Source organism: Musca domestica, unplaced genomic scaffold (assembly GCF_030504385.1).
Source record: "Musca domestica strain aabys unplaced genomic scaffold, Musca_domestica.polishedcontigs.V.1.1 9, whole genome shotgun sequence".
In the NCBI taxonomy this organism is placed as follows: Eukaryota; Metazoa; Arthropoda; class Insecta; order Diptera; family Muscidae; genus Musca; species Musca domestica.
Genome location: NW_026712435.1, coordinates 4,908,153 through 4,980,241, shown reverse-complemented (window position 1 = coordinate 4,980,241; position 72,089 = coordinate 4,908,153). Strand labels below are relative to the sequence as shown.

The 72,089-nt window shown below is 35.4% G+C and overlaps 1 protein-coding gene and 3 long non-coding RNA genes across 4 annotated transcripts; all 4 read left to right on the top strand.

Annotated features, from left to right (window-relative positions):
* The first annotated feature begins 10,233 nt into the window (after positions 1-10,233).
* On the top strand, positions 10,234-12,585 carry LOC131806890 (uncharacterized). Its single transcript, XR_009344215.1, has 3 exons — positions 10,234-12,054; positions 12,110-12,267; positions 12,335-12,585. It is a non-coding gene; the product is annotated as an uncharacterized LOC131806890 (long non-coding RNA).
* Positions 12,586-24,855: 12,270 nt separating this feature from the next.
* Positions 24,856-26,594, top strand: LOC131806889 (uncharacterized). The gene is made up of 3 exons (XR_009344214.1): positions 24,856-25,364; positions 25,420-25,577; positions 25,645-26,594. It is a non-coding gene; the product is annotated as an uncharacterized LOC131806889 (long non-coding RNA).
* Positions 26,595-32,791: 6,197 nt separating this feature from the next.
* On the top strand, positions 32,792-33,844 carry LOC131806837 (uncharacterized). Its single transcript, XM_059131623.1, has 3 exons — positions 32,792-32,999; positions 33,057-33,347; positions 33,477-33,844. The coding sequence occupies exons 1-3, from the start codon at positions 32,792-32,794 to the stop codon at positions 33,842-33,844; spliced, it is 867 nt and encodes a 288-aa protein (XP_058987606.1).
* A 30,973-nt stretch (positions 33,845-64,817) lies between these two features.
* Positions 64,818-65,764, top strand: LOC109614166 (uncharacterized). Its single transcript, XR_002195411.2, has 4 exons — positions 64,818-65,072; positions 65,137-65,289; positions 65,364-65,522; positions 65,582-65,764. It is a non-coding gene; the product is annotated as an uncharacterized LOC109614166 (long non-coding RNA).
* The last annotated feature ends 6,325 nt before the right edge of the window (positions 65,765-72,089 follow it).

Sequence of the window (72,089 nt, the reverse complement as noted above, 5' to 3'; positions counted from 1 at the left end):
GATATATAGTAAGTTGTAAAGAATCGCTGAGTTGTTTCCAAATTATGACAGTTCGCAGATATATAGCATCTTCACAACATATCTTGTGTTAGCAAAAATGTTTGTATGTGTGAAATTTGAAGACAGTTGGATGCTTATTTCGCTTTCATTGAGCGTTTTGTTTTCAAATTCTTGAACTCTATGTAGAGCAGGTAGCAAAAGAAATGGTCTGATCACTACCATCTTTATAACAGATCTTGTGTTGATGGAAATATTGAGATGTGCCATGTCTGGAATGGAATCGAATGTTGATTTTACGTTTTATGAGCTCAATGGATATTAAACATTTTTTGCATTTGTGGGGGAGGTACCAGAAGAAGTGGACCGATATTATCCATTTTCGCACCAGACCTAGCACTGACGCAAATATTAGGATTCGCAAAGTTGGTGCAAAATCGGATAATTGTTTCTCTTCTGTGCAAAAAATATATATTTTGAAAATCTCGAACTTTTGTGGGGGAGGTACCAGAAGGAGTGGACCGATATGTTCCATCTTAACACCAGACCTTGGGTTAGTTTAATATTAGGATGTGTGAAAATTGAAGGCAATCGGGCTCTTACAACACATTTTATGAGAGTTGTAATTATTTAAAATTTTGACCGTTTGTGGGGGGAGGTACAAGAAGGAGTTGGTCGATATTGTCCATTTTCGCACCAGACCTAGCACTAACGCAAATATTAGTATTTGCAAAGTTGGAGCAAAATCGGCTTATAGTTTCTCTTTCTGTGCAAAAAATATATATTTTTGAAAATTTCTACCATATGTGGGGGAGGTGCCAGAAGGAGTGGGCTGATATATTCCATTTTAACACCAGACCTTGGACGGATAAAAATATTGGGATGTGTGAAGTTTGAAGACAATCGGACTCTCACATTTTATGAGAGTTGTACTTATTCAAAATTTTGACCATTTGTGGGGGAGGTACTTGAGTTTTCGCAACTGACCTAGCACTAACACAAATATTAGGATTTGCAAAGTTGTAGCAAAATCGGGTTATCGTTTCTCCTTCTGTGCACAAAATATATATTTTTGAAAATTTTGACCATTTGTGGGGGAGGTACCAGAAGGAGTGGACCGATATATTCCATATTAATCAGGTTAGTGTAAATATTGGGATGTGTGAAAATTGAAGGCAATCGGGCTCTTACAACACATTTTATGAGAGCTGCAATTATTTAAAATTTTGACCATTTGTTGGGGAAGCACAAGAAAGAGTTGATCGATATTGTCCATTTTCGCACCAGACCTAGCACTGACGCAAATATTAGGATTTGCAAAGTTGGAGCAAAATCGGCTTATAGTTTCTCTTTCTGTGCAAAAAATATATATTTTTGAAAATTTCGACCATATGTGGGGGACGTACCAGAAGTAGTGGACTGACATATTCCATCTTAACACAAGACTTTGGTCTGATAAAAATATTGGGATGTGTGAAATTTGAAGACAATCGGACTCTCACATCACATTTTATGAGAGTTGTAATTATTTAAAATTTTGACCATTTGTTGGGAGGTACTTGATGGAGTGGACCGATATTGACCATTTTCGCACCTGAGCCAGCACTAACGCAAATATTAGGATTTGCAAAGTTGTAGCAAAATCGGATTATTATTATTTTTTTTTGAAAATTTCGACCTTTTGTGGGGGAGGTACCAGAAGGAGTGGACCGATATTGCCCATTTTCGCACCAGACCTAGCACTAACGAAAATATTAGGATTTGCAAAGTTGGAGCAAAATCGGCTTATAATTTCTCTTTTTGTGCAAAAAATATATATTTTTGAAAATTTCTACCATATGGGGGGGGAGGTGCCAGAAGGAGTGGACTGATATATTCCATTTTAACTCCAGACCTTGTACGGATAAAAATAATGGGATGTGTGAAGTTTGAAGACAATCGGACTCTCACATCACATTTTATGAGAGTTGTAATTATTTAAAATTTTGACCGTTTGTGGGGGGAGGTACTGATTTTTCGCACCTGACTTAGCACTAATACAAATATTAGGATTTGCAAAGTTGGAGCCAAATCGGATTATCGTTTCTCCTTCTGTGCACAAAATATATATTTTTGAAAATTTTGACCATTTGCGGGGAGGTACCAGAAGGAGTGGACCGATATATTTCATATTCCTTGGGTTAGTGTAAATATTGGGATGTGTGAAAATTGAAGGCAATCGGGCTTTTACAACACATTTTATGTGAGCTGCAATTATTTAAAATTTTGACCATTTGTTGGGGAAGCACAAGAAAGAGTTGATCGATATTGTCCATTTTCGCACCAGACCTAGCACTGACGCAAATATTAGGATTTGCAAAATTGGAGCAAAATCGGCTTATAGTTTCTCTTTCTGTGCAAAAATATATATTTTTGAAAATTTCGACCATATGTGGGGGACGTACCAGAAGGAGTGGATTGATATATTCCATCTTAACACAAGACTTTGGTCTGATAAAAATATTGGGATGTGTGAAATTTGAAGACAAACGGACTCTCACATCACATTTTATGAGAGTTGTAATTATTTAAAATTTTGACCATTTGTTGGGGAGGTACATGATGGAGTGGACCGATATTGACCATTTTCGCACCTGAGCCAGCACTAACGCAAATATTAGGATTTGTAAAGTTGTAGCAAAATCGGATTTTCCTTTCTCTTTCTGTGCAAAAAATATATTTTTTGAAAATTTCGACCTTTTGTGGGGGAGGTACCAGAAGGAGTGGACCGATATTGCCCATCTCCGAACTCGATCTAAGTTTGACAAAATTATTCCGATGTTCCAAGTTTGGACCAAATCGGATACTCCCCTCGAGAGTTATCGTGCGCACCAGCCAGACAGACAGACGGACATTTCAAATACGAAATTTGAAGCAATTCCACTGAAAAATGTGGCTAAAATCATTAAAACACCGTACATGGGGGCTATACGAAGACGTGGACCTATATTAACAATGTTCCGCCACAGGAGCTAGAACCCATTACGAACCATGGCATAATTACAAATGGTAGAACAAAGCTACTCCCTAATTACATGTTTTTCTTTTGGTGACCTTATTCTGTCAAAACATATACACATGTTGTGTATGTATGTGTATTGTTTTGAATAAAAAATAAAATAATTTGAAATTATTTCAAATTTGGTTGCAAAATAAATGCAAATTTTCGACGTAAATGGGTAAAAAATTGTACAACTTAGTGATAAAACTGCATTGTCCTACTATTTAAGATTCGATCATGTGGAATAACCCCGAAATTCCATTCTTGTTTCACGCGTTTTCCCCATATAAGAATTTTGCTAAAAAAATTAAAATCAACAAAGCCTACTATTGAATTTTTATATTTTAAAGTCTAGATTCTTTGAAGTTGAGCAACCTTTCTTATTGAGTCATGTTACGAACCACAAATACTAATTTTTGGACAAATCTGTGGAAAAATAATCAAAATACCGATTATCGGGAGGTACCGTTATATGGGTGATTCACGATACGGTGGAACGTTATAGCCCATCTTCGTACTAGACCTGCCTGCAGAGAAAATACTGGTCTGTGCAAACTATTCACTTCCTATCTTAATTCCTTTTGACTCTAGCGTGGCTACAACAGATGGACGGACAGGCTTAGATCGTTTTAGAATTTTCCGCTGATCAAGAATATATGTATGATGAAGGCTATAAAAGTAATAATTAACATAATAAGAAGCAAACATTTATAACCATTTATTGAACATTAATGTTGACGAAGATAATTATTAATCAATGCTTGATATGGATCGTTTTGCTGGCTTTATTTTAAGCATTTTATTCATCGACGTAAAACCAATGTATGTCATTGTTGTATTCATCTAAAGAAAATGGAATCGGCAAAATAGTCAACAATAGCCTATGCCAAAAAATAAGCACGTTCACATATTTTTTTTAAAAACCATACAATTTCTACAGTTCGAAATTAGAAAATTTGACAAAAGAAATAAGTTCTGTTGATGTTTTTCCTATTCAACTCTAAAAAGTCCCCATTACATACACATGTTGGAAAAAAACGAACTTACTATGCCAGCATATGCATGCATGCAAACATTCTTTCGTAGCAACCAAAAACACACTTTACCTCTCCCACATATAAACAACCACCATTTAAATTTGTTATTCTCTTTTGTTCTCACTCGCAACCAAAATGCACATCATAATTTAAAAAAAAAGACAAATATCAACCACCTTTAAGATGAGAACAAAAGAGAATAACATATTTGAATGGTGGTTGATCACACACAAACAAGATAGATTTCACAGGTAACCGCATCGGCGAATTGCTACAACAAAGCAACTTTTGTAGTACCCTCAAATTTCAAAATTGGCATCTAAGGCCAAAAACATACATTCATACATTTGTTTCAACCAATTAGAAACGAGGTGTTTGTTTACATTTCATGTTGTGTGTGGACATTTAGCCAAGTAATAATACGACTCTCGAGGACCATTGCAACAGCCCCAAGTTGATAGTTAGCCCCAGAAATGTTTTATAGAAGCCCACAACTACGTCATCGATAATACCACTAATATTCCAGCCAATGTTGGTAACCGGAGGTTACACCGACTCCAGCACATGGCACAACAGTAGCAAGTGTTCCCGATCAAATGGTTTTAAAGAAAGAACATATCACCAGTATCGCACCTGTAAAAAGTTGGGCCCGGTCGAACTTAAAGTCTTTTTACTTGGTTTTAACTAATATTTGCGAGTGCTTGATCCCATTTTTCTATCAAATTTGCATCATAATTTTAATCAATTGAAATTGAGTATTTTAATTTTATTAAACAATCTAATAGTAAGTTTATATATATGAGGGTTAATCCACTGGATTTGGATTTAAATTGTCATACCCATTACTTTTACTTCAAATAAATCCTCTCAAAGTAGGTTAACCCTACAAAAAGTGCTAACGTAAACATGGCATAATATTACGCATTATTAAGTATATGATTTTAAAAGATATAATTTTTAGCGGAATGTGCCTGTTAAGAAAAAAAACTAATCTTCGTATATGACTCAAATCTCTAAAAATTAGAGGAACAATCTGCATAATCCTTATGTTAAGACTTGTTCTGATAAAATTTGCAATCAATATTATAATCATAATATAATCAAGTTGTGTGTGGAATTTAACTTTCTTTCATTTTTTGCAAGCTTTTTTCTTTCAAGCTTCGAAGTGTCGACTTAAAGTATTCATAACAGTAATATTTTATCTAGCCTAAATTTGAGGTAAAATAATGTAAATAATGTAAAATATGCTTTATATAAAGTAAACAAAAATCAATGAGTGGTGATGGTTCATGCCAATTTTTGATAAAGAGTTGCTAACACTCACTAAAGTATCAAATTCTTAGCATTTTTAACGAATATGTAATAATGGAAAGTGTCCAATTTATAAATCGGGCTGCCGTAATGAAGCTTCAAATTATAGACAATTTAAAAATTAGCTACTATTTCCAAAATCTTTGAGCATAATATTTATACCTTTCGCAAAACAAGCATAAAATATCTAATCTTCCAATTTTCTGAGACTATTGTGTGCCAAAAATGGAAGGAGGATTGCAAATTTATGCCATATATACAGACCCTGGCCAAAATTATGCACCAGTTGTTGTTAGAAAAATTATTATTTCTTGAATGTTGTTTATCTTACCTTGTTTAGATCTCGGGTGTCCCACAGGGTAGTATTTTGGGACTATTACTTCTTACTTTGTACATTATTTATATATAATATATAATTTATGCATGATGATCTTGATAATTGTTATGATTGGTGTTTCTAAAATGGTCTATAGGTTAACAAAAGTAAGTGTTACAATTTATCGTATACAAGATTACATTATCCGTTAATTTTTTGTATTTTTTTAAAGACTCAAACCTAAAAATGCTGAATGAAGCTATGGACCATGGTAAAATTAAGAAGGTAAAGTCAATTCTATTCTCTGAATGCAATACCTTCTTAATTCTGCCATGCAATAGACTTGGGTACTTTAATTGATTCCAAGTTAGGAAACTCCATCCCTAATCGAACTCAACAATTTTAGATTATATTTTATTGCTTTTTTATTGATAAATGAATAGTTATTTTGCCGATTAAGACAAGTGAATTGTCTTGTACTTCCCCGGTAACCAAACACTATAGCAATATTGATGGCACCGAAATAGCAGAAATTAATAAAAAGATTTGCCACAATAAAATTGCATCAGAATTTCACAACATCGACGCGCAAACGTACATACACATATAGGTACGGACGCACATAGGTCCGGACACATATAAGTCCGTACACATATAGGTACGGACGTACATAATCGTTTTAGCGTGAATCAATTGGTTCGAAGAAATATGCGATAAGAACAATCCTGAAACTGAATGAATGGCAACAAAGAAACAACAGCAACAAATTTGAGGATACACGATCTAGGCTGCAAAAAGTGCACATTCCGAAATTCAATAAACTTAACACTCAGTAATGGTTTGCACAATTTGCTTTGCGTAAATAACTTCGGGGGGAGACAATTTTTACCTTGTAAGTCTACGTCTTAAAGACGAAGTTCTCCTGTCAGTGACAGACCTAATCACAGGCCCAACAGAAAAAACGAATATTTGGCGATTAAGGAGAGAATAATTAATTAATGAATCAAAACTTCGAATTCTAATACAAGGAGGTGAAACAAATGGCATGAAACCGATATCAATTCTGGCGTATATGAAACCTGGTAAAGGTAATGACGCCATATATTTAGAAAATAGTTTCTTGTTCTTAGCATCCAATAACAACAACAGCAGTATTCATCAATCCCACGTCAGCGGGTTCTACGACACCGGATTGACCCGAAACAACAACACTCCAGTTTCGGCCAGCGGCTGCCAATCCAGTGTATACATGTTTGTTTGAAGGAAAACCCCGGACCATGGTTCTGTACAGTTTGCCGTGTTTTGGCAAACCACCATAGATCAGTATCGGTGCGATGTAATGGATGCAGAGGATGGGTGCATTTTAGGAATTGTTCCGGTTTAACCCGGTTGCGAGACTATAGCGATAGGGACTATGTTGCATCGTTCTGCACCAACGTAGTTCCCGTCAACTTCGGAGTCGTCGCCGGAGTATGGAACTCCCCCGCAGTCTCCAGAACAGCAACCTTTACTGCAGACAATGCATCATTCTTGCAGTTCAATTGCAACGGACTCCGAGGTAAAATTGTTGAGATAGTGGATTTTATGAATCGGAGAAATATTAAGATCGCAGCGGTGCAGGAAATCAAGCTCAATCAAAATTGTAGTTTACAACGTTGCAATGGTTACAACGTATTGAGGAAAGATCGCACCAGAAGTGGAGGTGGGGGATTAGCGTTCCTGATACACCACTCTGTTCAATACAGACCTATCTCGCTTGAGCTAGTCTCTAGTGACCCGTACATGGAGTGTATGGGGGTAGCAGTCAAGTGTGGTACTGCCGAGGTAGAGGTGCGTAATGTGTATATCCTGCCGGTTAATAGCTGTGAACCGCGTTACTTGCCTAATATAAGCCCACTTTTGGAAGGCAATAACCGCCTGGTACTAGGGGACTTCAATGCCCACCATGAGTTGTGGCATTCCGTCCTAGGTAATGACCAGAGGGGATCAGCGTTGGCAGAGCAGATTGACTGTTCCACATTTTGCACGGTAAACGAGGATGGGGGCATCCTCGAATAAGAGGAGAGTGTCACAGTTCGCAGATTTAACCATCGTGTCACCCGGTCTGATAAATGACGTGACTTGGCAAACCCGTCATTTCTCTTGGCTCAGACCATCTTCCGATAATCGTCTCCATCAGCAGATCGCCCCATTCATAACCTCTGAACGCCGCACTTTCCTTAACCATGGGAAAGCCCACTAGCCCGAGTTCAGAGAGTTCACCAACCTTCGCGTCAGAGAACTGCCCAATCCTTCTGATGTTCGGGTAACTGAAAGGATTTTCCGGGACATCATCAAAGCTGCAGCCGCTCGCTATATACCTGCTGGTCGAATACCCGAAGTAAGACCAAATTTCCCAGCAGAGGCAGCGGGATTAGCGAATGAGCGTGATGAGCTCCGACGTACCAACCCTGCTGATCCCAGAGTCAGTGAACTGACAGTGGAAGTCAACCGGTTGGTACAGGAGCATAAGCGGAAAAAGTGGCTAGACCATCTGAAGTGTTGCAACATTGGAACCGACTTGAGTAAACTGTGGGTAACGGTAAAGTCACTTTCGAACCCTGGAAAAAAGAATGATAGGACAGCAGTCACATTTAACGACATAACTGTGACTGATCCGAAGAGATGCGCTGGCTGTTATAACCGCCAATTTGTCGAGCACCCCGAGAGTGATAGGGCGAGGCGAAGAGTACTACGTCGTATAAGAGCTCTTCCCTCCGAGGATGTACCCTCACAGTTTACGATGGGTGATGTTGCGAATGTCATCCGAAACGCTAAGTCATCTAAAGCGTTGGGCCCGGACGGAATATCAATGGTAATGTTGAAGCAACTGGATACGCCGGGAGTTGAGTATTTAACCAAAGTCCTTAACTTGTCGTTAGCCACCCACATAGTTCCCGAAGCCTGGAAAATGGGCAGAGTGGTCCCGCTACTGAAGCCTGGCAAGGATGCCAGCAAAGGCGAATCATACAGGCCAATTTCGCTTTTGTCGCTAGTAGCAAAGACTCTCGAAGCCTTACTCCTCCCCAGTATCAGAGGAAGCTATTCAGTTGCTAACCATCAACACGGTTTCCGTCCACAAAATAGCACTACAACAGCATTGCACGCCATATCCACACATATCAGACGAGGACTCAACCAGAACAGGCCGTGCCACAGAACAGTAGTGGTGGCTCTCGACCTATCAAAGGTCTTTGATACGGTCAACCATGCCAAGCTGTGCGAGGACGTTGAGAACACTACCCTCCGGCCAAGTTTGAAACGTTGGATAGTCAACTATATGTGTGGACGCCAGTCGTACGTGGAAATCCGGAATAAGAAGTCCAAGCCTCGTAGAGTGAAACAGGGAGTTCCCCAAGTTGGGGTGATATTTCCGGAACTGTTTAACCTCTACCTTTCCGGAATTCCGGGCCCTCCAGACGGCATCGAGATCGTAACTTGTGCGGATGATTGTACGGGTCCTGTAGTTGATGACATATGTGTCAGGGTGAATAACTATCTCGCGGAGCTTGCCGCCTACTTCCACTAAATCAACGGCCACACTACCCAGCTAACAATTTTTTCCGAGGGCTCTGATGTCCGATTTTTTGTCGAGATTTTCAGACGTTTCTTCAGAAAAGTTTCCGAGTAATCTGCACATACTCGTTTCTTTTGTTTTGTTTGTCAGACGAGGACTCAACCAGAACAGGCCGTGCCACAGAACAGTAGTGGTGGCTCTCGACCTATCAAAGGTCTTTGATACGGTCAACCATGCCAAGCTGTGCGAGGACGTTGAGAACACTACCCTCCGGCCAAGTTTGAAACGTTGGATAGTCAACTATATGTGTGGACGCCAGTCGTACGTGGAAATCCGGAATAAGAAGTCCAAGCCTCGTAGAGTGAAACAGGGAGTTCCCCAAGTTGGGGTGATATTTCCGGAACTGTTTAACCTCTACCTTTCAATACCTACCTTTCAATACAGACCTATCTCGCTTGAGCTAGTCTCTAGTGACCCGTACATGGAGTGTATGGGGGTAGCAGTCAAGTGTGGTACTGCCGAGGTAGAGGTGCGTAATGTGTATATCCCGCCGGTTAATAGCTGTGAACCTCGTTACTTGCCTAATATAAGCCCACTTTTGGAAGGCAATAACCGCCTGGTACTAGGGGACTTCAATGCCCACCATGAGTTGTGGCATTCCGTCCTAGGTGATGACCAGAGGGGATCAGCGTTGGCAGAGCAGATTGACTGTTCCACGTTTTGCACGGTAAACGAGGATGGGGGCATCCTCGAATAAGAGGAGAGTGTCACAGTTCGCAGATTTAACCATCGTGTCACCCGGTCTGATAAATGACGTGACTTGGCAAACCCGTCATTTCTCTTGGCTCAGACCATCTCCCGATAATCGTCTCCATCAGCAGATCGCCCCATTCATAACCTCTGAACGCCGCACTTTCCTTAACCATGGGAAAGCCCACTAGCCCGAGTTCAGAGAGTTCACCAACCTTCGCGTCAGAGAACTGCCCAATCCTTCTGATGTTCGGGTAACTGAAAGGATTTTCCGGGACATCATCAAAGCTGCAGCCGCTCGCTATATACCTGCTGGTCGAATACCCGAAGTAAGACCAAATTTCCCAGCAGAGGCAGCGGGATTAGCGAATGAGCGTGATGAGCTCCGACGTACCAACCCTGCTGATCCCAGAGTCAGTGAACTGACAGTGGAAGTCAACCGGTTGGTACAGGAGCATAAGCGGAAAAAGTGGCTAGACCATCTGAAGTGTTGCAACATTGGAACCGACTTGAGTAAACTGTGGGTAACGGTAAAGTCACTTTCGAACCCTGGAAAAAAGAATGATAGGACAGCAGTCACATTTAACGACATAACTGTGACTGATCCGAAGAGATGCGCTGGCTGTTATAACCGCCAATTTGTCGAGCACCCCGAGAGTGATAGGGCGAGGCGAAGAGTACTACGTCGTATAAGAGCTCTTCCCTCCGAGGATGTACCCTCACAGTTTACGATGGGTGATGTTGCGAATGTCATCCGAAACGCTAAGTCATCTAAAGCGTTGGGCCCGGACGGAATATCAATGGTAATGTTGAAGCAACTGGATACGCCGGGAGTTGAGTATTTAACCAAAGTCCTTAACTTGTCGTTAGCCACCCACATAGTTCCCGAAGCCTGGAAAATGGGCAGAGTGGTCCCGCTACTGAAGCCTGGCAAGGATGCCAGCAAAGGCGAATCATACAGGCCAATTTCGCTTTTGTCGCTAGTAGCAAAGACTCTCGAAGCCTTACTCCTCCCCAGTATCAGAGGAAGCTATTCAGTTGCTAACCATCAACACGGTTTCCGTCCACAAAATAGCACTACAACAGCATTGCACGCCATATCCACACATATCAGACGAGGACTCAACCAGAACAGGCCGTGCCACAGAACAGTAGTGGTGGCTCTCGACCTATCAAAGGTCTTTGATACGGTCAACCATGCCAAGCTGTGCGAGGACGTTGAGAACACTACCCTCCGGCCAAGTTTGAAACGTTGGATAGTCAACTATATGTGTGGACGCCAGTCGTACGTGGAAATCCGGAATAAGAAGTCCAAGCCTCGTAGAGTGAAACAGGGAGTTCCCCAAGTTGGGGTGATATTTCCGGAACTGTTTAACCTCTACCTTTCCGGAATTCCGGGCCCTCCAGACGGCATCGAGATCGTAACTTGTGCGGATGATTGTACGGGTCCTGTAGTTGATGACATATGTGTCAGGGTGAATAACTATCTCGCGGAGCTTGCCGCCTACTTCCACTAAATCAACGGCCACACTACCCAGCTAACAATTTTTTCCGAGGGCTCTGATGTCCGATTTTTTGTCGAGATTTTCAGACGTTTCTTCAGAAAAGTTTCCGAGTAATCTGCACATACTCGTTTCTTTTGTTTTGTTTGAACAAAACAAAGCAAAAGAGAAAAAAAAAACATCGTATACAGAGAGTTAACTCTTTTTTGGCGAGAATTTCTAATGTTACTCCAGAAAAGTTTCCGAGTAATCTGCACATACTCGTTTCTTTTGTTTTGAAAAAAAGAAACACAAAAATTCTGACATTAGCAGAGAGTTAACTTTTTTCTGTTGAGATTTATATTACCGTTCCTTTCGAAAAGTTTCCGAGTACTCTGCACATGCTCGGTTGAAATTATTTGAAGAATTTTGTGTATACAACTTTTTTGTTTTTTTTGATTATGATCAGTTTGTCGTCAGAATTTGTACGGAGCACGAGTGCAGTGTGTTGCAGTGAAAAGTTAAAATGAAAATTAAAGGAAGATTTGGACCTTCAGTACCTTATGGTAAGTAAGCACCTTTCTACAATTACTACTTTTATTAATATCTTGAATTGTTTAGCTACGCCGTTTAAAAAATCAACGCCATGACTATGTAAACACTTTTACATATGAAAATTTTAGACTTATTTTTCAAACTGGCGAGGTCAACGTTTTCGTGGCACGAAATGTACCAAAATACAGCTGTAAAGGACATCTAATTTATTAGGCTCGTTAAAGGTTTGTATCCTTGTGTTTTAAACGCTTTGATAATATAAATAATATTTTTTTCATTTTTATTACTTAGATGCGGCATTGGAACATATTCCGGAAACTATGGGAAGTGCCATATAAACCCATATAAAACATTTCTTCAAATCGGCTAAAGATAGGCTTAACAAACCTTAACCTGGGCCAAAATCGAACTCAGTCAACCTTAAACTCCTTTGTTCATCTGAGAATAAGCCAGCCGATGACTTGAGCCAGCCAAATATGCGCTTTATATATTTCCACCCTTAATTATATTGATTTACATTGAATTGCACCTTTTTATTTTTTTTATATATTAATTTCCGTATTCCTTATATTTTACAAAAAAAAAAAAAAAACTGAATACAAATGTTCTGTCATTAAATCGATAAAGTTAGATAAAGTTTTATTATTTCTTTATGTTTTTCGATTACAACTATAAAATAAATGTAGATTTTTTTGCGAATTTCGTATCAAACATCCTATTATTTTCCGATTTTCGAATGAATTATTCGAATTTTTCCCGATTTTCGGATAAAACTATAGAATAAATTCAGATTTTTTTCCGAATTTCGAATCAAACATCCGAAAATTTTCAGAATTTCGTATCAAACATCCTATTATTTTCCGATTTTCGAATGAATTATTCGAATTTTTCCCGATTTTCGGATAAAACTATAGAATAAATTCAGATTTTTTTCCGAATTTCGAATCAAACATCCGAAAATTTTCAGAATTTCGTATCAAACATCCTATTATTTTCCGATTTTCGAATGAATTATTCGAATTTTTCCCGATTTTCGGATAAAACTATAGAATAAATTCAGATTTTTTTCCGAATTTCGTATCAAACATCCGAAATTTTTCCAAATTTCGTATCAAACATCCTATATTTCTCCGAATTTTCCTTTTTTCTTTGCCGAATTCTATACGAATTCGCCCCGAAACTCTTACGTTCTTTCAGAATTTTTTCCGCAAAATCTTTCAGAATCTTGGGCAATCTCACACAATTTTTTTCCGAATTCGACATCAGAGTCGGAAACTTGTGCAGAGTTTTTTTCCGAATTCGGAAGAAAATCGGAAAAAAATGTTTGCTGGGTATTTACCACATGGTCTGCGGAGATGAGAACACAGCTGAATGTGCAGGTCGAGGGGCACATAATTCCGACCACCAACTACCCCAAAATCCTTGGGGTCACATTCGATAGCATGTTCAAGTCTTCCGCGCCAAAGCTATTTGCGATAAAATGAAAAGTAGGAACAAGGTCCTCAAGGCGCTAGCCGGCAGCATTTGGGGTGCGGATAAGGAAACCTTGTTGACCTCTTATAAAGCGATAGGTCGGTCTGTGGTTAACTATGCGGCTCCAGTGTGGTCGGCGAATACAAGTGCAACGCAGTGGAAAAGTATTCAGACCTGCCAGAATGCCGCCCTGAGAACTGCAACAGGGTGCCTCCTCATGACTCCTGTGGACCATTTACATGAGGAGACGAAGGTTCTTCCCTTACGTCAGCATAATCATATGCTTTCGTTGCAGTACCTGCTTGGGTGTTATCGCGGGAGTCACCCTAACCACCATATGGTGGATAGAACTCCCCCACCCAGGCGTGTATGGAAGGACCTGCACTATCTAGAGAGAGAGGTCCAGCGATATAAGAGAGAGCCTCTAGATCATGAAGCCTATCAAGCGGGTCTGAATAGCATGTATACTGATGCAGTCGCAGAGATAGTTAATAATTACAGTATGAATGCCATACTCGGAGTCCACCCCCCATCCATTGCAGCTGAAGAACGTCGGCTGTCTAGGCAAACCAGGGTAGTTTTGGCCCAACTACGTTCAGGATGGTGCAGCCGTCTCAATTCTTATTGGGCACGAATTGATGAGGATGTGCGGAACGCCTACCCAGCGTGCGATACAGGCCCGCACAACACGCTGCACTTCTTTAATTGTCCAGCCAAACCTACCCAACTCCGTCCAGAGGATCTATGGCTACAGCCCATAAGGGTAGCAGAATTCCTAAACCTGGACATTGAGGAAGAACCGGAATAGTCCGAAAAAACAACGGAACATGTAAAACTGCTACAACAACAACAACAACAGTATTCATTTGGTATCCACGACATCAAAACAAACAGCAGCTGTTGAAGCAATTTCACAACGAATGTGTTTCGCCGATATGTATCAAGCGATCAAGGAGCTTTCGCAGAAAGTCGACAAAGTCCTGAAACATATTGGTAGGAATCCATGGACAAAATGTAAACCAACGAAACCTGTGCTATTTCCATAAAAAATATATGGCGACAATGCAAGGAAATGCAAGCCTGATTGTTTCAAATATCAGCCGGTAAACTAACTGGGCTGTTAACACCAATACAATTAAAATATTTTTGTTGGTGAATTAAATCTATATGTATCAACAAAAATATAAATTTATAATTTTTAATATTTTGAATAAAGTGTGAGAACTTGGTTCATGTGGCTAAAATCTCCAAATACCAAGTATTCGGAGGTATTACTGTAAGCGTGATTTGCCACAGGAGGCAGACCCATTACAAACTCTATGGAATTGTAACAATTCCTATTGCAAATACCTAATATCGGGAAGATGCCATTATATGAGAGCTACACTTGAAGAAAAATGCTTCGTTGTATCAATGAAACGGTTTCATTGATGCAATGAAAAGCAACATTAATATAATGAATTTTTTGTTCATGCAATGAAAACTTACGTTGCTTTACAATATAGAGAGATATATAGCAAGTTGTAAAGAATCGCTGCGTTGTTTCCAAATTATGACAGATAAAAGTTTGGAAATTTTTCCCCTTTATTGGTGAGGTACCAGAAGGGGTTCGCGATATATAGCATCTGCACAACATATCTTGTGTTAGCAAAAATGTTTGTATGTGTAAAATTTGAAGAGGGTTGGATGCTTATTTCGCTTTCATTGAGCGTTTTGTTTTTCAAATTCTTGAACTCTATGTAGAGCAGGTAGCAAAAGAAATGGTCTGATCACTACCATCTTTATAACAGATCTTGTGTTGATGGAAATATTGAGTGCTGATTTCACGTTTTATGAGCTCAATGGATGGAACCAGAAAGAGTGGACCGATATTGTCCATTTTCGCACCAGACGCACCAGACCTTATAGTTTCTCTTTCTGTGCAAAATATATATATTTTTGAAAATTTCGACCATATGTGGTAGACGTACCAGAAGGAGTGGACTGATATATTCCATCTTAACACAATACTTTGGTCTGATAAAAATATTGGGATGTGTGAAGTTTGAAGACAATCGGACTCTCACATCACATTTTATGAGAGTTGTACTTATTCAAAATTTTGACCATTTGTGGGGAAGGTACTTGATTTTTCGCACCTGACCTAGCACTAACACAAATATTAGGATTCGCAAAGTTGGTGCAAAATCGGATAATTGTTTCTCTTCTGTGCAAAAAATATATTTTTGGAAAATCTCGAACTTTTGTGGGGGAGGTACCAGAAGGAGTGGACCGACATATTCCATCTTAACACCAGACCTTGGGTTAGTTTAATATTAGGATGTGTGAAAATTGAAGGCAATCGGGCTCTTACAACACATTTTATGAGAGTTGTAATTATTTAAAATTTTGACCGTTTGTGGGGGGAGGTACTTAATTTTTCGCACCTGACCTAGCAATAACACAAATATTAGGATTTGCAAAGTTGGAGCCAAATTGGATTATCGTTTCTCCTTCTGTGCACAAAATATATATTTTTGAAAATTTTGACCATTTGTGGGGGAGGAACCAGAAGGAGTGGACCGATATTGTCCATTTTCGCACCAGACCTAGCACTAACGCAAATATTAGGATTTGCAAAGTTGGAGCAAAATCGGCTTATAATTTCTCTTTCTGTGCAAAAAATATATATTTTTGAAAATTTCTACCATATGGGGGGGGGGGAGGTACCAGAAGGAGTGGACTGATATATTCCATTTTAACACCAGACCTTGGACGGATAAAAATAATGGGATGTGTGAAGTTTGAAGACAATCGGACTCTCACATCACATTTTATGAGAGTTGTAATTATTTAAAATTTTGACCGTTTGTGGGGGGAGGTACTTGATTTTTCGCACCTGACCTAGCACTAATACAAATATTAGGATTTGCAAAGTTGGAGCCAAATCGGATTATCGTTTCTCCTTCTGTGCACAAAATATATATTTTTGAAAATTTTGACCATTTGCGGGGAGGTACCAGAAGGAGTGGACCGATATATTTCATATTCCTTGGGTTAGTGTAAATATTGGGATGTGTGAAAATTGAAGGCAATCGGGCTCTTACAACACATTTTATGAGAGCTGCAATTATTTAAAATTTTGACCATTTGTTGGGGAAGCACAAGAAAGAGTTGATCGATATTGTCCATTTTCGCACCAGACCTAGCACTGACGCAAATATTAGGATTTGCAAAATTGGAACAAAATCGGCTTATAGTTTCTCTTTCTGTGCAAAAATATATATTTTTGAAAATTTCGACCATATGTGGGGGACGTACCAGAAGGAGTGGATTGATATATTCCATCTTAACACAAGACTTTGGTCTGATAAAAATATTGGGATGTGTGAAATTTGAAGACAAACGGGCTCTCACATCACATTTTATGAGAGTTGTAATTATTTAAAATTTTGACCATTTGTTGGGGAGGTACATGATGGAGTGTACCGATATTGACCATTTTCGCACCTGAGCCAGCACTAACGCAAATATTAGGATTTGTAAAGTTGTAGCAAAATCGGATTTTCCTTTCTCTTTCTGTGCAAAAAATATATTTTTTGAAAATTTCGACCTTTTGTGGGGGAGGTACCAGAAGGAGTGGACCGATATTGCCCATCTCCGAACTCGATCTAAGTTTGACAAAATTATTACGATGTTCCAAGTTTGGACCAAATCGGATACTCCCCTTGAGAGTTATCGTGCGCACCAGTCAGACAGACAGACGGACATTTCAAATACGAAATTTGAAGCAATTCCACTGAAAAATGTGGCTAAAATCATTAAAACACCGTACATGGGGGCTATACGAAGACGTGGACCTATATTAACAATGTTCCGCCACAGGAGCTAGAACCCATTACGAACCATGGCATAATGACAAATGGTAGAACAAAGCTATTTCCTAATTACATGTTTTTCTTTTGGTGACCTTATTCTGTCAAAACATATACACATGTTGTGTATGTATGTGTATTGTTTTGAATAAAAAATAAAATAATTTGAAATTATTTCAAATTTGGTTGCAAAATAAATGCAAATTTTCGACGTAAATGGGTAAAAAATTGTACAACTTAGTGATAAAACTGCATTGTCCTACTATTTAAGATTCGATCATGTGGAATAACCCCGAAATTCCATTCTTGTTTCACGCGTTTTCCCCATATAAGAATTTTGCTAAAAAAATTAAAATCAACAAAGCCTACTATTGAATTTTTATATTTTAAAGTATAGATTTTTTGAAGTTGAGCAACCTTTCTTATTGAGTCATGTTACGAACCACAAATACTAATTTTTGTACAAATCTGTGGAAAAATAATCAAAATACCGAATATCGGGAGGTACCGTTATATGGGTGATTCACGATACGGTGGAACGTTATAGCCCATCTTCGTACTAGACCTGCCTGCAGAGAAAATACTGGTCTGTGCAAACTATTCACTTCCTATCTTAATTCCTTTTGACTCTAGCGTGGCTACAACAGATGGACGGACAGGCTTAGATCGTTTTAGAATTTTCCGCTGATCAAGAATATATGTATGATGAAGGCTATAAAAGTAATAATTAACATAATAAGAAGCAAACATTTATAACCATTTATTGAACATTAATGTTGACGAAGATAATTATTAATCAATGCTTGATATGGATCGTTTTGCTGGCTTTATTTTAAGCATTTTATTCATCGACGTAAAACTAATGTATGTCATTGTTGTAATCATCTAAAGAAAATGGAATCGGCAAAATAGTCAACAATAGCCTATGCCAAAAAATAAGCACGTTCACATATTTTTTTTAAAAACCATACAATTTCTACAGTTCGAAATTAGAAAATTTGACAAAAGAAATAAGTTCTGTTGATGTTTTTCCTATTCAACTCTAAAAAGTCCCCATTACATACACATGTTGGAAAAAAACGAACTTACTATGCCAGCATATGCATGCATGCAAACATTCTTTCGTAGCAACCAAAAACACACTTTACCTCTCCCACATATAAATAACCACCATTTAAATTTGTTATTCTCTTTTGTTCTCACTCGCAACCAAAATGCACATCATAATTTAAAAAAAAAAGACAAATATCAACCACCTTTAAGATGAGAACAAAAGAGAATAACATATTTGAATGGTGGTTGATCACACACAAACAAGATAGATTTCACAGGTAACCGCATCGGCGAATTGCTACAACAAAGCAACTTTTGTAGTACCCTCAAATTTCAAAATTGGCATCTAAGGCCAAAAACATACATTCATACATTTGTTTCAACCAATTAGAAACGAGGTGTTTGTTTACATTTCATGTTGTGTGTGGACATTTAGCCAAGTAATAATACGACTCTCGAGGACCATTGCAACAGCCCCAAGTTGATAGTTAGCCCCAGAAATGTTTTATAGAAGCCCACAACTACGTCATCGATAATACCACTAATATTCCAGCCAATGTTGGTAACCGGAGGTTACACCGACTCCAGCACATGGCACAACAGTAGCAAGTGTTCCCGATCAAATGGTTTTAAAGAAAGAACATATCACCAGTATCGCACCTGTAAAAAGTTGGGCCCGGTCGAACTTAAAGTCTTTTTACTTGGTTTTAACTAATATTTGCGAGTGCTTGATCCCATTTTTCTATCAAATTTGCATCATAATTTTAATCAATTGAAATTGAGTATTTTAATTTTATTAAACAATCTAATAGTAAGTTTATATATATGAGGGTTAATCCACTGGATTTGGATTTAAATTGTCATACCCATTACTTTTACTTCAAATAAATCCTCTCAAAGTAGGTTAACCCTACAAAAAGTGCTAACGTAAACATGGCATAATATTACGCATTATTAAGTATATGATTTTAAAAGATATAATTTTTAGCGGAATGTGCCTGTTAAGAAAAAAAACTAATCTTCGTATATGACTCAAATCTCTAAAAATTAGAGGAACAATCTGCATAATCCTTATGTTAAGACTTGTTCTGATAAAATTTGCAATCAATATTATAATCATAATATAATCAAGTTGTGTGTGGAATTTAACTTTCTTTCATTTTTTGCAAGCTTTTTTCTTTCAAGCTTCGAAGTGTCGACTTAAAGTATTCATAACAGTAATATTTTATCTAGCCTAAATTTGAGGTAAAATAATGTAAATAATGTAAAATATGCTTTATATAAAGTAAACAAAAATCAATGAGTGGTGATGGTTCATGCCAATTTTTGATAAAGAGTTGCTAACACTCACTAAAGTATCAAATTCTTAGCATTTTTAACGAATATGTAATAATGGAAAGTGTCCAATTTATAAATCGGGCTGCCGTAATGAAGCTTCAAATTATAGACAATTTAAAAATTAGCTACTATTTCCAAAATCTTTGAGCATAATATTTATACCTTTCGCAAAACAAGCATAAAATATCTAATCTTCCAATTTTCTGAGACTATTGTGTGCCAAAAATGGAAGGAGGATTGCAAATTTATGCCATATATACAGACCCTGGCCAAAATTATGCACCAGTTGTTGTTAGAAAAATTATTATTTCTTGAATGTTGTTTATCTTACCTTGTTTAGATCTCGGGTGTCCCACAGGGTAGTATTTTGGGACTATTACTTCTTACTTTGTACATTATTTATATATAATATATAATTTATGCATGATGATCTTGATAATTGTTATGATTGGTGTTTCTAAAATGGTCTATAGGTTAACAAAAGTAAGTGTTACAATTTATCGTATACAAGATTACATTATCCGTTAATTTTTTGTATTTTTTTAAAGACTCAAACCTAAAAATGCTGAATGAAGCTATGGACCATGGTAAAATTAAGAAGGTAAAGTCAATTCTATTCTCTGAATGCAATACCTTCTTAATTCTGCCATGCAATAGACTTGGGTACTTTAATTGATTCCAAGTTAGGAAACTCCATCCCTAATCGAACTCAACAATTTTAGATTATATTTTATTGCTTTTTTATTGATAAATGAATAGTTATTTTGCCGATTAAGACAAGTGAATTGTCTTGTACTTCCCCGGTAACCAAACACTATAGCAATATTGATGGCACCGAAATAGCAGAAATTAATAAAAAGATTTGCCACAATAAAATTGCATCAGAATTTCACAACATCGACGCGCAAACGTACATACACATATAGGTACGGACGCACATAGGTCCGGACACATATAAGTCCGTACACATATAGGTACGGACGTACATAATCGTTTTAGCGTGAATCAATTGGTTCGAAGAAATATGCGATAAGAACAATCCTGAAACTGAATGAATGGCAACAAAGAAACAACAGCAACAAATTTGAGGATACACGATCTAGGCTGCAAAAAGTGCACATTCCGAAATTCAATGAACTTAACACTCAGTAATGGTTTGCACAATTTGCTTTGCGTAAATAACTTCGGGGGGAGACAATTTTTACCTTGTAAGTCTACGTCTTAAAGACGAAGTTCTCCTGTCAGTGGAAGACCTAATCACAGGCCCAACAGAAAAAACGAATATTTGGCGATTAAGGAGAGAATAATTAATTAATGAATCAAAACTTCGAATTCTAATACAAGGAGGTGAAACAAATGGCATGAAACCGATATCAATTCTGGCGTATATGAAACCTGGTAAAGGTAATGACGCCATATATTTAGAAAATAGTTTCTTGTTCTTAGCATCCAATAACAACAACAGCAGTATTCATCAATCCCACGTCAGCGGGTTCTACGACACCGGATTGACCCGAAACAACAACACTCCAGTTTCGGCCAGCGGCTGCCAATCCAGTGTATACATGTTTGTTTGAAGGAAAACCCCGGACCATGGTTCTGTACAGTTTGCCGTGTTTTGGCAAACCACCATAGATCAGTATCGGTGCGATGTAATGGATGCAGAGGATGGGTGCATTTTAGGAATTGTTCCGGTTTAACCCGGTTGCGAGACTATAGCGATAGGGACTATGTTGCATCGTTCTGCACCAACGTAGTTCCCGTCAACTTCGGAGTCGTCGCCGGAGTATGGAACTCCCCCGCAGTCTCCAGAACAGCAACCTTTACTGCAGACAATGCATCATTCTTGCAGTTCAATTGCAACGGACTCCGAGGTAAAATTGTTGAGATAGTGGATTTTATGAATCGGAGAAATATTAAGATCGCAGCGGTGCAGTAAATCAAGCTCAATCAAAATTGTAGTTTACAACGTTGCAATGGTTACAACGTATTGAGGAAAGATCGCACCAGAAGTGGAGGTGGGGGATTAGCGTTCCTGATACACCACTCTGTTCAATACAGACCTATCTCGCTTGAGCTAGTCTCTAGTGACCCGTACATGGAGTGTATGGGGGTAGCAGTCAAGTGTGGTACTGCCGAGGTAGAGGTGCGTAATGTGTATATCCCGCCGGTTAATAGCTGTGAACCGCGTTACTTGCCTAATATAAGCCCACTTTTAGAAGGCAATAACCGCCTGGTACTAGGGGACTTCAATGCCCACCATGAGTTGTGGCATTCCGTCCTAGGTAATGACCAGAGGGGATCAGCGTTGGCAGAGCAGATTGACTGTTCCACATTTTGCACGGTAAACGAGGATGGGGGCATCCTCGAATAAGAGGAGAGTGTCACAGTTCGCAGATTTAACCATCGTGTCACCCGGTCTGATAAATGACGTGACTTGGCAAACCCGTCATTTCTCTTGGCTCAGACCATCTCCCGATAATCGTCTCCATCAGCAGATCGCCCCATTCATAACCTCTGAACGCCGCACTTTCCTTAACCATGGGAAAGCCCACTAGCCCGAGTTCAGAGAGTTCACCAACCTTCGCGTCAGAGAACTGCCCAATCCTTCTGATGTTCGGGTAGCTGAAAGGATTTTCCGGGACATCATCAAAGCTGCAGCCGCTCGCTATATACCTGCTGGTCGAATACCCGAAGTAAGACCAAATTTCCCAGCAGAGGCAGCGGGATTAGCGAATGAGCGTGATGAGCGTGATGAGCTACGACGTACCAACCCTGCTGATCCCAGAGTCAGTGAACTGACAGTGGAAGTCAACCGGTTGGTACAGGAGCATAAGCGGAAAAAGTGGCTAGACCATCTGAAGTGTTGCAACATTGGAACCGACTTGAGTAAACTGTGGGTAACGGTAAAGTCACTTTCGAACCCTGGAAAAAAGAATGATAGGACAGCAGTCACATTTAACGACATAACTGTGACTGATCCGAAGAGATGCGCTGGCTGTTATAACCGCCAATTTGTCGAGCACCCCGAGAGTGATAGGGCGAGGCGAAGAGTACTACGTCGTATAAGAGCTCTTCCCTCCGAGGATGTACCCTCACAGTTTACGATGGGTGATGTTGCGAATGTCATCCGAAACGCTAAGTCATCTAAAGCGTTGGGCCCGGACGGAATATCAATGGTAATGTTGAAGCAACTGGATACGCCGGGAGTTGAGTATTTAACCAAAGTCCTTAACTTGTCGTTAGCCACCCACATAGTTCCCGAAGCCTGGAAAATGGGCAGAGTGGTCCCGCTACTGAAGCCTGGCAAGGATGCCAGCAAAGGCGAATCATACAGGCCAATTTCGCTTTTGTCGCTAGTAGCAAAGACTCTCGAAGCCTTACTCCTCCCCAGTATCAGAGGAAGCTATTCAGTTGCTAACCATCAACACGGTTTCCGTCCACAAAATAGCACTACAACAGATTACTCGGAAACCAGAGGGGATCAGCGTTGGCAGAGCAGATTGACTGTTCCACATTTTGCACGGTAAACGAGGATGGGGGCATCCTCGAATAAGAGGAGAGTGTCACAGTTCGCAGATTTAACCATCGTGTCACCCGGTCTGATAAATGACGTGACTTGGCAAACCCGTCATTTCTCTTGGCTCAGACCATCTCCCGATAATCGTCTCCATCAGCAGATCGCCCCATTCATAACCTCTGAACGCCGCACTTTCCTTAACCATGGGAAAGCCCACTAGCCCGAGTTCAGAGAGTTCACCAACCTTCGCGTCAGAGAACTGCCCAATCCTTCTGATGTTCGGGTAGCTGAAAGGATTTTCCGGGACATCATCAAAGCTGCAGCCGCTCGCTATATACCTGCTGGTCGAATACCCGAAGTAAGACCAAATTTCCCAGCAGAGGCAGCGGGATTAGCGAATGAGCGTGATGAGCGTGATGAGCTACGACGTACCAACCCTGCTGATCCCAGAGTCAGTGAACTGACAGTGGAAGTCAACCGGTTGGTACAGGAGCATAAGCGGAAAAAGTGGCTAGACCATCTGAAGTGTTGCAACATTGGAACCGACTTGAGTAAACTGTGGGTAACGGTAAAGTCACTTTCGAACCCTGGAAAAAAGAATGATAGGACAGCAGTCACATTTAACGACATAACTGTGACTGATCCGAAGAGATGCGCTGGCTGTTATAACCGCCAATTTGTCGAGCACCCCGAGAGTGATAGGGCGAGGCGAAGAGTACTACGTCGTATAAGAGCTCTTCCCTCCGAGGATGTACCCTCACAGTTTACGATGGGTGATGTTGCGAATGTCATCCGAAACGCTAAGTCATCTAAAGCGTTGGGCCCGGACGGAATATCAATGGTAATGTTGAAGCAACTGGATACGCCGGGAGTTGAGTATTTAACCAAAGTCCTTAACTTGTCGTTAGCCACCCACATAGTTCCCGAAGCCTGGAAAATGGGCAGAGTGGTCCCGCTACTGAAGCCTGGCAAGGATGCCAGCAAAGGCGAATCATACAGGCCAATTTCGCTTTTGTCGCTAGTAGCAAAGACTCTCGAAGCCTTACTCCTCCCCAGTATCAGAGGAAGCTATTCAGTTGCTAACCATCAACACGGTTTCCGTCCACAAAATAGCACTACAACAGCATTGCACGCCATATCCACACATATCAGACGAGGACTCAACCAGAACAGGCCGTGCCACAGAACAGTAGTGGTGGCTCTCGACCTATCAAAGGTCTTTGATACGGTCAACCATGCCAAGCTGTGCGAGGACGTTAAGAACACTACCCTCCGGCCAAGTTTGAAACGTTGGATAGTCAACTATATGTGTGGACGCCAGTCGTACGTGGAAATCCGGAATAAGAAGTCCAAGCCTCGTAGAGTGAAACAGGGAGTTCCCCAAGTTGGGGTGATATTTCCGGAACTGTTTAACCTCTACCTTTCCGGAATTCCGGGCCCTCCAGACGGTATCGAGATCGTAACTTGTGCGGATGATTGTACGGGTCCTGTAGTTGATGACATATGTGTCAGGGTGAATAACTATCTCGCGGAGCTTGCCTCCTACTTCCACTAAATCAACGGCCACACTACCCAGCTAACAATTTTTTCCGAGGGCTCTGATGTCCGATTTTTTGTCGAGATTTTCAGACGTTTCTTCAGAAAAGTTTCCGAGTAATCTGCACATACTCGTTTCTTTTGTTTTGTTTGAACAAAACAAAGCAAAAGAGAAAAAAAAACATCGTATACAGAGAGTTAACTCTTTTTTGGCGAGAATTTCTAATGTTACTCCAGAAAAGTTTCCGAGTAATCTGCACATACTCGTTTCTTTTGTTTTGAAAAAAAAAACACAAAAATTCTGACATTAGCAGAGAGTTAACTTTTTTCTGTTGAGATTTATTTTACCGTTCCTTTCGAAAAGTTTCCGAGTACTCTGCACATGCTCGGTTGAAATTATTTGAAGAATTTTGTGTATACAACTTTTTTGTTTTTTTTGATTATGATCAGTTTGTCGTCAAAATTTGTACGGAGCACGAGTGCAGTGTGTTGCAGTGAAAAGTTAAAATGAAAATTAAAGGAAGATTTGGACCTTCAGTACCTTATGGTAAGTAAGCACCTTTCTACAATTACTACTTTTATTAATATCTTGAATTGTTTAGCTACGCCGTTTAAAAAATCAACGCCATGACAATGTAAACACTTTTACATATGAAAATTTTAGACTTATTTTTCAAACTGGCGAGGTCAACGTTTTCGTGGCACGAAATGTACCAAAATACAGCTGTAAAGGACATCTAATTTATTAGGCTCGTTAAAGGTTTGTATCCTTGTGTTTTAAACGCTTTGATAATATAAATAATATTTTTTTCATTTTTATTACTTAGATGCGGCATTGGAACATATTCCGGAAACTATGGGAAGTGCCATATAAACCCATATAAAACATTTCTTCAAATCGGCTAAAGATAGGCTTAACAAACCTTAACCTGGGCCAAAATCGAACTCAGTCAACCTTAAACTCCTTTGTTCATCTGAGAATAAGCCAGCCGATGACTTGAGCCAGCCAAATATGCGCTTTATATATTTCCACCCTTAATTATATTGATTTACATTGAATTGCAACTTTTTATGTTTTTTATATATTAATTTCCGTATTCCTTATATTTTACAAAAAAAAAAAAAAAACTGAATACAAATGTTCTGTCATTAAATTGAAAAATACAAACATAAACAATTATCTAAAAACTAGATAAAGTTTTATTATTTCTTTATGTTTTTCGATTACAACTATAAAATAAATGTAGATTTTTTTGCGAATTTCGTATCAAACATCCTATTATTTTCCGATTTTCGAATGAATTATTCGAATTTTTCCCGATTTTCGGATAAAACTATAGAATAAATTCAGATTTTTTTCCGAATTTCGAATCAAACATCCGAAAATTTTCAGAATTTCGTATCAAACATCCTATTATTTTCCGATTTTCGAATGAATTATTCGAATTTTTCCCGATTTTCGGATAAAACTATAGAATAAATTCAGATTTTTTTTCCGAATTTCGTATCAAACATCCGAAATTTTTCCGAATTTCGTATCAAACATCCTATATTTCTCCGAATTTTCCTTTTTTCTTTGCCGAATTCTATACGAATTCGCCCCGAAACTCTTACGTTCTTTCAGAATTTTTTCCGCAAAATCTTTCAGAATCTTGGGCAATCTCACACAATTTTTTTCCGATTTCTTTCCGAATTCGACATCAGAGTCGGAAACTTGTGCAGAGTTTTTTTCCGAATTCGGAAGAAAATCGGAAAAAAATGTTTGCTGGGTATTTACCACATGGTCTGCGGAGATGAGAACACAGCTGAATGTGCAGGTCGAGGGGCACATAATTCCGACCACCAACTACCCCAAAATCCTTGGGGTCACATTCGATAGCATGTTCAAGTCTTCCGCGCCAAAGCTATTTGCGATAAAATGAAAAGTAGGAACAAGGTCCTCAAGGCGCTAGCCGGCAGCATTTGGGGTGCGGATAAGGAAACCTTGTTGACCTCTTATAAAGCGATAGGTCGGTCTGTGGTTAACTATGCGGCTCCAGTGTGGTCGGCGAATACAAGTGCAACGCAGTGGAAATGTATTCAGACCTGCCAGAATGCCGCCCTGAGAACTGCAACAAGGTGCCTCCTCATGACTCCTGTGGACCATTTACATGAGGAGACGAAGGTTCTTCCCTTACGTCAGCATAATCATATGCTTTCGTTGCAGTACCTGCTTGGGTGTTATCGCGGGAGTCACCCTAACCACCATATGGTGGATAGAACTCCCCCACCCAGGCGTGTAAGGAAGGACCTGCACTATCTAGAGAGAGAGGTCCAGCGATATAAGAGAGAGCCTCTAGATCATGAAGCCTATCAAGCGGGTCTGAATAGCATGTATACTGATGCAGTCGCAGAGATAGTTAATAATTACAGTATGAATGCCATACTCGGAGTCCACCCCCCATCCATTGCAGCTGAAGAACGTCGGCTGTCTAGGCAAACCAGGGTAGTTTTGGCCCAACTACGTTCAGGATGGTGCAGCCGTCTCAATTCTTATTGGGCACGAATTGATGAGGATGTGCGGAACGCCTACCCAGCGTGCGATACAGGCCCGCACAACACGCTGCACTTGTTTAATTGTCCAGCCAAACCTACCCAACTCCGTCCAGAGGATCTATGGCTACAGCCCATAAGGGTAGCAGAATTCCTAAACCTGGACATTGAGGAAGAACCGGAATAGTCCGAAAAAACAACGGAACATGTAAAACTGCTACAACAACAACAACAACAGTATTCATTTGGTATCCACGACATCAAAACAAACAGCAGCTGTTGAAGCAATTTCACAACGAATGTGTTTCGCCGATATGTATCAAGCGATCAAGGAGCTTTCGCAGAAAGTCGACAAAGTCCTGAAACATATTGGTAGGAATCCATGGACAAAATGTAAACCAACGAAACCTGTGCTATTTCCATAAAAAATATATGGCGACAATGCAAGGAAATGCAAGCCTGATTGTTTCAAATATCAGCCGGTAAACTAACTGGGCTGTTAACACCAATACAATTAAAATATTTTTGTTGGTGAATTAAATCTATATGTATCAACAAAAATATAAATTTATAATTTTTAATATTTTGTGAAAGTGTGAGAACTTGGTTCATGTGGCTAAAATCTCCAAATACCAAGTATTCGGAGGTATTACTGTAAGCGTGATTTGCCACAGGAGGCAGACCCATTACAAACTCTATGGAATTGTAACAATTCCTATTGCAAATACCTAATATCGGGAAGATGCCATTATATGAGAGCTACACTTGAAGAAAAATGCTTCGTTGTATCAATGAAACGGTTTCATTGATGCAATGAAAAGCAACATTAATATAATGAATTTTTTGTTCATGCAATGAAAACTTACGTTGCTTTACAATATAGAGAGATATATAGCAAGTTGTAAAGAATCGCTGAGTTGTTTCCAAATTATGACAGATAAAAGTTTGGAAATTTTTCCCCTTTATTGGTGAGGTACCAGAAGGGGTTCGCGATATATAGCATCTGCACAACATATCTTGTGTTAGCAAAAATGTTTGTATGTGTAAAATTTGAAGAGGGTTGGATGCTTATTTCGCTTTCATTGAGCGTTTTGTTTTTCAAATTCTTGAACTCTATGTAGAGCAGGTAGCAAAAGAAATGGTCTGATCACTACCATCTTTATAACAGATCTTGTGTTGATGGAAATATTGAGTGCTGATTTCACGTTTTATGAGCTCAATGGATGGAACCAGAAAGAGTGGACCGATATTGTCCATTTTCGCACCAGACCTAGCACTGACGCAAATATTAGGATTCGCAAAGTTGGAGCAAAATCGGCTTATAGTTTCTCTTTCTGTGCAAAATATATATATTTTTGAAAATTTCGACCATATGTGGTAGACGTACCAGAAGGAGTGGACTGATATATTCCATCTTAACACAATACTTTGGTCTGATAAAAATATTGGGATGTGTGAAGTTTGAAGACAATCGGACTCTCACATCACATTTTATGAGAGTTGTACTTATTCAAAATTTTGACCATTTGTGGGGAAGGTACTTGATTTTTCGCACCTGACCTAGCACTAACACAAATATTAGGATTCGCAAAGTTGGTGCAAAATCGGATAATTGTTTCTCTTCTGTGCAAAAAATATATTTTTGGAAAATCTCGAACTTTTGTGGGGGAGGTACCAGAAGGAGTGGACCGACATATTCCATCTTAACACCAGACCTTGGGTTAGTTTAATATTAGGATGTGTGAAAATTGAAGGCAATCGGGCTCTTACAACACATTTTATGAGAGTTGTAATTATTTAAAATTTTGACCGTTTGTGGGGGGAGGTACTTAATTTTTCGCACCTGACCTAGCAATAACACAAATATTAGGATTTGCAAAGTTGGAGCCAAATTGGATTATCGTTTCTCCTTCTGTGCACAAAATATATATTTTTGAAAATTTTGACCATTTGTGGGGGAGGAACCAGAAGGAGTGGACCGATATTGTCCATTTTCGCACCAGACCTAGCACTAACGCAAATATTAGGATTTGCAAAGTTGGAGCAAAATCGGCTTATAATTTCTCTTTCTGTGCAAAAAATATATATTTTTGAAAATTTCTACCATAGGGGGGGGGGGGGGGGGGAGGTACCAGAAGGAGTGGACTGATATATTCCATTTTAACACCAGACCTTGGACGGATAAAAATAATGGGATGTGTGAAGTTTGAAGACAATCGGACTCTCACATCACATTTTATGAGAGTTGTAATTATTTAAAATTTTGACCGTTTGTGGGGGGAGGTACTTGATTTTTCGCACCTGACCTAGCACTAATACAAATATTAGGATTTGCAAAGTTGGAGCCAAATCGGATTATCGTTTCTCCTTCTGTGCACAAAATATATATTTTTGAAAATTTTGACCATTTGCGGGGAGGTACCAGAAGGAGTGGACCGATATATTTCATATTCCTTGGGTTAGTGTAAATATTGGGATGTGTGAAAATTGAAGGCAATCGGGCTCTTACAACACATTTTATGAGAGCTGCAATTATTTAAAATTTTGACCATTTGTTGGGGAAGCACAAGAAAGAGTTGATCGATATTGTCCATTTTCGCACCAGACCTAGCACTGACGCAAATATTAGGATTTGCAAAATTGGAACAAAATCGGCTTATAGTTTCTCTTTCTGTGCAAAAATATATATTTTTGAAAATTTCGACCATATGTGGGGGACGTACCAGAAGGAGTGGATTGATATATTCCATCTTAACACAAGACTTTGGTCTGATAAAAATATTGGGATGTGTGAAATTTGAAGACAAACGGGCTCTCACATCACATTTTATGAGAGTTGTAATTATTTAAAATTTTGACCATTTGTTGGGGAGGTACATGATGGAGTGTACCGATATTGACCATTTTCGCACCTGAGCCAGCACTAACGCAAATATTAGGATTTGTAAAGTTGTAGCAAAATCGGATTTTCCTTTCTCTTTCTGTGCAAAAAATATATTTTTTGAAAATTTCGACCTTTTGTGGGGGAGGTACCAGAAGGAGTGGACCGATATTGCCCATCTCCGAACTCGATCTAAGTTTGACAAAATTATTACGATGTTCCAAGTTTGGACCAAATCGGATACTCCCCTTGAGAGTTATCGTGCGCACCAGTCAGACAGACAGACGGACATTTCAAATACGAAATTTGAAGCAATTCCACTGAAAAATGTGGCTAAAATCATTAAAACACCGTACATGGGGGCTATACGAAGACGTGGACCTATATTAACAATGTTCCGCCACAGGAGCTAGAACCCATTACGAACCATGGCATAATTACAAATGGTAGAACAAAGCTACTCCCTAATTACATGTTTTTCTTTTGGTGACCTTATTCTGTCAAAACATATACACATGTTGTGTATGTATGTGTATTGTTTTGAATAAAAAATAAAATAATTTGAAATTATTTCAAATTTGGTTGCAAAATAAATGCAAATTTTCGACGTAAATGGGTAAAAAATTGTACAACTTAGTGATAAAACTGCATTGTCCTACTATTTAAGATTCGATCATGTGGAATAACCCCGAAATTCCATTCTTGTTTCACGCGTTTTCCCCATATAAGAATTTTGCTAAAAAAATTAAAATCAACAAAGCCTACTATTGAATTTTTATATTTTAAAGTCTAGATTCTTTGAAGTTGAGCAACCTTTCTTATTGAGTCATGTTACGAACCACAAATACTAATTTTTGGACAAATCTGTGGAAAAATAATCAAAATACCGAATATCGGGAGGTACCGTTATATGGGTGATTCACGATACGGTGGAACGTTATAGCCCATCTTCGTACTAGACCTGCCTGCAGAGAAAATACTGGTCTGTGCAAACTATTCACTTCCTATCTTAATTCCTTTTGACTCTAGCGTGGCTACAACAGATGGACGGACAGGCCTAAATCGTTTTAGAATTTTCCGCTGATCAAGAATATATGTTACTTTGTTATTATTTCAATTAATTACAAACAGAATGATGAACTTAATATACCCTCCATACTATGTATGATGAAGGCTATAAAAGTAATAATTAACATAATAAGAAGCAAACATTTATAACCATTTATTGAACATTAATGTTGACGAAAATAATTTATTTATTTTAAGCATTTAAGCATTTTATTCATCGACGTAAAACTAATGTATGTCATTGTTGTAATCATCTAAAGAAAATGGAATCGGCAAAATAGTCAAGAATAGCCTATGCCAAAAAATAAGCATATTTATGTAGCGACAGCATTGCATATGTTCACATATTTTTTAAAAACCAAACAATTTCTACAGTTCGAATTTAGAAAATTTGACAATAAAATAAGTTCTATTGATGTTTTTCCTATTCCCGTCTAAATAGACCCCATTACATACACATGTAAAAAAACGAACTTACTATGCCAGCATATGCATTCATGCAAGCATTCTTTCGTAGCAACCAAAAACACACTTTACCTCTCCCACATATAAACAACCAGCATTTAAATTTGTTATTCTCTTTTGTTCTCACCCGCAACCAAAATGCACATCATAATTTCAAAAAAAAAAAAAAAAAAAAAGACAGATATGAACCATGAATGAAAGAATAACAAGATTACGCTTTGCGCAGGTGCGTTATGTTTGCTTGAGTTCTCTCACTCTTTCTGTGACGTCATTCGTGAATTTGTTTTGCATTCAGTACTTAACATTGAATAAGCAAAGTTGACAAAGTGAAAGATCATTTTTGTTTATAAATTATTATATTTGTGTTTAAAATTAATAAAAAAATTAAAATTAATAAAAAATTTTGTTGTTGCAAAATGGTCAGGCTTTATCCCTTTATTGTTGTTTTTATAAAAACAACGTTTGTTTATTAGTGGAGAAAGATGGTAATGTTTACCAGGGGGTAAGGCGGGGAATACCTAGGTTTCGGAAAGAGCCACCAATCCTCATCAGTTCCCTTGTTTTTTGTCTGGGATATTCTCCCCAGAAGATATTTTAAAAATAACTTCTATGACAAAAAACATTTTTTACCCAAGTGACGAGATCGTAAGCTCAATAGAAGAGGAACCAAAGAATTAAATAAAACTAAAATTCTTTTGGAAAGTCTTCTAAATCTTACAACCGAACTTATAAACATTTACATCTTTCTCCACTTGTTATGCTTTCGTTCAACCTGAACGAAGTAGCATAACCATGTAAGTTGGTTTTTGTCTGTTACAACAAAAAACCCCTTCGTCGACCGTGCCTTTTCTATTAATAGAACAGTGTGGCTTGTTTGTTCGGGATACCGTAGTATTTTGTTGTTGCAAAATGGTCATGCTTTATCCCTTTATTGTTGCTTTTATAAAAACAACGTTTGTTTATTAGTGGAGAACGATGGTAATGTTTACCAGGGGGTAAGGCAGGGAATACCCCCTGGTATAAAAAATATGAAGTGTGCTGTAGCAAATTGTAATAGTGGGAACGATAACCACACGTGCAACATTAGCTTTTTTGTTTTTCCGGCAAACAAAGATTTAAAAAAGAAATGGATTAGTTTTTGCCGCCGTGAAAAAAATTTTAACACAGAAAATTTTCGTGTATGTATGCTGCATTTCAAACCTGAGGATATCGAAAATGGTTTACAGTATGGCATGGGTATGACGAAAACCAAAGCAGAGTTTCATTTGATTTCATGAATTATTTTAACTGAAGGTTTTGTCAAACATCGATTTCTTAAAAGAGGCGTAGTTCCAACGATCAACACTGGTTCGCTTGGAAACATTGAACTCAGCGCGCAACGGACTTCGAGAATCAAAAAAAGGGAGAACAAAAAGATTGTCAATTCGTTGTTACAGAAAGCTTACGCTGAAGATACTGCACAACAACAACAGGACGTTGAAGTTGGCAAAGGTAAAGATGGAAATATGGTTTGCTTCAATGATTCTGAAACCTGTATTGAAGATGTTCAATCCAATAGCGGTGCAGAAGATGAAAAGAGCAAAAGCACGCTAGTAAATTGAAGGCCCAGGAAGAAAAAATTGAAAAATTAATTAAAAAACATCAATACGACGTTGAGTCTTTGAAAAAACAAATTACTAAGGCTAACTATGAACTAAACAATTTGGAGTCCAGGCTTTACCAAGGGTCAAACAGAAAAACTGAAAAACGGAATGAAAAAATCAAATTGGACCGAAGAAGATATAACCCAGTCAATCTCTTTGCACGCTACAAGCGCAAAGCTATATAAGCTTTTATATAGGAAAAAATTTCCTCTCCCGGCGGTGCGAACGCCTCAGACGTCGGCTCAAAAAATGGAAATCAGTAGAGGATTAATACAGCCAGTTTTTAAAGTTTTGTCTGCATCTACACATCTTACTGACAAGCAAAAGATTTGTGTACTCAGTTTTGATGAGATGAAAGTCAGAAAGATCTACTGCTATGACAGGTCAAGTGACACTACTTTAGCTCCTGTAACCTATGTACAAGTCGCAATGCTATGAGGCATGTATATACCAGAATATTTGGTAATTTAAAACAAATTTTTAAGTTTTTGTTCCTTTAAAAGGTCTTGTAGCCAAATGGAAGCAGCCGATTTTTTATGATTTTGACCGTCAAATGACTAAGAATATAGTATTTAGCTTATTGGAAAAGGCGAAATCGTGTGGCTTTGTCGTTGTTGCTATCGTGTCCGATCTAGGTGGTGCAAATAGAGCACTTTTGAAAGAACTCGGCATTACAATGGAACAACCGTGGTACAATAAATACAATTTTCTAGTCATTTTTAGAAAAAATAATGTCCTATTTAATTTCATTTTCTAAGGCTTTCATTTCATGATACCAAAATATTTAATTTTTGCGATATTCCACACCTTATCAAGCTGCTGCGAAACCACCTTTTGGAAAGCGGCAGACAGAGGTTGTTTTTCACATAGCCTGTTCAATTTGGTTTTATTTCACTTTTATAGGTACGTATAAAAAATCAAAGTAAGTATAAAAATTCAAGGTAAGTATAAATTCAAGGTAAGTATAAATTTTCAAGGTAAGTAAAATAAACTCAAGGTAAGTATACAATTTTTGCTTTTAAAGGTGAGTATAATTTTCACTAATAAAACTTTGTGTATTTAGGTACTTTGATCTTAATTACGGCGGGGGATAGCAACGATCGCTTTTAATAATCAAACTTCGAATGAACTCTTCTTTTTTGTCAACGTCACAACTAGCCTGTTTGTAACTGTGACGTTTCCAGTGCTGAATGGAATTTGGCAAAAAGAGGACAAACAAAACAACAACATGCATTGCAATTATTCTACTGCATGTATGTGTGTCTGTTTTGTTGTCTAACGCATCCCGCTACGTTACAGTGATGTGCTATTAAAATAGCACACCCACTATTGGTGAAAAATATAGCACACCATATTTATATTAATATTTGTACATTCATGTACATGCCTCCCCCGCCGTGATATCTGTGAATGATACAAAGAGTTTTAGTTGTTTGGCATATTTCTAATAGGGCCTGAAAATACATAACCTAGTTTTGTTTGGAACGCCTGGATATCGCCAATTCCAGCAGGAGTACAGCCATCTTGACGTATTGCTGAGTATGTGTCGGCGCCCAATTCTATATCTATGGGGATGTTGCTACGAGGGTCTGGGTCAGCGAGAGCTTGTTGCGTGAAATATGATGTAGGGTCTTCTAATATTGGGTCCGAGTAGATTCTGCGTGGCAATTTGTCGGTGATCAAGGCGTTAACTTTTAAGAGCAGTTGGAACGAACACCAGGTCCCATGTAAATGGTGCAACAAAAACCCGGGCTGATTGCAATGAATTTTCCAACTGCGGAGCCCCATGTAGTAATGTGTGGTGTCTGTAATCGCACCTTCTACAATCAGTCAAGCTGGAGCAATCTGGGGCAAGGTGACTCCTTGCCAGGCAGTTTCGGCAGTATCCTCTTCTTTCTACCGTCTCATACCGCTAATAGGGAGTCTGCTCACGAAACCTGGGGCATGTATTTATGGCATGGTCATCTTGGCATATCCCACAGGAATATTGCCAGAAACTGGGCCGCTCTCTTCTATTCTCCCGCTGACCAGACCTGCTTCTGGGTTGTTGCCGTCTTCTGGGTGGCTGCTGCTGTTCGTCGCGTCTGTTGTTGGGGGTTCGCTCCTCTTCTTCTCAGTCCCGGTTTGGTAGATAGGCAGCCATGTCTTCAATTGAGGAGAAGGGAGTACCAAGTTTTATTATAAAAGGGGGTCCGACTAGTCAGTCGAAAAATAATTTGACAACTTTTGTTATGGGTCGACTAGTTACTCCAATGGAAGTTTTTATATCTACAACTCTTATGTTTTAATCGACCCATTTTTATGTTTTTATAATTCGTCCTAATCTCCATTCAGTTGGCGCTAAACGATCATCTTTGATAACCACTAAGTCCCCTTCCTTTAAATTGTCTTTTTGATATTTCCATTTATATCTTCTATGTAATTCATTTAGGTATTCATTTTTTCCATCTATGGCAAAAGTGTTGTGAAATAATTTTAAGCCGTTTCCAGCGATTGGCATGCGAAATCTCTGTGTCTGAGATATCTGGTTCGGCTGGTGCTAGCAAAGGCGTACCAATGAGAAAATGAGCTGGGGTTAATGGAGCTATTTCACTTTGGTCGTCACTAGCAGGACTCAAGGGTCTTGAATTGAGGCAAGCCTCTATGCGAGCTAATATTGTACTAAATTCTTCAAAGGTAAAATTAAGTTTTGGAATGCTTTTTCGTAAATGAATCTTAAAGGATTTTACTCCGGCCTCCCATAATCCACCCATATGAGGAGCCCCAGGAGGAATAAATTTCCATTCTAAATGTTGATGGGCATTTTGATTAATGAGTTGTGTTTTAAGATTTTTCATAAATTCAGTTTTATCTTTTTTAAGAGATTCAGAGGCACCCACAAAATTCGTACCATTATCTGAATATATGCAAGCGGGACAACCTCGTCGTCCAATGAATCGAGCAAATGCACTCAAAAATGATTGCGTTGAAAGGTCGCTTGTTGGTTCTGAATGTATTGCTTTGGTAGCGAAGCATATGAAAACACACACATAGCCTTTAGTAATTAAACAAGCTCGACCAGTGAAGCTTTTTATATTAAAGGGTCCTGCAAAGTCAACCCCTGTGTTATTAAAGGGTCGTGAAAGATATGTTCTCTCTGGTGGAAGAGAAGCTATAATTTGAGTTTGGTTGGTTTTTCTGTATAAGGTGCATGTGTTACAACGATGAATTATCTTCTTGACTAAGATTTTTAATTTGAATATCCAGAATTCTGAGCGAAGTACTCGAGTCACGAGTTGATCTCCACCATGTAGAGTTATTTTATGTGTAAATTCAACTAATAATTGTGATAATTTGGAAAAGTAAGGCAGTAAAATTGGATGTCTTTCATTGTATGTTAAAGCGGGTGATTGTACAGGGCGACCATTTGCTCTAATAAGGCCATTCGAGTCAATAAACGGGTTCAGAGTTAGAAGACAACTGTTCGGAGGAAGTTTTGATTTTCTCTTTAGTAATTTATACTCATTTTCGAAATAATATTTTTGAGTAACCATTATAACTAGCCTTTTAGCATGCTGCATTTCTTCAAAGGTAATATCAGATGAAACCCTTAAGTGTCTTCTATTTACACCTGTGTTTCTCCAAAACCGCATGGCATAAGCATATGCTCTAAAAGCTCTTGACAAAATAGAGAAATTTTTGAGTGGGTCATTTTTTATAAGTTCTATCTTAGCATCTGCAGTTATAGTGGTAAGAGTAAGAACTTTAACTGATTTCATTTCTAGATTTGTATCTTCTGGTATGTTATTCGATGGCCAACTAGATTTTGGAAATTTCAACCACTGTGGTCCGTGCCACCATAAATTATTGGTTTGTAAATCGATTGGAGAACATCCTCTACTGGCTACATCAGCGGGATTGGCTTCAGAGTCAACATGACGCCATCTTTCAATGCCAAAATTTTCAGTAATTTCGGAAATTCTGTTTCCTACAAATGTGCTCCAATGGCACGGAGGTTTTTTGAGCCAGGCTCAAACAATTGTAGAATCAGTCCAATAATGAGTTTCGATATTTGTGATTTGAATATTGTTCTTAATAGATGAAGCCAATTTTGATAAAAGTAGAGCTCCGCAAAGTTCGAGTCGTGGCAAAGAAATCTTTTTTATGGGTACAACTCTGGTTTTTGCGGCTAAAAGAAATGTGTCAACTTCATTATTGTTGTTTTGAACCCTTATATACAAAGCCGCGCCGTATGCTCTTTCAGATGCTTCACAGAATCCATGTATTTCAATCTGACTCTTTGGACTGTATTTTATCCACCTTTGAATATTTATAGTATTAATTGAATTAGAATTTTTAACGAAATTTTTCCAATTTATCGATGTTATAGGAGCAAGAGTGTCATCCCAATTTATTTTGTCTAACCATATCTGTTGCATAATTAATTTAGCTACAACGATTATTGGTGCTAACCACCCACACGGGTCGAATAATTTTGCAATGGTAGACAACACTTCTCTTTTAGTGAAATTGAGTTTATTTTCTATCGAAGATGATGTGAAAGAGAAACAATCTCCTGATATATCCCATCTGATACCTAAGGTCTTAGTAGAAGCATTTTCGAATATATCCAGCCAATTTAATTGTAAAAGTTGATCTGTATGCAAATCTTGAATTATTTTGGGCTCATTTGAAGCCCATTTTCTTAATTGAAACCCTGCAGATCCAAATGCAGCAATTAGTTCCTTTCGTGAGTCTATTGCTTCTTTTATCGTATGACCTCCCGCCAGGACGTCATCAACATATAGGTATTGTAATATAATTTTAGCAGCTTTAGGATATGTTTCTTTTATATCTTCAGCGAGTTGTAAAAGAGTTCGAAGGGCTAAGAAGGGTGCACAATTTATTCCAAATGTTACTGTTAAAAGTTCATAATCTTCCACAGGGTCGTTTGGAGATTTTCTGAATAATATTCTTTGGAATTTTGTTTGATTTCTATCTACGAGAATCTGTCGGTACATTTGAGTTACATCAGCGTTGTAAACATATTTAAAGAATCTCCATTTTAATATTTGCAACACAAGATCTTGCTGGAGAATTGGACCCGGAAACAAATTATCGTTGAGACTTCTTTTATTTGAAATAGGACTAGAGGCGTTAAATACTACACGAAGTTTTGTAGTCAACCGATCTGGTTTAATGACTGCGTGATGTGGTAAATAGTAGTTTGGGGTCTGATTAATTTCTTCCTGTGTTAGTTTTCTCATATGACCCAAATCTAAATATTCTAATATTGCTTTGTCATATGAGTCTTTTATATCAGGAGTCTTTAACAGATTTTTCTCCATTCTATAAAACTGTGCGAGGGCAATATTTCGAGAATTTCCCAATTCTTCGCAATTTTTAAAGGGTAGGGTAACTATATATCTACCTCCTTCATTTCGTATGGTTGTTGTGGTATAGTTTTGTTCACAGAATAAGTCATCTTCTGACCGCAAAACTCTTTTTGGGGGCTCTTCCGCCTCCCAAAAACGTGTAATTATTTTTTCTATAGCAGTTGTGTTAAACAAGGAAATATTATTTTGCTTTCGATTACTTTCGGGTATTGGACCACCAATTATCCAACCAAATACTGTATTTTGCGCTAAAAATGGACAAAGAGATTTTATAGGAGTCCCAATTTTGAATATGAGAGGACCTAGGTTGACTTATGTGGAATTTGGGATCTGCTAAATGGAGACCAATTATATTTGTGAGATCATTATTTTCAATGTTTTGTGGAGGTAAATTAGATGGGAGGGTCTTTAATACTGGTGCCCATACATCTAATTCAAAGCTAGGGTGTAAACGAGATCGCAAAGTGAAGAGACAAGATTTGGTTGATGTTTCGGATACAATTTGGCTCAATCCTGTAACATGAACTAGGTCTTTCTTGGTAGGCAAATTCAATTCGTTTTTAAGTTTTTCTGTTATAAACGTAGATTGAGAGCCAGGGTCGATAATTGCTCTGGTATCATATAATTGTCTTCTGTATTCGATTTGAACGACAGCAGTGAAAAGCAAGGTTGCACTATTGTTATGTTCGCAAATTATATGTTCTTGTAGGGTCAAGGTTGTAATATTTGCAGGTTCTGTGGATATTTGCAGCATCGAGTGGTGTCTCATATTGCAGTTTCGACATCCAAAACGACTTTTGCATTCTCTAACGCCATGATTTGACGAAAGACAATTATAACAAAGGTGTGACATTTTTACTGTATGTATTCTGTCGTTCACTGATTTCTCTATAAATCGAGGGCAATCTCTAATAAAGTGATTTGATTTGCAAAGTGGAAAATTTTGTACTGTTTGAGTCTTGGAATGTGGATTCGAAGTTTGTTTATTCGTTTTACCCCCCTGTGTTTGAGTGTTGGGCCATGTATTCGTTTGAAAGCTATTGGTGAATTTTAATTTTTTACTGTGTTCTAAATTTTGTTGGGTATATTTTGTGTTTGTTGGTTTGAAATTTCCAACAGATTCTAGGGTTTTAAATTTGTTGGTCAAATAATTATTGACCTGTTCCCAAGTGGGCAAAGTTTTGATATCTTTTAATGTGTTTTCAAATTCTTCCAAGAAATGACGAGGTAATTTAGTGGAGCAAAGATAAATAAGTATTGGGTCCCAACCTTTTATGTCTACATCAAGTGTTTCTAGGATTTGAAGACAACTATTTACTGTACGCTGTAGCTTTTGTATTGTGCAACTTGAGTCTGATGTGACGTTGGGTAAATTAAATAGAATTTTTATTTGTTCGTTGACCTGCATTCTTTTGTTTTCGTATCGCTCTGTAAGATTTCTCCACGCTAACTCAAACCCATCATTAGTAAGTGGAACGTGTCTAATAATCTCTCTCGCTTCTCCTGTCGTCTTTTGTGACAAATGGAAGAGTTTCTCAACATTGCTCAGTTTAGTATTTTGGATATATATCACTGAGAATAGGTCTCGGAACGTGGGCCATTCAGTATATCCTCCTTTGAATGTATCTGTGTCGCACGGCGGTAATCTGGACACTGACGTAAATTCGGGCGACATTCCTGACTCCTTTTTTGTTTTATCTTCCATTTGTTTATCCTTGATTATCTGAATTTACTCGTTTAGTGAACTTAAAGAAGTTTTATAACCTTCCATGGCCTCTCTGTAACGAGTTCTGAGTTTTGTCTTGTCGATTGCAATTTCTCCTTCCTGTGGTACATGATCACGACACTCGAAATATGACTTCTTGACTTGGTCCCATAATGAGTTTAACTCCACTCGTATTATTTCCAAAGTGAAAATGTTGTTATCAGTCTTCTTTGCTAACGATACTTCCGTAAAATCCAAAAGATCTGTGACGCAATTCCTGAATTTTTCACATTTGATCTTATCCATGGTTAATTATGAGTCTTGTATTTCTTAACAAATTTTTGAAATGACCAAAAAGAGTAGAAAATACCTCACAAAAATAGTTATTTGTTGGTTATTGCAATAATAAATTTTTTCTACAAAAATTAAATTGCCAATTTCCAATTTCGGATTGGAAAATTTAGAAATCTCGCTAATAAAATGAGGTTAGATTTTTCAAAGCCAAGTAACTTCGGGTCTGTTGAAGAGAAATTCCAACAAAAGAGCAAATATTTTTTCTTAAATTCGGTAAATGTTTGTACCAATTAACAAACATTTGAGATCGCAAATATTTTTGTATTTTTCCAATCAACCAAGAAGAGTTATGTATCAAGTTTGATTTATGAGGATTTTATTTTTAGAGCAATTCAGGTCAACGAATAAATTTTATTTTTTAAAATTTATATCTGTATAATTTGAACCAAATTTAGACATAAATCAAATTACAGATTAATACAAATTTTGTCTGTCCAAATTAAGACACCCTTTGCGAGGGAATTTGGTATTATTTAAATTGCTTACAGAAATTTCCATAAAATGTTCCAAGCAATATGGCATTAATAAATGTGTGCTTTCAAAAATATGTGCGTATGTATAATTTTCCAAATGTACAAAAATAGTTTTTTCCAAAATTTCCAAAAATGCGTATGCTTTTTCCAAAAGCTTCCAAATTTTTCCCAAAAAAAAATATAAATGTTTTCCAAATTATTTCTAAACGTTTCCAAAAAATATTTCCAAAATGTTCTTAGATTTTTTCCAAATATTTTCAAGTAGTTTCCAAAGTTTTTCCAAAAAGTCCACAAAAAAATCTAAATGTATTTTTTCCAATGAGTTTTAGTATCTTTCCACAAGATTTCTTATGATTTTTCCCAGTAATTTGTCAATTTTTTCCAAAAATTCCCATACAAAAATGGCGGATTGAGTCTTTTATAAATGCAATTTTTCTAGGTTGTATGTAGGTAAAGGGTCTCACAAGTGGATTAAAGAGTCAAAATATTTCGAACATTTAACCATAGAAAGCACGAGGGTCCATATCAAAATTTCTCCTTTTTGTGACTTTCCGGTGTCTTTCAAAATATTTGTCCTTGATATGAGTCCCACAAATCGATGTATAAAAGTGTCAAATTATTTTTAATTTCAAACCATACAAAGTACAAGGGTCCATATAAATGTTCTCCCATTTGTGACGTTCCGGTGTCTTATTGAAAAAAATTGCAGGTGGGTACTCACTTTGATATTTTCAATGGGGTTTGGGTCTATTGGTTTGCTGGGTATTGCTTACGTTATTTCGTCCGTCCGCTTTCCTTCCTTCCAGTTCCAGATTATGCTTCTTTATTGTTGTTGTTGTACCGAACCGTGATCGCGTTTATTTTTCGATGTTGCATAAATTGTCTTTTATGTAATGTTCAATGTTCACAATTTTTCTTGTTGTTTTTAATTCTGTTCACTTATATTTTCATGATTTGAATAAATTTTAATTATTATATATATTTATTTATTTATTTTTTTTTTTTTCAAATATTTTAAATTTTTTCCAAATTTTACTTTTTTCAATTTTTTTTATCACAAAATTTTGTACAGGTTAAGTTTTTTACTTAACCACACACTTATTCGGCTCGATTGGACCAAATGTTTTTTACTTTTTCCACTTTGCCGCTGAAACTTTGATTTTGTGTTCAATTTGGTTTTATTTCACTTTTATAGGTACGTATAAAAAATCAAAGTAAGTATAAAAATTCAAGGTAAGTATAAATTCAAGGTAAGTATAAATTTTCAAGGTAAGTATAATAAACTCAAGGTAAGTATACAATTTTTGCTTTCAAAGGTGAGTATAATTTTCACTAATAAAACTTTGTGTATTTAGGTACTTTGATCTTAATTACGGCGGGGGATAGCAACGATCGCTTTTAATAATCAAACTTCGAATGAACTCTTCTTTTTTGTCAACGTCACAACTAGCCTGTTTGTAACTGTGACGTTTCCAGTGCTGAATGGAATTTGGCAAAAAGAGGACAAACAAAACAACAACATGCATTGCAATTATTCTACTTCATGTATGTGTGTCTGTTTTGTTGTCTAACACATCCCGCTACGTTACAGTGATGAGCTATTTAAATAGCACACCCACTATTGGTGAAAAATATAGCACACCATATTTATATTAATATTTGTACATTCATGTACAGAGGTAAAAAAGGGAGTTATTCACCAGCTATTAAAACATACATCTGGCGATCTTAATATAACACACAAAATATCGGAAGCAAATCTTATTGTAGCTGGAGCTAGAAGGCAAAATGTAAAGCTTGCTACGAAATTGTTTTCACACACTGTTGCACAAGCTATTTCTAGAGCGGCTAGCCTTGGATATCTAGACAACCATAATTGGATGATTGCCACCATCTTTTTAAACTGGTAAAATTTAGCATATTTAAAGCTAATATTTATTGAAAAAATGATTTTCCATTATTAGACAAATGATTGGTTCGACGTCATGAACGTTCGTGTGCCTCGCCCAGATGCACGGACTCGTTGTCATGCTTATGGTATGTCTATTGAGGAACAAAATCAAATCTTAAACCAAATGACAGATTTGATGAAAAATATGCGTGCTATAGGACGAAATACTTTGCTGCCATTTCAAAACGGTAAGTATTTCGAATGAAGTTTATATAAATAATTTTTTTACTAATATAATAAGTGGTTTGTAGGAATTATACAGTCGAACAATGCTCTTATGGGCCTATACCAATATTTAAAGTCACGATATGGCATTAGTTACATTTTGACATATAGGCTTAATCAAGATGTTTTGGAAAATTTTTTCGGCATAATCCGCTCCAAGGGTGGATTACACGATCATCCTGATCAGGAAGAGTTCAGGTTCCGACTTAGGTCGTATATCCTTGGGCGTAATGAAGGTGTCATTTCCGATTACGCCAATATTGAAGTGGATGATGCGCCCGATTTAGATAGAAGTGAAAAAGCACTAACGGGTAAATGATTTTAAGGCTACTTCTAAGAAATGTTTTGCATGTACGTATCTGTTTTTATTTTCATAGGTCTCATATTCACCAGTGTCGATAAAAGTACCGAAGTCAACCATGAAAGGGTCGAGCATGATGAGTTGACTGATATGGCCTACGATGGATTGGAGAATCTTGCAGGATATATTTGCCACAAGTTCGGAGATGAAGTGCCTAACATTTCAACTCCAAAAGATCAGCCGCAAAACTCCTATACCTGGGTTAACCACCTAAGTGAAGGCGGTTTATCGAAGCCTACTGATGAAATAATGGGTCATATGCAGGCGCTTCATAATATTTTTCAAGAGTTAAACCAGGAAGGCCTATTAATAACAAATGGCTTTCTAAAAAAAACATTTAGAGGAGGCTAAACACATTCAGTGCAGCGAAAAAGTTAAAAAAACTGTTCTTTCGCGCACGAATGTTCTTTCTTATTCGGAAACTAAATATAGAAATAATTGAAGTGGCGAACAGTAAGAAAAGGAAATGGAATAAAACATTAAGCTAAAAATCTTTTGTTTCATTAGCGCCAAAAATGTGTTTTACTTGTATGGGTATTAAGCGGGGCATTGGACACATTGACTGCATTTTTAATCACTGTGCAATATATTGCAAAAAAAAGTGATAAAAAAACTATCCTCATCCTAAACAAACATTACATTGAATTTCCATACATATTTCATAATGTACTCAACCATATCATCGCGAATGACGTAGATGCGCAGAGAGAGAACATTTTGAGCGCAATCGGCGCAATCTTGTTATTCTTTCATTCATGAATATCAACCACCTTTAAGATGAGAACAAAAGAGAATAACATATTTGAATGGTGGTTGATAACACACAAACAAGGTAGATTTAACAGGTAACCGCATCGGCGAATTTCTACAACAAAGCAACTTTTGTAGTACCCTCAAATGTCAAAATTAGCAACTAAGGCGAAAGACGTACATTCGCCATGACATTTAAAGTTTGCGGCAAATTTGTTTCAAACAATCAGAAACGAAGTGTTTGTTTACATTTTATGTTGTGTGTGGAAATTTTGCCAAGTAATAATACGACTCTCATACTTGATGCTTGTTATGTTAATAAAAACGGCTTCATGTGCAAATAGAAATTATCGCTCAAGCGTTAAATTGTGATACTTCATATATATATATATATATATATATATATATATATATATATATATATATATATATATATATATATATATATATATATATATATATATATAAATATTGAAAATTGAATTAAACCGATGAAATAACGTATATAAAAATGCATGGGTGAATAGGAAAAAAATCATGAAGTGGGATTATGTTGTACTTTTTTGACAACAGATTTCTAACCTCAAAAATGCTCTTGAGCCCTTCAAATACCTCAAATCGGCAAAGTAAAAGTACATTTGGTCGACGAATATTAGGATATAATATTATATGAGGGCTATATCTAAATGAGAACAAATATATACCTCTTGCAACATCAATCATCATAAGAATAATTTAAGAGTCTGTGCAAAGTTTGAATGACGCATATTAAATTTGGTGACCTCTATCGTAATTGCAAATGGTGAACGAAGATGCACACGGACATAATTTAATCAACAAAGATTTCTACTGTTTAACATACATTATGGGGTCCTTAACTTTTATAAATTGATAAATTGACCCATATCAGACCTGCAAAAACGATTTAAGGTATCTTGAAAGTATAGGAAGAATTTCTAAAAGTATATAAATCATTTTCTTACAAATCACCAATTCGCTCTACTTTTTTTCGCCATTTATAGTCTGTATTTCACTGATTGCAGTCCCAATGAATTTTACATTTTGAGTTCTCATTGGACGGATTATTGTCATATGAAAGGAGTAGGTCCACGTTTTGAAATGAGCCCCGTAATGCGTTTTGGGTCATTTTTGTTTGTTTAAATGTATTCGTATTGTGCACTCATTTTATTTTTAATATTATTCATTCAGAATTCAAAACAATAAAAAATGTATACTTGAATAAAGTATGTCAAATTGATTTTTTTTCATTCACATTTTTATTGGCTTATGTTCACGCGTTTTTTTTACCAAGATACCATTCCAAAATTGTATGAATTGTTAAAAGCGTATTAACTAACATAACTTTCTTTTATATGGTTAAAATAATTATTTATTTTGTTCACAAAACCAATTGAATTCAGTATGATAAGCCCAATTGTAAAAAGTCGTACATTATATAAAATTGACAAAAAAAAAACAAATTGAAAAAAGAAAAAATCTTCAATTTGTTCGCGGAATTTTTACCGCAAATGTTTAAAGATCCTTACGAAGTTTGTCAATAGAATTATTGTCTATTTTGAAATTTGATTCCATTCAAATTTTTTTCTCGATTTTGTTCCCAATTTTACAATTTTTGCAATGAGGTCTCTTTTTTCGATTTTTTATACTCCCGTTGTAGTTTTATACTTCCCAATTATTACTCATATTAGCATTAAAAAAACACTATAAATGTGCATTCGAAAATAAAACATTAGTTGTGTTCCAGTACTTTTTTAGTAGTAAAACTAGCAGAAGAGAGAACAGTTCGAAATGTCATTCTCATTTAGGTTTGCTCAAAAAATAAGGGAACGGAAAATTAGCAGAAATGCGATAAAATGTCAAAATTCAAAATTCCAAAAGTAAACAGCCTAAATCGGACAGCTGAAACCTTACTGAAAAGAGCGCCAACATTTAAAAAATGAGTATTGAAGCGATAAGTTAAAATTAATAATTTATAATAATAATTAATAATCTGATTCCTCATTTAGCCAGTCCTCTTCACTGCTGGAATCATCCAAAAGTGAATACATCAGTTGCTCCATATTTTCTCTTTTTGTTTTTTGCACGACAAATATTAGTTTTTCCTTTAGTTTTCAAGTTGATCATTTTCTTTATTGAAATGTATCAATACATTTTTCAACCTTGTTAGCCCTGCCAATAAAATGTCAAATTTACAATATGCACATTTCTGCTCGGCCAAATTCATGTAGCTAAAACAAGCAGAAATGTGCACCACTCAGCGCCATTTTTTTTCTCGAGAGAGCTGCAAGTTTTGCTAGTTTTTGGAGTACGGGAACGCGTTGTAGCAGAATTAGTGCTAATTAGTACTAATTTGCAGGTTCTGGAACACAACTATTATGATTGTACATTTCAAAAGTCAAAATGAAGATTTTAAAATTTCACATTTTAACGCGAATTTTTTGGATTTTATCCTTTTCTGCCAAGAGACAATTCCGAATTTGTCTGATTCGTTAAAATCAGTTCAGCGCTTCTTGAGTTAAAGGCGTATTAACTAACATAACTTTCTTTTATATATAGACTGGCTGGCCCGATCCGCGTTGCCGGCCCGTAGTTTTAGTCTGTAATGCATTGTTTTTAAAGTATAATAATTCACAGATCTGGCTCACATAAGTGGCACAATTTTTAGTATAAATAATGACTCGACTAAATAGAAATAAATACGTATCCCAAAAATGTCAATACAGGTTCACGTACGGGCAATTTGTAATGTTTCAAAAAACCTGATCCTATTTTTCAGGCAGAGATTTAAATTTGAGATTCAAAAACCTAAATAATAAGTCACATATTTAAAAAAGTATACATCAAATGTTTATAATAGCCCATGTAAGATGGTTCTCTACCCCCATATTAGCCTAAACATGAATTTTAAGCAAATCGATTCGAAAATATAATCAAAACCCTCGAAATAGGTAAAATCATATTAGCCTAAACATGAATTTTAAGCAAATCGATTCGAAAATATAATCAAAACCCTCGAAATAGGTAAAATCAGGAGGTACTTTTATGTGGGCGGTTCTCCGAAACATTGACATTGAAAAATTTCCGCGAAGAGGTCTTCTACCCCCTTAGAAGCTTCAATGCCAAATAAGGGTAAAATAATTGAAAAATGTGACCAAGACCCAGGAAATTGCTGTAATCAGCGGATACCTTCATATAAGGGTTATAACAAAGCATGGTCCTATACTTATAATCATTCGAAAGAATATGTTGTTCTTTCTAAAATCTCAAATTACCAACATTTGAAGAATTTGAATGGAACTGTATCATTAGTGGGGGGCTATATCACAATGCAGACCGACCTGATACATATTTTGTACAAATGATTCTTCATGTAAGGTTACTTTTAAGGGTTCGGAAGAATTTACCGAGGATATGAATCCTTTTCTTACTAAATTTTCAATTCGCTCCACTATTTTGTATAGTTCGCATATTACAGTGCCTCTACATATTCGGTATTTCAGTGATTGCAATCCCAATGAATTTTTGATTTTGAGTTCTCATTGGATGGGTTATTTCCACATTTAGTCAATTTTTTTGGAGGTTTGGACCTCAGCATCGATAGTAATTTCTAAATTGAAATCCTGGCAATATGACTTCAATTTAACTATCATAAATAAAGTTTCATCAATTTATAAAAGTTAAGGACCCCATAAAGTATGTTAAAGAGTAGAAATCTTTGTTGATTAAATTATGTCCATGTGCCTCTTCGTTCACCATTTGCAATTACGATAGAGGTCACCAAATTTAATATGCGTCTTTTAAACTTTGCACAAGCTTTTATATTTTTCTTATGATGATTGATGTTGCAAGAGGTATATATTTGTTCCCATTTAGATATAGCCCTCATATAATATTATATCCTAATATTCGTAGACCAAATGTACTTTTATTTGGCAGAACAGAGGTATTTGAAGGGCTCAAGAGCATTTTTGAGTTTAGAAATCTTTTGTCAAAAAATTACAACATAATTCCACTTTATGATTTATTACCTATTCACCCATGCATTTTTATATACGTTATTTCATCGGATTTAATTCAATTTTCAAAAGTAATTATGAATTCGTAAATTTTATAAAATCGTGTTGTAAGGTATATAGTTTTTACCAGTGTAAAATCCTATGCCAATTAAACTATATCCATCTGTGTGTGTGGCCGTTCGTGCGTGAAATATTTTGGTTAAACTTTGATCTTCTATACAATATTCCTAGGAAGTTATAATATGTCCGTTTCGTTTAGGTATAAAAATACCACTAAAAATTCGTCCTTTTGCATGTTTTTGTTACAATTTCTACAGAATTATCTCTAACTTGACATTTAAAGTTTTCGGTATTGTGAAGTCAATACCGGCAATAAATGTTTAAGAATTTTAATTTTTTTTTTTTCAAAATAGAAGAGTATTTTTCAGTTCCGCGATTTAACTAAGTTCCGCGACTAAATAGAAATAAATACCTATGGAAGGAGGGCAAAACAATTTCTGAATAGTCAAAGTTAATTACGCTTTTACACCCATTACCATAGCACCTCAGATTGCGCTTTAGAGTCCCCAAGAAGTCTATGTTCTTGTTCATAGTAAAATTCAATGACGAATCAACAATGCCCGTGTTGTTGCCTGCCAATAGGTAAAAATCACTATAGATCGGGGCCCTGGGGACTATATGGGGACTTTACCAAAATATTTACCTATGTTGGCATTTTTCTGTAAGATGGTTCTCTACTCACAAAGTATCCTAAATACAGCAAAATCGATTGGAAAATGTGGTCAAGACCCTCGAAAAAGAAAAGCCAAGATGCCAAATAAAGGCCAAATCAGTTGAAAAACGTGGCCAAGACCACGGTCATAGCTGAAATCAGGGATACATTCATATGAGGGTTATACCAAAACGTAGCCCAACCAATACTCTCTTATGGGTTTAAAATTCAATAAAATACAAAATTTTCTATTCTGACCACACATTAGATGTGAAAGTGGACTTGGATATATCCAATGTGGGGACTTTACTTACATAAATTCCGAGGTGACAAATATCTGTATGATGGTTCCCTACCCCAGGTTAACATAAATACAATTTTTAGCCAAATCAATTGACGAATGTGGTCAAGACCAAAATGGGCCCTACTCTGAAAATTTAAAATTTTATGCGAAGAGGTTCTCTACCCCCTTATATACAAAGATGCCAAATAAGGGCCAAAATATGAAAAAAAGTGGCCAAGACTCCAAAAATAGCTTAAATCATACGATGGTTATATAAATATGAAATCGGGTTGTACCCTTATCCGTGAATTATGATCGATATTATGTCCTGCAAAAGCAATTTAAGGTATCTTGAATGTTTGGAAAGAATTTCTGGAAGGATAGAAATCCTTTTCTTATTAAAAGTCCCATTCGCTCTACTATTTTGCACCCTTTAAATTTGGCATTTTACTGATTGTACTCCCAAAGAATTTTGCATTTTGAGCTCTCATTGAACGGATTATTGTCACATAAAAAAAGTAGGTCTACGCTTTTAAATGAGCCCCATTAGGCTTTGTCGGTCATTTTTGTTTGTTTAAATGTGTTCGCATCTTCCAGCTGAACCACGATGTAGGCCCTGGAGTTGAAAGGTAGATGTCAGTTAACATCTAATTTCGCACTTATTTCATTTTTTTTTTTTTTTGTGAAAAATTGTATATAGTGAAAAAATATTCTTTATTTTGTTCACAAAAAATCACTGAATTCAATATGATAATACAAATTGAAAAAAAATTGACAAAAGAAGAATAACTAATTGAAAAAAATCTTCCACTTGTTCGCTGATTTTTTACAGCAAATGTTTAAAGATCCTTACAAAGTTTGTCAGTAAAATGTACTATTATTTTAAAATTCGATTCCATTGAAATTTTTTTTCGATTTTTTCCCGATTTGAGAATTTTTGCAATGAGATCTCTTTTTCGTGATTTTTTAGCGATTTTGAAAAATTAATAATCTTTTAAGTTTGGTGTGATCGCGTTAAATTATTTCGATATCATCTATTCCGTTTCTTTTCTTTTCTTATATATATATATATATATATATATATATATGGTCACTTTTTATATATATATATATATATATATATACAGAGAAAAAGTGACCACGCCCATTTGATCGATTTACCGAAAATCCAAATATTTGCAAAACTCATGAAGATATCTGTTTCAGAGTTAGTATATAACGTACTCTTGACTCGCCCTCACACCCTACGTATCTGTTTGGGGTCAGAGCAACTGGACACACCGAAGACGAAGACCTGGACCAGCAGACAATTTTCTGTCACAGGATATAGCACCCATTACGAACGTCAAATATGACATCTCAAACAATTTCGGTGGATATTGTACCTACCGAATATAAGGAGGTACTGATATATGGGGCCTATACGAAAACGTGGACCCGCACAGACAATTTTTTGTCATAGGCTGTAGTATCCTGTAGCTGGCTGTAGTATAAAAATTAAAATTCTTAAACATTTATTGCCTGTATTGACTTCACAATACCGAAAACTTTAAATGTAAAGTTACAGATAATTCTGTAGAAATTGTAACAAAAACATGCAAAAGGACGAATTGTTAGTGGTATTTTTACACCTAAACGAAACGGACATATTCTAACTTCCTAGGAATATTGTATAGAAGATCAAAGATTAACCAAAATATTTCACACACGAACGGCCGCACACACAGACGGATATAGTTTAATTGACATAGGATTTTACACAGGTAAAAACTAAATACCTATTTTATAAAATTTACGAATTCATAATTACTTTTGATTTGGAAAATATTGCTAAGTCCTTTATAATACTGATAACTGAGGTTTGAAAATTGAAAATTGAATTAATTTGAAAAATGAAATAAATCGGCAAATCGATTTGAGGTATTGGAAGGGCTCAAGAGCATTTTTGAGGTTAGAAATCTTTTGTCAAAAAATTACAACATAATTCCACTTTATGATTTATTTCCTATTCATTTTATTTTTATATTTTTATATACGTTATTTCATCGATTTTCAATAGATTTGAATAAAAAATTGTATTAAAGCTACCAATTTAAATGACAAAAAAAATAATTTCGATCTTATGCTAAAGTGTTAAAAGAGTTATAATAGATATATATATATATATATATATATATATATATATATAATATATATAATATATATATATATATATATATATATATATATATATATATATATATATATATATATATATATATATATATATATATATATATATATATATATATATATTATAACTCTTTTAACACTTTAGCATAAGATCGAAATTATTTTTTTTGTCATTTAAATTGGTAGCTTTAATACAATTTTTTATTCAAATCTATTGATGAATGTCCTGTTCCGAAAATTTAAAATTTTATGCGAAGAGGGTTTTAACCTCTTAGAAACCATGATACTAAATAAGGGCCAAAAAATTAAAAAGTGTTCAAGACTCCGAAAATAGTTTAAATCATATGATGGTTGTACCAAAACGTGATCATTTTTTGCAAGGACAGTTTCTTCTCAAATTACCAACATTAGTCAAAATTATTATGAAAAATATGGTTAAAATGTAAAATATACTTTAAATCGGGTTGTACCCTTATCCGGGGCTATGACCCATATCATGATCGCAAAAACGATTTAAGGTATCTTGAAAGTATAGGAAGAATTTCTAAAAGGATATAAATCATTTTCTTACAATTGACCAATTCGCTCTACTTTTTTTCGCCATTTATATTCTGTATTTCACTGATTGCAGTCCCAATGAATTTTACATTTTGAGTTCTCATTGGACGGATTATTGTCATATGAAAGGAGTAGGTCCACGTTTTGAAATGAGCCCCGTAACGCTTTTTGGGTTATTTTTGTTTGTTTAAATGTATTTGTATTATGCACTCATTTTATTTTTAATATTATTCATACAGAATTCAAAACAATAAAAACTGTACACTTGAGTAAAGTATGTCAAATTGATTTTTTTTTCATTCACATTTTATTGGTTTATTTTCAAGCGTTGTTTTTACCAAGATACCATTCCAAAATTGTATGAATTGTTAAAAGCGTATTAACTAACATAATTTCCTTTATATGGTGAAAATAATTATTTATCTTGTTCACAAAAACCAATTGAATTCAGTATGATAAGCCAAATTGTAAAAAGTCGTACATTATATAAAATCGACAAAAATAGAAAAACAAATTGAAAAAAGAAAAAATCTTCAATTTGTTCCCAGAGTTTTTACCGCAAATGTTTAAAGATCCTTACGAAGTTTGTCAATAGAATTATTGATTATTTTGAAATTCGATGCCATTCAAAATTTTTTCTCGATTTTGTTCCCAATTTTTGCAATGAGGTCTCTTTTTTCGATTTTTATACCCTCCACCATACTATGGAGGGTATATTAATTTTGTCATTCCGTTTGTAACTCCTCGAAATATTCATGTCAGACCCAACAAAGTATATATATTCTTGATCAGCGTAAAATTCTAAGACGATTTAGCCATGTCCGTCTGTCTGTCTGTCTGTCTGTCTGTCTGTCCGTCTGTCTGTCTGTTGTAATCACGCTATCTTTCGAACAAATTGAGATAGAAGGCTAATATTTTGCACACATGTATTTTTTCCCAGTAGGCAGGTTAAGTTCGTAAATGGGCCATGTAGGTCCAAGTTATCATATAGCCCCCATATAGCGGTACCTCCCGATATTCGGTATTTTGATGATTTTAGCGACATTATTCACCGGAATTATTTCAAATTTGGCATTTGAAGTTTGCAATGGATGCTACAGCCTAAGACAGAAAATTATCTGTGCAGGTCCACGTCTTCCTGTAGACCCCATATAACGGTACCCCCCGATATTCGGTTTTTTGATGATTTTAGCGACATTGTTTACCGGAATCGTTTTAAATTTGGTATTTGAAGTTCGTAATGGATACTACATCCTAAATCAATAAATGAGCCATGTAGGTTCACGTCTTCATATAGCCCCCATATAACGGTACCCCCCGATATTCGGTATTCTAATGATTTTAGCGACGTTATTTACAGGGATTGTTTCAAATTTCGTATGTGAAGTTCGTAATGGATACTTCAGCCCATGCCAGAAAATTGTCTGTGCAGGTCCACGTCTTCGTATAGCCCCCATATAACGGTACCCCCCATATTCGGTATTTTGACGATTTTAGCTACATTATAAACAGATTTTTCTTCAAGTTTCGCATTTAAATATTGTAATAATTTATGACAAAAGTTGCCTATGCAGGCCCACGTCGTCGTATAAGCATTCGGTATTTTTAAGATTTTAACAGAATTTTTAACGGGTTTTATTTTTTGGAAATTGCCAAATTTGTACCAAATGGTGGAGGGTATTAAAAGTTCGGCCCGGCCGAACTTACAGCTTTTTTACTTGTTTATTCTCCCGTTGTAGTTTTATACTTCCCAATTATTACTCATATTAGCATCAAAAAAAAAAAAAAAAAAAAAAAAAAAACACTATAAATGTGCATTCGAAAATAAAACATTATGATTGTACATTTCAAAAGTCAAAATGAAGATTTTAAAATTTCACATTTTAACGCGAATTTTTTGGATTTTATCCTTTTCTGCCAAGAGACAATTCCGAATTTGTCTGATTCGTTAAAATCAGTTCAGCGCTTCTTGAGTTAAAGGCGTATTAACTAACATAACTTTCTTTTATATATAGACTGGCTGGCCCGATCCGCGTTGCCGGCCCGTAGTTTTAGTCTGTAATGCATTGTTTTTAAAGTATAATAATTCACAGATCTGGCTCACATAAGTGGCACAATTTTTAGTATAAATAATGACTCGACTAAATAGAAATAAATACGTATCCCAAAAATGTCAATACAGGTTCACGTACGGGCAATTTGTAATGTTTCAAAAAACCTGATCCTATTTTTCAGGCAGAGATTTAAATTTGAGATTCAAAAACCTAAATAATAAGTCACATATTTAAAAAAGTATACATCAAATGTTTATAATAGCCCATGTAAGATGGTTCTCTACCCCCATATTAGCCTAAACATGAATTTTAAGCAAATCGATTCGAAAATATAATCAAAACCCTCGAAATAGGTAAAATCAGGAGGTACTTTTATGTGGGGGGTTCTCCGAAACATTGACATTGAAAAATTTCCGCGAAGAGGTCTTCTACCCCCTTAGAAGCTTCAATGCCAAATAAGGGTAAAATAATTGAAAAATGTGACCAAGACCCAGGAAATTGCTGTAATCAGCGGATACCTTCATATAAGGGTTATAACAAAGCATGGTCCTATACTTATAATCATTCGAAAGAATGTGTTGTTCTTTCTAAAATCTCAAATTACCAACATTTGAAGAATTTGAATGGAACTGTATCATTAAAGGGGGGCTATATCACAATGCAGACCGACCTGATACATATTTTGTACAAATGATTCTTCATGTAAGGTTACTTTTAAGGGTTCGGAAGAATTTACCGAGGATATGAATCCATTTCTTACTAAATTTTCAATTCGCTCCACTATTTTGTATAGTTCGCATATTACAGTGCCTCTACATATTCGGTATTTCAGTGATTGCAATCCCAATGAATTTTTGATTTTGAGGTCTCATTGGATGGGTTATTTGCACATTTAGTCAATTTTTTTGGAGGTTTGGACCTCAGCATCGATAGTAATTTCCAAATTGAAATCCTGGCAATATGACTTCAATTTAACTATCATAAATAAAGTTTCATCAATTTATAAAAGTTAAGGACCCCATAAAGTATGTTAAAGAGTAGAAATCTTTGTTGATTAAATTATGTCCATGTGCCTCTTCGTTCACCATTTGCAATTACGATAGAGGTCACCAAATTTAATATGCGTCATTCAAACTTTGCACAGGCTCTTATATTATTCTTATGATGATTGATGTTGCAAGAGGTATATATTTGTTCTCATTTAGATATAGCCCTCATATAATATTATATCCTAATATTCGTAGACCAAATGTACTTTTATTTGGCCGATTTGAGGTATTGGAAGGGCTCAAGAGCATTTATGAGGTTAGAAATCTTTTGTCAAAAAATTACAACATAATTCCAATTTATGATTTATTTCCTATTCACCCATGCATTTTTATATACGTTATTTCATCGGATTTAATTCAATTTTCAAACCTCAGTTATCAGTATTATAAAGGACTTAGCAATATTTTCCAAATCAAAAGTAATTATGAATTCGTAAATTTTATAAAATAGGTATTTAGTTTTTACCTGTGTAAAATCCTATGTCAATTAAACTATATCCGTCTGTGTGTGCGGCCGTTCGTGTGTGAAATATTTTGGTTAATCTTTGATCTTCTATACAATATTCCTAGGAAGTTAGAATATGTCCGTTTCGTTTAGGTGTAAAAATACCACTAACAATTCGTCCTTTTGCATGTTTTTGTTACAATTTCTACAGAATTATCTGTAACTTGACATTTAAAGTTTCACACACGAACGGCCGCACACACAGACGGATATAGTTTAATTGACATAGGATTTTACACAGGTAAAAACTAAATACCTATTTTATAAAATTTACGAATTCATAATTACTTTTGATTTGGAAAATATTGCTAAGTCCTTTATAATACTGATAACTGAGGTTTGAAAATTGAATTAAATCCGATGAAATAACGTATATAAAAATGCATGGGTGAATAGGAAATAAATCATAAATTGGAATTATGTTGTAATTTTTTGACAAAAGATTTCTAACCTCATAAATGCTCTTGAGCCCTTCCAATACCTCAAATCGGCCAAATAAAAGTACATTTGGTCTACGAATATTAGGATATAATATTATATGAGGGCTATATCTAAATGAGAACAAATATATACCTCTTGCAACATCAATCATCATAAGAATAATATAAGAGCCTGTGCAAAGTTTGAATGACGCATATTAAATTTGGTGACCTCTATCGTAATTGCAAATGGTGAACGAAGAGGCACATGGACATAATTTAATCAACAAAGATTTCTACTCTTTAACATACTTTATGGGGTCCTTAACTTTTATAAATTGATGAAACTTTATTTATGATAGTTAAATTGAAGTCATATTGCCAGGATTTCAATTTGGAAATTACTATCGATGCTGAGGTCCAAACCTCCAAAAAAATTGACTAAATGTGCAAATAACCCATCCAATGAGACCTCAAAATCAAAAATTCATTGGGATTGCAATCACTGAAATACCGAATATGTAGAGGCACTGTAATATGCGAACTATACAAAATAGTGGAGCGAATTGAAAATTTAGTAAGAAAAGGATTCATATCCTCGGTAAATTCTTCCGAACCCTTAAAAGTAACCTTACATGAAGAATCATTTGTACAAAATATGTATCAGGTCGGTCTGCATTGTGATATAGCCCCCCTTTAATGATACAGTTCCATTCAAATTCTTCAAATGTTGGTAATTTGAGATTTTAGAAAGAACAACACATTCTTTCGAATGATTATAAGTATAGGACCATGCTTTGTTATAACCCTTATATGAAGGTATCCGCTGATTACAGCAATTTCCTGGGTCTTGGTCACATTTTTCAATTATTTTACCCTTATTTGGCATTGAAGCTTCTAAGGGGGTAGAAGACCTCTTCGCGGAAATTTTTCAATGTCAATGTTTCGGAGAACCGCCCACATAAAAGTACCTCCTGATTTTACCTATTTCGAGGGTTTTGATTATATTTTCGAATCGATTTGCTTAAAATTCATGTTTAGGCTAATATGGGGGTAGAGAACCATCTTACATGGGCTATTATAAACATTTGATGTATACTTTTTTAAATATGTGACTTATTATTTAGGTTTTTGAATCTCAAATTTAAATCTCTGCCTGAAAAATAGGATCAGGTTTTTTGAAACATTACAAATTGCCCGTTACGTGAACCTGTATTGACATTTTTGGGATACGTATTTATTTCTATTTAGTCGAGTCATTATTTATACTGCATGCATTAAAGACTAAAACTACGGGCCGGCAACGCGGATCGGGCCAGCCAGTCTATATATAAAAGAAAGTTATGTTAGTTAATACGCCTTTAACTCAAGAAGCGCTGAACTGATTTTAACGAATCAGACAAATTCGGAATTGTCTCTTGGCAGAAAAGGATAAAATCCAAAAAATTCGCGTTAAAATGTGAAATTTTAAAATCTTCATTTTGACTTTTGAAATGTACAATCATAATGTTTTATTTTCGAATGCACATTTATAGTGTTTTTTTTTTTTTTTTTTTTTTTTTTTTTTTTTTGATGCTAATATGAGTAATAATTGGGAAGTATAAAACTACAACGGGAGAATAAACAAGTAAAAAAGCTGTAAGTTCGGCCGGGCCGAACTTTTAATACCCTCCACCATTTGGTACAAATTTGGCAATTTCCAAAAAATTAAACCCGTTAAAAATTCTGTTAAAATCTTAAAAATACCGAATGCTTATACGACGACGTGGGCCTGCATAGGCAACTTTTGTCATAAATTATTACAATATTTAAATGCGAAACTTGAAGAAAAATCTGTTTATAATGTAGCTAAAATCGTCAAAATACCGAATATGGGGGGTACCGTTATATGGGGGCTATACGAAGACGTGGACCTGCACAGACAATTTTCTGGCATGGGCTGAAGTATCCATTACGAACTTCACATACGAAATTTGAAACAATCCCTGTAAATAACGTCGCTAAAATCATTAGAATACCGAATATCGGGGGGTACCGTTATATGGAGGGCTCACTGCTATACCGAACCAAGTCATGAAAAATAGAAAATGCCGAAATTAGTGCCAATGTCCCCGTATATGGAAACTCTGTTTACCCTGTAAAGCACAATGTCAAAAAGTGTTTCGTTCCAATGATGACAGTAAAAAATCTAAGTCAACGACTGTCATTTTCGACTTTTTTCAAAGCAAAAATGAACTAAGTCAGTATGTTTCACTTTGAATCAGTACTATTAGTGAGCACGTGTTTATTGTCTTTCAGTTTTCAGCAATATTAAAAAATCTGTGTTTTCAGTTATCAGTATTATAAAGGACTTAGCAATATTTTCCAAATCAAAAGTAATTATGAATTCGTAAATTTTATAAAATAGGTATTTAGTTTTTACCTGTGTAAAATCCTATGTCAATTAAACTATATCCGTCTGTGTGTGCGGCCGTTCGTGTGTGAAATATTTTGGTTAATCTTTGATCTTCTATACAATATTCCTAGGAAGTTAGAATATGTCAGTTTCGTTTAGGTGTAAAAATACCACTAACAATTCGTCCTTTTGCATGTTTTTGTTACAATTTCTACAGAATTATCTGTAACTTGACATTTAAAGTTTTTGGTATTGGTATATATATATATATATATATATATATATATATATATATATATATATATATATATGTATATGTATATATATATATATATATATATATATATATATATATATATATATATATATATATATATATATATATATATATATATATATATATATACATATATATATATATATATATATATATATATATATATATATATATATATATATATATATATATATATATACATATTGATAGATAGATAGACAGATAGATAGATAGATAGATAGATAGATAGATAGATAGATAGATAGATATATACAGAAAACGAAAATATTAGCCTTTCGTTCGCCCGTTTATATTGAGTCCACTTTTTTAAAGTCTCAGCTATTTTTCGATTTCTGTGTGCGGCCGTTCTGTGTGTGCGGCCGTTCGTGTGTGAAATATTTTGGTTAATCTTTGATCTTCTATACAATATTCCTAGGAAGTTAGAATATGTCAGTTTCGTTTAGGTGTAAAAATACCACTAACAATTCGTCCTTTTGCATGTTTTTGTTACAATTTCTACAGAATTATCTGTAACTTGACATTTAAAGTTTTTGGTATTGGTATATATATATATATATATATATATATATATATATATATGTATATGTATATATATATATATATATATATATATATATACATATATATATATATATATATATATATATATATATATATATATATATATATATATACATATTGATAGATAGATAGATAGATAGATAGACAGATAGATAGATAGATAGATAGATAGATAGATATATACAGAAAACGAAAATATTAGCCTTTCGTTCGCCCGTTTATATTGAGTCCACTTTTTTAAAGTCTCAGCTATTTTTCGATTTCATAATTTCATCCATAAATAACTTTAATATATACTTCGATATTGACATGTAATTGATGCTTGTTATGTTAATAAAAACGGCTTCATCTGCAAATAGAAAGGGGGATTTTTATTTTTTGTTACATATTTAACTTTTTTCCATACCGTCTGGTATATTACTTGTTTCTGATACTTGGTGGGAAGGACACGTTTGTATTATGAAACTTTACACATATTTTTCACGCCTTTCTCTCCGAGCCGGTAACTATCTTGTAGAGACATTTTCTTTTAAAAAATATGATCCCAGCTGTTTAATCTTTCAATTTCATAGCAGAAGTGTTTAATATCCTCAATATGCGCCCTGCAACATATGTTTCTTTAAATTATTGATTTTCGAAATAATTTGTTGCCATTTTTCTTCTTCTTTTTGTTCCGTAGCCATTGAAAATCATAAAAATCATAAAATTTGACATGTTAAGCCAGCAAATAAAGAACTAAATTCGATTTGTACCAGCGCCCTACCCTTATTTCATGATCATATACAATGTTCTCAAAGCTTAGTATCCAAAAAATCGAGTTAGCAGATGTCATCTATATCGTTTCAGGGGTATAAGTGAAAGAATTGAAGTCACTCAATTTTTAAATGTTACAAATATCAAAAAAACTGTAGGATATTTGTCAGTTGAAAATTGTTCCATAATTAAAGAAATGTGAAAAGTACCTGGTGAAATCGAAAAATACGGTAATAATCTAGTAAAATTCTTAAAAACATATATGTGCTTTTGAAGTCGAGTATGTCAACTTGGTACAATGAAGAGAGGCTAAACAATTGCAAGTATAGCGGTCTACCTATAACCCATTGTAAATTAATACAGGTAACAGCAAGTGTTGTTGTACAACATTCGTAACATGCTTCAAGCAATCGCTAGATAGTGGAAAAGGCAACATTTCTTTCAAGTTGAAACCAAACATTTTGCAATTTTAGAAAACATGAAATATACGAATATGTTATCTAACGTGGTGTCGCTGTTTCTTAACCGCAAAAAAAGTTTCTGAACCACCGCATTTGGCGTTTTGTTAAGTACAACGGCGATTTTTTCTATTATGTGTTCACATTGCTCTGCAGTGAAATTTTATTTAAAAAAAAGGGTATACCTATTGCATATCAAGAAATGGAAATTAATCACAAAACATCATATCGAGTTTGACACTAGTATTACTATAAAGTCAAATCATAGCTGTTACCTGTAATAATTATACCATGATAAAAACCATAAAAAAAAACCTCACATTTACCCACGAAATAGAAATTAAGAAGAAAACAATAGATAAAAACCCTTGAAGTACAAAATTGTGTTTATAGATTCCCGTTTTGGTATGGCCCCATATAACGATCTCACCCACTTTATGGGTCTTTGAAAAGTTTAAAGTGGAACACGTCCACCAACCAAAGGTGGAGGGTATTAAAAAACTTAACGTTTTGTTACTTATTTTTTAAATAAAAATTATTAGCTTATCTAAACAAGTTAAAACCTGTAAGTTCGGCCGGGCCGAACTTTGAATACACTCCACCATTTGGCAATTCTCAAAAACAATAAAATCCGTAAAAATTCTGTTAAAATCTTAAAAATACCGAATGTAGCTGTTATATTAGGGTCTATACGACGACATGGACCTGCGTAGGAAACTTTTGTCATAAGCCATTACAATATTCAAAATCATCAAAATGCCGAATATCGGGAGGTACCGTTATATGGGGGCTACACGAAGACGTGAACATGCACAATCTTCCGTCATAGGTTGTAGCATCCATTACGAACATCAAATTCTAAATCTGAAACAGTTCCGGCGAATAATGTCGCTAAGAACATCAAAATACCGAATATCGGGAGGTACAATTATATGGGGCTCTACCAAAACATGGTCCATTTTTCAATACCAAAAGTCCTGCAGACATAACATACATTTGAGCAAAATTTTATCAATCTACTTCAATTCCAGAGACTTCAATTCCAGAGACGCTGATCAAGAATATATATACTTTGTGGGATCTAAAATGTGTATTTTGAGGTGTTACAAACGGAATGACAAACTTAATATACCCTCCATACTATGATGGGGGTATAAAAAATAATCTATCATTTTCGGCGTCCCTTTATACATAAAAATAGTTATATGCTCCATACGTTAGTAAGACGAATTGCATTTATTTAGCTTGTCTTAAACTTAAATATAGAAGTAAGAGATTTTAAACAATTTACCTTAGGGAACCTAAGTTAGTTTAGTTCCTGTTTAGCCCTTGAATGGCGCTTTATTTTAGGTCACTCCTGAAGGATCAAAATAATCAGCTGGAATATTTTGGCAAAATCTATACAATACCAGGTATATGAATTCTGAACCAAAAAGAATTATTGGCCTGACAATCTCCTGAAAAGTAATTAAGGGCAATTGGATTAAAATGTTGGGTTTGACAATCTTCTTCTCCTACCTGCCGCAAATTGATATTTAAAGCAAAAATCAGCCATTCAATAATCAAGCCTTACATGATTATGAGGCTAATATTTTCGTTTTCTGTATATATCTATCTATCTGTCTATCTATCTATCAATATATATACCCTAATATAACAGCTACATTCGGTATTTTTAAGATTTTAACAGAATTTTTACGGATTTTATTGTTTTTGAGAATTGCCAAATGGTGGAGTGTATTCAAAGTTCGGCCAGGCCGAACTTACAGGTTTTAACTTGTTTAGATAAGCTAATAATTTTTATTTAAAAAATAAGTAACAAAACGTTAAGTTTTTTAATACCCTCCACCTTTGGTTGGTGGACGTGTTCCACTTTAAACTTTTCAAAGACCCATAAAGTGGGTGAGATCGTTATATGGGGCCATACCAAAACGGGAATCTATAAACACAATTTTGTACTTCAAGGGTTTTTATCTATTGTTTTCTTCTTAATTTCTATTTCGTGGGTAAATGTGAGGTTTTTTTTTATGGTTTTGATCATGGTATAATTATTACAGGTAACAGCTATGATTTGACTTTATAGTAATACTAGTGTCAAACTCGATATGATGTTTTGTGATTAATTTCCATTTCTTGATATGCAATAGGTATACCCTTTTTTTAAATAAAATTTCACTGCAGAGCAATGTGAACACATAATAGAAAAAATCGCCGTTGTACTTAACAAAACGCCAAATGCGGTGGTTCAGAAACTTTTTTTGCGGTTAAGAAACAGCGACACCACGTTAGATAACATATTCGTATATTTCATGTTTTCTAAAATTGCAAAATGTTTGGTTTCAACTTGAAAGAAATGTTGCCTTTTCCACTATCTAGCGATTGCTTGAAGCATGTTACGAATGTTGTACAACAACACTTGCTGTTACCTGTATTAATTTACAATGGGTTATAGGTAGACCTCTATACTTGCAATTGTTTAGCCTCTCTTCATTGTACCAAGTCGACATACTCGACTTCAAAAGCACATATATGTTTTTAAGAATTTTACTAGATTATTACCGTATTTTTCGATTTCACCAGGTACTTTTCACATTTCTTTAATTATGGAACAATTTTCAACTGACAAATATCCTACAGTTTTTTTGATATTTGTAACATTTAAAAATTGAGTGACTTCAATTCTTTCACTTATACCCCTGAAACGATATAGATGACATCTGCTAACTCGATTTTTTGGATACTAAGCTTTGAGAACATTGTATATGATCATGAAATAAGGGTAGGGCGCTGGTACAAATCGAATTTAGTTCTTTATTTGCTGGCTTAACATGTCAAATTTTATGATTTTTATGATTTTCAATGGCTACGGAACAAAAAGAAGAAGAACAAGTTAAAAAGCAGTAAGTTCGGCCGGGCCGAACTTTTAATACCCTCCACCATTTGCAACGAATTTGGAAATTTTCAAAAAATAAAATCCTTAAAAAATTCTGTTAAAATTTTAAAAATACCGAATATAGCCGTTATTTTGGGGTCTATACGACGTGGACATGCATAGGCATTGTTGGTCATAAGCCATTACCATATTCAAATTCGAAACTTGAAATAAACGGTGAACAATGTAGCTAAAATCATCAAAATACCGAATATAGGGAGGTACCGTTATATGGGGACTATACGAAGACCTGGACCCGCACAGACAATTTTCTGTCACAGACTTTAGTTCCCATAACGAACTTCAAATACCAATTTTAAAACAATTCCGGTGAATAATGTCGCTAAAATCATCAAAATACCGAATATAGAGAGGTACCGTTATATGGGGGCTATACGAAGACGTGGACCTGCACGGATAATTTTCCGCCTTAGGATGTAGTATCCATTTTGAACTTCAAATACCAAATTTGAAACAATTCCCGTGAATAATGTCGCTAAAATCATCAAAATACCGAATATCGGGAGGTACCGTTATATGGGGGCTATACGAAGACGTGGACCTGCACGGATAATTTTCCGTCTTAGGGTGTAGTATCCATTTTGAACTTCAAATACCAAATTTAAAACAATTTCCGTGAATAATGTCGCTAAAATCATCAAAATACCGAATATAGGGAGGTACCGTTATATGGGGGCTATATGAAAACGTGGACCTACATGGCCCATTTACGAACTTAACCTGCCTACTGGAAAAATAAACATGTGTGCAAAATTTTAGCCACCTATCTCAATTCATTCGAAAGATAGCGTGATTACAACAGACAGACAGACAGACGGACAGACAGACAGACAGACAGACAGACGGACAGACAGACAGACAGACAGACGGACATCGCTAAATCGACTTAGAATTTTACGCTGATCAAGAATATATATACTTTGTTGGGTCTGATATGAGTATTTCGAGGAGTTACAAACGGAATGACAAAGTTAATATACCCTCCATAGTATGGTGGAGGGTATAAAAATGGCAACAAATTATTTCGAAAATCAATAATTTAAAGAAACATATGTTGCAGGGCGCATATTGAGGATATTAAACACTTCTGCTATGAAATTGAAAGATTAAACAGCTGGGATCATATTTTTTAAAAGAAAATGTCTCTACAAGATAGTTACCGGCTCGGAGAGAAAGGCGTGAAAAATATGTGTAAAGTTTCATAATACAAACGTGTCCTTCCCACCAAGTATCAGAAACAAGTAATATACCAGACGGTATTAAAGGTATGTGCTTGGAAAAAAAGTTAAATATGTAACAAAAAATAAAAATCCCCCTTTCTATTTGCAGATGAAGCCGTTTTTATTAACATAACAAGCATCAATTACATGTCAATATCGAAGTATATATTAAAGTTATTTATGGATGAAATTATGAAATCGAAAAATAGCTGAGACTTTAAAAAAGTGGACTCAATATAAACGGGCGAACGGCCGTCAATTGGTAAGATAATATGTTCATTTGTATAAATAGAAGGTGCTGATATGGATTTCTATTGTTTTTTTTTTTCTTCTTAGATTGATATGGGTTTTATTGTCCGAAATAAACACGGACCATGTTTCATTGAGTGTGGTGACAAATCAAGGAACATTTTGACGTGAATAAAAAAATCTATGAAATTTCGGGGAACTTTTATGAAGGAACTATAAGATTCAGTATACAAAGATTTGAAAAAGGTAACGTGTTTTAAAACTTGTCATTAAATTGTTAAATATAAATACTTTTTATTTTCTAGAAAAAAATACATTAAATCTGTTATGGTGTCTTCATGGCTATTTGGCCGATATACAATTAAAGGCTCACATAAGGTTTTTTATATATATTAATGAAACCATGCAAACCTTGACCTCACATATAGAATACCTATCAAAACGGAGCGAGCCAATACAACCATTTATCCTGGTTCCAGGAAACCCAAAAACGGTTGGTGTAGATATATTTTTATACCCTCCACCATACTATGGAGGGTATATTAACTTTGTCATTCCGTTTGTAACTCCTCGAAATACTCACGTCAGACCCAACAAAGTATATATATTCTTGATCAGCGTAAAATTCTAAGTCGATTTAGCGATGTCCGTCTGTCTGTCTGTCCGTCTGTCTGTCTGTCTGTCCGTCTGTCTGTCTGTTGTAATCACGCTATCTTTCGAATAAATTGATATAGATGGCTAAAATTTTGCACACATGTTTATTTTTCCAGTAGGCAGGTTAAGTTCGTAAATGGGCCATGTAGGTCCACGTTTTCATATAGCTCCCATACAACGGTACCTCCGGATATTCGGTATTTTGATGAGTTTAGCGACGTTATTCACCGGAATTGTTTCAAATTTGGTATTTGAAGTTCCAAATGGATACTACACCCTAAGATAGAAAATTATCTGTGCAAGTCTATGTCTTCGTATAGCCCCCATATAACGGTACCTCCCGATATTCGGTATTTTGATGATTTTTGCGACATTATTCACGGGAATTGTTTCAAATCTGGTATTTGAAGTTCCAAATGGATACTACACCCTAAGACAGAAAATTGTCTTTGCAGGTCCACGTCTTCGTATAGCCCCAATATAACGGTACCTCCCTATATTCGGTATTTTGATGATTTTAGCGACGTTATTCACCGGAATTGTTTCAAATTTGGTATTTGAAGTTCCAAATGGATACTACACCCTAAGATAGAAAATTGTCTGTGCAAGTCTATGTCTTCGTATAGCCCCCATATAACGGTTCCTCCCGATATTCGGTATTTTGATGATTTTAGCGACATTATTCACGGGAATTGTTTCAAATCTGGTATTTAAAGTTCCAAATGGATACTACACCCTAAGACAGAAAATTGTCTTTGCAGGTCCACGTCTTCGTATAGCCCCAATATAACGGTACCTCCCTATATTCGGTATTTTGATGATTTTAGCGACATTATTCACTGGAATTGTTTTAAATTTGGTATTTTAAGTTCCAAATGGATACTACACCCTAAGACTGAAAATTGTCTGTGTAGGTCCACGTCTTCGTATAGCCCCCATATAACGGCACCTCGCTATGTTCGGTATTTTGATGATTTTAGCGACATTATTAACCGGAATTGTTTAAAATTTGATATTTGAAGTTCGTTATGGGAACTACAGTCTGTGACAGAAAATTGTCGGAGCGGGTCCAGTTTCGAATGACCGAAAAAGCGTTATGCGGTTCATTTCAAAAAGTGGACCTGCTTCTTTCATATAACAATAGTTCGTCCAATGAGAACTCAAAATGCTAAATACATTGGGACTGCAATCAGTGAAATACCGACTATAAAGGACGCAAAATAGAAGAGCGAATTCCTTCCAGAAATTCTTCCTAAATATTCAATATACCTTTTACCGCTTTGGAAGGTCATAATATGGGTCATAATCCCCGATAACGGAACAACTCGATTTCAAGAATATTCTACATTTTAACCATATTTTTCGTACTAATTTTGGCTTATGTTGATAATTTAAGAAGAAACCATCCTTACAAAAATCGTTTTTACACGTTTTGATATCACCATCATATGATTTAAGGTATTTTCGGGGTCTTGGCCACTTCTTCCATTTTGACATCTTTGTTTTTAAGGGGGAAGAAAACCTCTTCTCATAAATTTTTTTAGTTTTCGGAAAAGGGCCCATCTTTTTCTTGAGGCTACCTTAAGTATAGTCTCCACATTAGTATACCCCCAAGTTCACTTTCCCAACCAATGTGTGGTCAAAAAAGAAAATTTTGTATTCTATTGAATTTGTAACCCCCAAGAGAATATTTGTTGGGAACGTAGATTTGGGATGTACGTCTATATGAAGCAAACTCCGAAATGTCAATCTGGGACTCATTCAGTCGGAAATTGTGGCAGAAACATGAACAAATAGGAAATTAGAAAGAAACGCGGGACCGAATATTTGTTTAATCGTCATTGAATTATACTATGATGAAAAATGTGTGTTTATTGGATCCCCAATGCACCATTTAAATGACAAAAAAATGGAGTCATTACTTATAATCAAAATTGGAGTCATTATAATGGAGTCATTACTTATAATCAAAATTGTGCCGCTTGCATAAGTCAGATCTGTGATTTATTGGGCTTTAAAAAATACGCATTAAAGCCTAAAAGTACGGGCCGGCAACGCGGACCGGGCCAGCTAGTCTATATATATAAAAATCAATTGTTGTTTGCTGGTAACGGAATCAGTTGAAAACGGCTGTACTGATTTGCACAATTTTTTGTACAAACGTTCGTTATACCCCGAGTTAGGTTTTTAAAGAAAAAAATATTGACCACGCCTCCTTTTACGCCCACTATTACGATTTATCTAAAATCTTTATATTTGTCAAAATAGTGAAGATATCGGTTTGAGAATTATTACACGAGATGCTGTTGGCTTTCCATCCAACCCTAAGTACTAATTTAGCGGCTGAGGAACGCGCCTACTTTTAAATCTATCTCTCTATATGTAAAAGAAAGTTGTGTTAGTTACTACTCTTATAACATAAAGACCGCCGGTCTGATATTAACGATTTAGACAAATTCGGAATTGCCTCTTGGCAGAAAAGAATAAAATCCAAAAAAATCGCGCAAAAATGTGAAATTTGAACATTTTCATTTTGACTTTTAAAATGTACAATAGTAATGTTTTATATTGCATATTTTTTTCCATTTTAACTTACTATTTTCGAATGTACATTTGTAGTGTTTTTTTTTTTTTTTTTGAATTCTAATATGATGTGTAGGTTTTTTTTGGGTAATATAAAGCAACAACGGATAAAACTGTTATTTATAGATTTTATGTATTTATTCGTAATACCCAATAAATAACATAATATCTATATATGAAAATTCTAAAATCGGGAAAAATCGACAATTTTTCAATGGAATCGAATTTCAAAATAATAGTACATTCTACCGACAAACTTCGTTATCACCTTTAAAATTTTGCCGCAAAAAAAATCAGCGAACCAGTTGAAGATTCTATTTCTTTTTTCTATATTGAAGTGTACAATTTTGTATTGGTTTGAATTCTGAATGAATAATATTAAAAATGAAATGAGGGCGCAATACGATGTTAAATGCTTTCTACTCCAGGACCTACATCGTGCTTCAGCTGGAATATGCGAATACATTTAAACAAACAAAAATGACCGAAGAAGCGTTATGGGGTTAATTTTAAAAAGTGGACAATAAATTGTCAAATGAGAACACAAAATGCAAAATACATTGGGACTGCAATCAGTCAAATACCGACTATAAAGAACGCAAAATAGAAATTCTACCTAAACATTCAAGATACCTTTAATCGCTTTGGCAGGTCATGATATGGATCATAACCCCTGATAACGGAACAACTCGATTTGAAGTATATTCTACATCTTAACAATATTTTTCGTACTAATTTTAGCTTATGTTGATAATTTAAGAAGAAACCATCTTTGCAAAAAATTATCACGTTTTGGTATCACCATCATATGATTTAAGATATTTTCGGGGTCTTGGCCACTTTAATTAATGCCCATCTTACGGTAATCGGAGCAAAAGAATAATTTTTTTGGCTGTTCTGACAACATTCTGCCTTCAAGTATGAGGTGGACAAAACTAAATACCACGCAGTACGGGATTTTAAACGTTGGAAATACAAATTTTAAATTATAGCTCATTTGAATGCTTTTTACTATACCAAAAATTGAGCTGAATTTTCACATGGGGCTATTATAGATGTTCTTTATTATTTAACACTCAAATTAAAGCCTATAGCTGAAAAATAAGATCAGGCTATTCAAAATATATAAAACCGACGGTAATTATAATTTTTGCCATAAATATTAATTCATATTTAGTCATGGAGTCATTACTCATAATCAAGTCATTACTTATAATCAGAATTGTGCCGCCTACATAAGCCAGATCTGTGATTTATTATGCTTTAAAGACTAAAAGTACGGACCGGCAACGCGGACCGGGCCAGATAGTATATATATATATATATAAATAAATATATATATATATATATATATATATATATATATATATATATATATATATATATATATATATATATATATATATATATATATATCTATATATATAAAAGAAAGTTGTGTTAGTTACTACGCTTATAACTTAAGAACCGCTGAACTGATTTTAATGATTCATACAAATTCGGAATTGTCTTCTATCCGAAAAGGATAATATCCAAAAAAAATCGCGTAAAAATGTGATATGTTAACATTTTCATTTTGACTTTTGAAATGTACAATAGTAATGTTTTATTTTGCATGATTTTTTTCCATTTTGACTTACTTTTTTCTAATGTACATTTGTAGTGTTTTTTATATTTTATTTTTGAATTCGAATATTAATACCAATTTATTTAATTGACTTGATTTCTTGAGAACTGAAATTGATGGCGGGTTACATGTGTTACATGTGGTGGAGAAACCGAATAGATGATATCGAAATAATTTAACGCGATCCAAAATTAAAAGATAATTACTTTTTCAAAATCGCTAAAAAATCACGAAAAAGAGATCTCATTGCAAAAATTCTCAAATCGGGAAAATATCGAAAAAAATTTCAATGGAATTGAATTTTAAAATAAAAGTACATTCTATTGACAAACTTTGTAAGGATCTTTAAACAGTTACTGTAAAAAAACAGCGAACAAGTTGAAGATTTTTTCAATTTGTTACTCTTCTTTTGTCAATTTGTTTCAATTTATATTATCATATTGAATTCAGTTGATTTTTTGGGAACAAAATAAAGAATAATTTTTCACTATATAGGGTAAATGAGCCTAAGTTCGGCATGTCCCAGTTGTCGGCACTTTTTATTTTTAAGCCCAAATAAATGAAACTATTATAACTAAATGTATTTTGTTTACTTCAAATATATTGTCAGCTATCATTGTGCACAATTTTGCTAAGAAAAGATGATATATTCTAATAAAAATTAAATTTTTGTCTGTGAAGGTCCTCAACAATCCATATTCTTAAGAAAAGTACAATAAAGACGTCGAATCAGTTTAACTAAACAAAAATATTATATTTTAATGAATTAATTTATTATTATTATTAATTATTCTTACAAAAAAATTGGTATGCCAACTGTTGGAAAATGCCATACCGACAATTGGCAAGTGGTGCCTACTACTGGCAAAAAAGCATTGTTTTAATAAAACTACAAATTTATGAAATTTAATAAAAAGTTATTTAAACTTTATTTATTATTGCAAAAACTATACAAAATTTCGAATCAGAATAAATTAACTTTGTAATAATGAAAAGTTTCACTCAGAATGGTGAGCGATTAAAAACGCGAAAATCCTAAAAGTGCCGAATACTGGAACACCCAAGAGAATATTGGTTGGGAACGTAGATTTGGGATATACATCTATATGAAATAAATTGTGAAAACAAGAACAAATTACAAATATAAGAAAGTAGCACGGGACCGAATATTTTTGTTGAATCGTCATTGAATTATACTATGATGAAAAATATGGACTTTATGGGATCTCCAACTTACAATTTAAATGACAAATAAAATTAATTCCCATCTTACGGTAATGCCTGTAAAATAGCTATATTTTTGATTTGGCTTCTATTTGTCATATTGAATTATAAGGGGTAGAAGAAATTTTTCAATGCAGGTCGATGTTTCGGAGTAGTGCCCATATAAAGGTACCTCTTGATTTTACCATATTTCAAAGGATGTGGCTAAAAATGTGTATTTGGGGGGTGAAAATCTTACACAAATATTTCAACATATCTACAAATTTTAAAATTTTCTCCATATAATCAAGTCCACCTTTTGGCGGACAAACAGACCGACATGGTTAGGGGGACTTATGAGGACTAAAACACAAACTAAGGTGTTAATGTGTTTAAAAAAGTAATTATCTTTGGCTATTCTTAAATCATTCAGCCCTCAATTATGAGGTGTACAAAATATAGTAAATTCCATATTACTGCTCATTTGACTAGAAAATTTTGCTACGATTTTTACCATACTAAAAATTAATTTGATCCTTTACATGGGAATAAGATGATATATACTTTTTAATAGATTTGTGTAGCACATCCACACATTTGAAGCCCACGGCTTAAATATGGGTACAGGTATTTTAAAACTCTTATGTCAGTCATATCTGTGAATAATTATGCTTTGAAAAATATGCATAATAGACAACAATTACCGGCCGGCAACGCGGACAGGGCCAGCTAGTATATCTATAAAT

Excerpts from the sequence above, each read along its gene's own strand:
- LOC131806837 (XM_059131623.1), top strand. The coding sequence starts at position 32,792 with ATGAAGTGTGCTGTAGCAAATTGTAATAGTGGGAACGATAACCACACG. Across the intron at positions 33,000-33,056 it reads TGGTTTACAGTATGGCATGG|GTTTTGTCAAACATCGATTT; the intron begins GTATGACGAAAA and ends TTTTAACTGAAG. Across the intron at positions 33,348-33,476 it reads AGAAGATGAAAAGAGCAAAA|GCTTTACCAAGGGTCAAACA; the intron begins GCACGCTAGTAA and ends TTTGGAGTCCAG.